Genomic DNA, 72,089 nt, shown 5'->3' on the forward strand with positions numbered 1-72,089 from the left:
CTCTTCAACAGCACATGGAACTTTCTCCAGGACAGACCATATGATAGGCCACAAAACAAGCCTCAATAAATTTAAGAAAATTGAAATTATACCAAGCACTCTCTCAGACCACAGTGGAATAAAACTGGAAATCAACTCCAAAAGGAACCTTCAAAATCAAGCAAATACATGGAAATTAAATAATCTGTTTCTGAATGATCATTAAGTCAAAAATGAAATCAAAATGAAAATTAAAAAATTCTTTGATATGAATGACAATAGTGACACAACTTATTGAAACCTCTGGGACACAGCAAAGGCAGTGCTAAGAGGATTTCTTCATAGCCCTATATGCCTACATCAAAAAGGCTGAAAAAGCACAAACAAATAATTTAAGGTCATACCTCAAGGAACTAGAAAAACAAGAACAAACCAAACCCAAACCCAGCAGAAGAAAGGAATTAACCAAAAGGAGAACAGAATTAAATGAAATTGAAACAAACAAACAAACAGAAATACAAAGATAAATCAGCTTCTCCAAGATAACACCAAATGGTAGATTATGCTGGTGCAGCACGGAGGGAGGTGGGGGAAGAGGTCCCACGGGGCCCTGAGATGGGGAACAGTGGTGGCTTTCAGGGAGGCTCTGGCAGTAGCATCCAGGGCCAGGGTTGCAGACATGCAAGGCAAAGTGAGGACAAGGAGTGGATGCCCTTCACCAAGCTAGGCCGCCTGGTCAAGGACATGAAGATGAAGTCCCTGGAAGAGATCTATCTCTTCTCCCTGCCCATCAAGGAGTCTGAGATCATTGGCTTTTTCCTGGGGACCTCTCTTAAGGATGAAGTTTTGAATACTATGCCGGTGCAGAAGCAGACCCATGCAGGCCAGCACACCAGGTTCAAGGCATTTGTTGCCATTGGGTACTACAATGGCCACATTGGTCTGGGTGTTAAGTGTTCCAAGGTAGTGGTCACTGCTATCTGCAGAGCCATGATCCTGGCCAAGCTCTCCATTGTTCCCATGAGCAGAGGCTACTGGAGGAACAAGATTGGAAAGCCCCATACCATCCCTTGCAAGATGACAGGCCACTGCAGCTCTGTGCTGGTGACCTCATCCCTGTGCCCTGGGGCACTGGCATTGTCTCAGCCCCTGTACTCATGAAACTGACGATGATGGCTGGTATCAATGACTGCCACAGCTCAGCCAAGGGCTACACTGCCACCCTGGGCAACTTCAGCCAGGTCATCCTTGATGCCATCTCTAAGACCTACAGCTACTTGACTCCCAGTCTCTGGAAGGAGACTGTATTCACCAAGTCTCCCTAAAAATAATTCGCTGACCACCTCGTCAAGACCCACACCAGAGTCTCTGTGCAGAGGACCCAAGCTTCAGCTGTGGCTATAACATAGGGTTTTTATACAAGAAAAATAAAGTGAATAAAGCCTGAAAAAAAAAGATAAATCAAACAAAATGCTGGTTCTTTGAAAAGATAAATAAAACTGATAGACCATTAGCAAGATTAACCAAGAAAAGGAGAGAAAATCCAAATAAGCTCAGTAAGACATGAAATGGGAGATATTACAACTGACACCACAGGGAAAAAAAAGATCATTCAAGGTTAGTATGAACATCTTTACACACATAAAATAGAAAACCTAGAAGAGATGGATAAATTCTTGGAAAGATACAACCCTCTAGCTTAAATCAGAACGAATTAGATACCCTGAACAGACCAATAACAAGCAGATTGAAATGGTAATTTAAAAATTACCAACAGCAACAAAAAAAGTCCAGGACCAGACAGATTCACAGCAGATTTCTACCAGACATTCAAAGAAGAATTGGTACCAATTCTATTGACACTATTCTATAAGATAGAGAAAGAGGGATCCTTCCCTAAATAATTCTATGAAACCACTATCACCCTAATACCAAAAACAGGCTTCATAGGATTATTTAGTGAGGGACACCTCCTTCTGTATCTTGTAGAATAGTGTCAATAGGATTGGTACCAATTCTTCTTTGAATGTCTGCCAAAAGCAATCTACAAATTCAGTGCAATTCCCATCAAAATACCACCATAATTCCTCACAGAATTAGAAAAAACAATTCTAAAATCCATATGGAACCAAAACAGAGTCCTCATAGCCAAAGCAAGGCTATGCAAAAAGAACTAATCTGGAGGCATCATATTACCTGATTTCAAACTATACTATAAGGCCATAGTCACCAAAATAGCATGGTACTGGTATAAAAATAGGCACATAGACCAATGGAACAGAATAGAGAACCCAGAAATAAACCCAAATACTTACAGGCAACTGATCTTCAAAGCAAACAAAAACATAAAGTGGGGAAAGGATGCCCGTTTCAACAAATGGTGCTGGGACAACTGGCAAGCCACATGTAGGAGAAAGAAACTGGATCCTCCTCTCTCACTTTATACAAAAATCAATTCAAGATGGATTAAGAACTTAAATCTAAAACCTGAAACTATAAAAATTCTAAAAGATAACATTGGAAAAATTCTTCTAGACATTGGCTTAGGCAAAGATTTCATTACGAAAAACCCAAAAGCAAATGCAATAAAAACAAAGATAAATAGCTGAGACTTAAAAGGAACAGACAGTAGAGTAAACAGACAACCCACAGAATGGAAATAAATCTTCACCATTTATACATCTGACAAAGGACTAATATCCAGAATCTACAATGAATTTAAACAAATCAACAAGAAAAAACCAATCTCATCAAAAAGTGAGCTAAGGACATGAATAGACAATTCTCAAAAGAAGATATAGAAGTGGCCAGCAAACATGAAAAAATGCTCAACATCACTACTGATCAGGGACTTGCAAATCAAAACCACAATGCAATTTGTCATCTTACTCATGCTAAAATGGCTATAATCAAAAAATAGTAGATGTTGGCATGGATATGGTGAACGGCAGTGGGAATGTAAACTAGTACAACCACTATGGAAAACAGTGTGGAGATTTCTTAAAGAACTAAAATTAGAACTACCATTTGATCCAGTAATCCCACTACTGGGTATCTACCCAGAGGAAAAGAAGTCATTATATGAAAAAGATGCTTGCATATGCATGTTTATAGCAGCATAATTCACAATTGCAAAAACATGGAACCAACCCAAATGCCCATCAATCAATGACTGGATAAAGAAACTGTGATGTATAGATACAATGGAATACTGCCCAGCCATAAAAAGGAATTAATTAATGGCATTCATAGTGACCTGGGTGAGATTAGAGACTATTATTCTAAGTGAAGTAACTCAAGAGTGGAAAACCAAATATCATATGTTCTCACTCGTAAGTGGGAGTTAAGCTATGAGGAAGCAAAGGCATAAGAATGACACAATAAACTTTGGGGACTCAAAGGGAAAGGGTGGAAAGGGGGTGAGTGATAAAAGACTACAAATAGGGTGCAGTGTATACTGCTCAGGTGATGGGTGCACTAAAATCTCACAGATCACCACTAAAGAACTTACTCATGTAACAAACATTACCTGTTCCCCAATAACCTAGGGAAATTTTAAAAAGTAAAGTAAAAAAGTCAAATTATCTTTCTTCACTGATGATATGATTATATAGCTAGAAAACTCTAAAGACTTTACCAAAAGGTTCCTAAAACTGATAAATGACCTCTGTAAAGTTTCAGGATACAAAATTAATTTACAAAAATCAGTAGCATTTCTATACAACAATAACCAACACACACACAATACACAATACACACACACAACACAAACTTTGTATTTCTATAAAACAATATCCAGAATTATAAGTAACTTAAACAAATTCAATAGACACTTTCCAAAAGAAGACATAAAAGTGGCCAACAACATTCTTCTCAGCACCACATCGCACTTTACTCTAAAAGTGGCCACATAATTGGAAGTAAATCACTCTCAGCAAATGCAAAAGAACGGAAATCATAACAGTCTCTCAGACCACAGTGCAATCAAATTAGAACTCAGGATTAAGAAACTCACTCAAAACCACACAACTACATGGAAACCGAACAACTTGCACCTGAAAAGGAATAAACAATGAAATGAAGGCAGAAATAAAAATGTTCTTCGAAACCAATGAGAACAAAGACACAACATACCACAATCTCTGGGACACATTTAAAGGAGAGCCTAGAGGGAAATTTATAGCAATAAATGCCCACATGAGAAGCAAGGAAAGATCTAAAATCAATACCTTATCATCAAAATTGAAAGAGCTAGAGGAGTAAGATCAAAAAAACTCAAAAGCAAGCAGAAGACAAGAAATAACTAAGATCAGAGCAGAACTGAAGGAGATAGAGACACAAAAAACCCTTCAAAATATCAATAAATCCAGGAGCTGGTTTTTTGAAAAGATCAACAAAATAGACCACTAGCCAGACTAATAAAAAAGAAGAGATAATTGAATAGATGCAATAAAAAATGATAAAGGGGAGATCATCACCAATTCCACAGAAATACAAACTACCTTTAGAGAATACTACAAACAGCTCTATGCACATAAACCAGTAAATCTGGAAGAAATGGATACATTCCTGCACACTTGCACCCTCCCAAGACTAAACCATGAAGAAGTTGAAACCCTGAATAGACCAATAACAAGGTTTGAAGTTGAGGCAGCAATTAATAGCCTACCAACCAAAAAATGTCCAGGTCCAGATGGGTTCATAGCTGAATTCTACCAGACATACAAAGAGGAGCTGGTACCACTCCTTCTGAAACTATTCCAAACAATCCAAAAAGAGGGAATCCTTCCCAAATCATTTTATGAAACCAACATCATCCTGATACCAAAACCCAGCAGGGACTCAACAAAAAAGAAAACCTCAGGCCAATATCCATGATGAACATAGACGCAAAAATCTTCAATAAAATACTCACAAACCGAATGCAACAGCACATCAAAAAGCTTATCCACCATGATCAAGTAGGCTTCATCCCGGGGATGCAAGTCTGGTTTGACATATACAAATCTATAAACGTAATCCATCACATAAGCAGAACCAAAGACAAAAACCACATGATTATCTTAATAGATACAGAGAAGGCCTTCAACAAAATTCAGCAGCCTTTATGCTAAAAAACCCTCAATAAACTAGGTACTGATGGAACATATCTCAAAATAATAAAAGTTATTTATGAAAAACCCACAGCCAATATCATATTGAATGGGAAAAAACTGGAAACAATCCCTTTGAAATCTAGCACTAGACAAAGATGCCCTCTCTCACAACTCCTATTCAGTATAGTATTGGAAGTTCTAGCCAGAGCAATGAGGCAAGAAAAAGAAATAAAGAGTATTCAATTAGGAAGAGAGGAAGTCAAATTATCTCTATTTGCAGACGACATGATCGTATATTTAGAATGATCTCAACCCAAAACCTTCTTAAGCTGATAAGTAACTTTAGCTACCATCGACCTTCTTCACAGAACTGGAAAAAACACTTTAAACTTCATATAGAACCAAAAGAGAGCCCACATATCCAAGACAATACTAAACAAAAAGAACAAAGCTGGAGGCATCATGCTACCTGACTTCAAATTATTCTACAAGGCTACAGTAATCAAAACAGCATGGTACTGGTATCAAAACAGCATTGTACTGGTACCAAAACAGAGATATAGACCAACGGAACAGAACAGAGGTTCTGGGAGCAACGCCACACATCTACAACCATCTGATCTTTGACAAAACTGACAAAAACAGGCAATGGGGAAAGGATTCCCTGTTCAATAAATGGTGTTGGGAAACCAGTTAGCCATGTACAGATAGCTTAACTGGACCCCTTCCTTACACCTTACACTAAAATTAACTCCAAATGGATTAAAGATTTAAACATAAAACCTAACACCATAAAAACCCTAGAAGAAAACCTAGGCAATACCATTCAGGACATAGGCCATAGGCAAGGACTTCATGACTAAAACACCAAAAGCACTGGCAACAAAAGCCAAAATAGACAAATGAGATCTAATTACACTTAAGAATTTCTGCACAGCAAAAGAAACAATCATTAGAGTGAACCAACAACCAACAGAATGGGGAAAAAATTTTGCAATCTACCCATCTGACAAAGCGCTACTATCCAGAGTCTATAAAGAACTAAAGCAGATCTACAAGAAAAAAACACACAACCCCATCAAAAAGTGGGCAAAGGATATGAAGACATTTTTCAATAAAAGACATTTACATGGCCAACAAACATATGAAAAAATGCTCATCATCACTGGTCATTAGAGAAATGCAAATCAAAACCACATTGAGATACCATCTCATGCCAGTTAGAATGGCAATCATTAAAAAATCTGGAGACAACAGATGCTGGAGAGGATGTGAAGAAATAGGAACAATTTTACACTGTTGGTGGGAGTGTAAATTAGTTCAACCATTGTGGAAGACAGTGGCAATTCCTCAAGGACCTAGAAATAGAAATTCCATTTGACCCAGCAATCCCATTACTGGGTATATACCCAAAGGATTATAAACCATTCTGTTATAAAGACACATGCACACGTATGTTCATTGCAGCACTGTTTATAATAGCAAAGAGCTGGAACCAACCCAAATGCCCATCGATGATAGACTGGACAAGGAAAATGTGGCACATATATACCATGGAATACTATGCAGCCATAAAAAAAGATGAGTTCATGTCCTTTGTAGGGACATGGATGAATCTGGAAGCCATAATTCTCAGCAAACTGACACAAGAACCGAAAACCAAACACCGCATGTTCTCACTCATAGGTGGGTGTTGAACAATGAGAACACATGGGCATAGGGAGGGGAACATCACACATTGGGGTAGGTTGGGAGGTTGTAGACTAGGGGAGGGACAGCGGGGGAGGCTGGGGAGGGAAAACACTGGGAAAAATGCCTGATGTAGGTGATGGGGGCAACGGAGACTGCAAACCACCATGACATGTTTGTACCCATGCAACAACCCTGCAGGATGGGCACACGTACCCCAGAGCTTAAAGAACAATAAAAAAAAATCTGAAAAATAAAAATGGCCAATAAACATATGGACAAATGCTCAACATCCCTAATCATCAGAGAAATGCAAATCAAAACCATGATGAGATACCATCCGACACTAGTTGAAATGGTTATTATTAAAGAGTCAAAAAATACAGATGTTTGCAAGGCTGTGGAGAAAAGAGAATGCTTACATACTGTTGGTGGAATGTAAATTGGTTTAGTCACTGTGGAAAGCAGTTTGGAGATTTCACATAAAACTGAGAGCTACCATTTTACCCAACAATCCCATTACTGGGTTATAACCAAAGACAAATAAATTATTCTACCAAAAAGAAACATGTATTCATATGTTCATCACAGCACTATTCACAATAGCAAAGATATGGAATCAACCTAGGTGCCCATCAATGTTGGATTGAAAAAATAAAATGTACATGTATACTGTGGAATACTATGCAGCCATAAAAAAAAAGAATAAAGACATGTCCTTTGCAGCAACATGGATGTAGCTGAAGGCCATTATTCTAAGCAAATTAATGTAGTAACAGAAAACTAAATACCACATGTTCTCACTTACAAGTGGAAGCTAAGCATTGGATACACATGACATAAAAACGGAAACAATAGACACTGGGGCCTCCTAGAGGAAGGAGAGAGAGAAGGGAGCAAGGGACGAAAAGCTGCCTATTGGGTCCAGGGGCAGTGGCTTATGCCTGTAATCCCAGCACTTTGGGAGGCCAAGGTGAGTGGATCATCTAAGGTCAGGAGTTCAAGACCAACCTGACCAATATGGTGAAATCCTGTCTCTACTAAAAATAGGAAAACCAGGTGGTCATGGTGGCAGGTGCCTGCAATCCCAGCTACTCAGGAGGCTGAGACAGGAGAGTCGCTTGAACCCAGGAGGCGGAGATTGTAGTGAGCCAAGAGCACACCATTGCACTCCAGCCTAGGCAACAAGAGTGAAACTCTGTCTCTAAAAAACAACAAAAAAGTTACCTATTAGGTACTTTGCTCACCACCTGGGTGTCAGGACATCTGTACCCCAGACTTCGGCATCATAACATGTACTCACATAACAATTCTGCACAGTACCCTGTGAATTGAAAATAAAATTTGAAATTATAAAATAAAATTTCAAAAAGAAAGAATAAAAAATGTTTAAGAAGAGGGGGCATAAAAAATAAAATAAAAAATATAAAAAAAGAAAGAATAAAAAATAAATTTTTAAGAAGGGGGCAAAGATATTAATTAATGTTAGATTTTAGTAAATGATATTCAAAAGTTAATTTTAGAATGATTAACAAAGTAAAAATTAGCATAAAATTTCCTAACTAGCCAGGTGCAGTGGCTCATGCCTGTAATCCTAGCACTTTGGGAGGCTGAGGTGGGAGGATCACCTGATGTCAGGAGTTTGAGGCCAGCCTGGCCAACATGGCAAAACCCCATCGCTACTGAAAACACAAGAATTAGCTTGGAGTGGTGGTGCCCGCCTGTAATCCCAGCTACTTGGGAGGTTGAGGCATGAGAATCACTTGAATCCCGGAGGCAGAGTCTAAAGTGAGCAGAGATTGCACCACTACACTCCAGCCTGGGTAACAGAATGAGACTCTGCCTTTAAAAGTAAATACACATATAAACAAACAAATAAATAAAGGCAGGGTTTAGTGGCTCACACCTGTAGTCCCAGCACTGTGAGAGGCCAAGGCAGGTGGATCACCTGAGGTCAGGAGTTTGAGACCAGCCTAGCCAACATGGTGAAACCCCTTCTTTACTAAAAAAATTCAAAAATTAGCTGGACACAGTAGCACATGCCTACAATCCCAGCTACTCTAGGGAGGATAAGCCATGAGAATCGCTTGAACCCAGGAGGCAGAAGTTGCAGTGAGCCAAGATCATGCCACTGCACTCCAGCCTGGGCAACAGAGCAAGACTCTGTCTCAAAAAACAAACAAACAAATTAATTAATTAATTAAATTAAGTTAAATTAAATCTCTTAACCAGTAGGGGAAAAATTGAATGAGAAAAAAAAAAAAAGCAATTGATGGGGGGAGGACAAGAAAGACCATAGAAAAGGTAGCGCAAATACAAACCACTAAATAAAATTGTCAAAATAAATCCAAATGTATTAGTAATTTAAATAAACATAAAGACACATAAAAATCAATTATAGTAACGGTGAACATGCAGAAGCAGACATTAAAAACACAGGGCAATTTACAGTCACTCCAAGGAAAATGAAATACTTATGTATTTATTTAACATGCACAAGATCTATATGCTACAAATTAGAAAATGCTGATTTTGTGAAAGTCAAAGAACACTTAAATAAATGAAACGATATATTATGTTTATGGACTGGAAGACTCAGTTTAGTAAAGCTGTCAATTCTTCCCAATTGGTCTATACTTTAATTCCTATCAAAATCCTAGTAATATTTTTTTCATAGAGTTAGGCAAGCTTATGCTAAAATGTATATGAAATGGCACAGGCCCTGAATAGCTAAAACAATCTTGACAGAGAAGAAAGATGAAGAAATGGGAGAAACTAGCCTACCCATATTAAGCCTGGCTATATAATTACTGTAACCAAGAGAGTGTAGTGTGGGCAGAGGGGTAGACGCATGAGTCAACAGAGCAGAACAGAAGACCAGAAATAGACTCCCACAGTCTGCTAACACTGACTTTTGACGAAGATGCAAAACCAATTTCAAGGAGGGGGTATAATCTTTTAAACAAATGATGCTGGAATAACTGCATATCCATACGGGGAAAAAAAAACTCTTGGCCTAAATGTTATGCTTTATATTTAAAAATGAACTCAAATTGGATCATAGGCTTAAATGTAAAATATAAACCTATAAGACTTTTAGCAAAATACGCAGAAGAAAGTTGTCAGGATATGGGACTAAGTCAGTAGTTGTCAGACTTCACACCAACGGCGTGATCCATAAAAAGAAAAACTGATGAATTGAACCTCATTGAAATTAGAATGTTTATTCTATAAAAGCCATATAAAGAGGATGAAAAGGAAAACTACACAGCAGGGTAAAATATTTGCAAGTCATATGCCTTAGTCCTTTTGTGCTGCTATAATAAAATACCTCAAACTGGGTAACTTATAAAGAACAGACATTTATTTTTCACACTTCTGGAGGACGGGAGGTTCAAGACTTAATCACCAGCATTTGGTATCTGGCGAGGCCCCCATCTCCACTTTCAACCAACATGGAGCCCTGTTGCTGTCCTCAAATAACTGAAGGGATGTAAAGGGCAAAAAGGGCCTAAGCTAGTTCCCTCCAGCTAGGCACTAATTCATTCATGAAAGCGGAGTCCTCCTGACTTAATCACTTCCCAAAATGACTCCACCTCTTAATATCATCATAATGGGGTTTAAGTTTCAACACATGAATTTTGGAAGGAATGTCATCTTTCAAACCATAGCATCAAATATCTAGCAAAGAACTTACATATTCTAAATTCTAGAATATGTAAAGAACTCTCAAAACTCAACAGTAAAAAATAATCTATTAAATGAACAAAAGACATAAACATTTACCAAAGAGGATAAAAATAAGCACATGAAAAGATATTCAATATCATAAGCCATTAGGAAAATTTAAATTAAAACTGCAATGAGATACCACTACACACATATCAACATGACTAAGATTTTTAAAAATTACACCACCAAATACTGGCAAGGATGCGTAGAAACTGTCTCACTCATACATTACTGGTGGGAATGTAAAATGGAATAGCCACTCTGGAAAACAGTTCAACAGTTGTTTAAAATGTTAAACTTGCAACTGTGATACAACCCAGTAATTGCACTCCTGGACATTATGTCAAAGAAATAAAAGTTATTTTAACATAAAAACCCAAATATGAATGTTTATAGCAGCTTTCTTTGTAATTGCTAAAAATTCAAAGTCAACAGATGAATGGTTAAAGAAATTGGGGTATATGCACAGCATGGAATTCTACTAAGCAATAAAAATAAATATTCTGTTGATACCTATGACTTGGATGAGTCTCTAGGGAATTATGCTGAATAAAATAATATAGCATGTAACTTTATAATTCCAAAAAGTTACACACTATATTATTCCATGCATATAAAATTTTGGGAGTGTCAGAGTTTGTAAATGGAGGACAGATTAGTGGTTGCCAGGTGGCAGAGAGTGGTGAGGGGAGGTAGGGAAGTAGTTGCTCTGGTCTGAATGTTTCTGTCCCCCTGAAATTCATGTTGAAATCTAATCACCAATGAGATGGTATTAGAAAGTGGGACCTTTGGGAGGTAAGTAGGTCATAAGGGAGCGCCCTTGTGAATAGGATTAGTGCTCTTATAGAAGAGATCCCAGACAGCTAGCTTACCCCTTCCACCATGTGAGGACATAACTAGAAAGTAGACAGGCCCTCACCAGACACTGAATCTGCTGATGTATTGATCTTGGTCTTCCCAGCCTCCAGAACTATCAGAAATAAATTTCTGTTATTAGTATATAGTATAAATTTTTTATAATTTATAATATAGAGTGTAATTTATAACATATAGTATAATTTCTACTGTTTATAAGTTTATAGTATTTTGTTATAGCAACCCAAATGGACTAAGACAGTGGTATAATTATAAAGAGTAACAGGAAGGATCCTTACAGTGCTGGAACTGTTTAGTATCTTGAACAGTGGTAGTGGATACAAGAATCTACGTAGCTGGTAAAAGTGCCTAGAGGCTGGATGAGGTGGCTCATATCTGCAGTCCCAGCATTTTGGCAGGCTGAGGAAGTTGAATTGCTTGAGCCCAGGAATTCAACACCAATCTACAAAGTATAAAAAAATTAACTGGGCACAGTGGCACACACTTGTAGTCCCAGCTACTCAAGAAGCTGAGGTGGGAGGATTTATTGAGCCCAGGAGGTTGAGGCTGCAGTGAGCCATGATTGCACCACTGCATTCCAGCTTGGGTGACAGAACAAGACCCTGTTTCAAAAAAAAGAAAAAGTGTATAGAACTGAATGCATGCGCTCGTACAATTCAAATTGGAAAAAATCTAAATAAAATCAGTGAATTGTATTAATTTTCTGGTTGTACTATTATACTACTATTTTGAAAAATGTTACTATTGGAGGAAACTGGGCAAAATGTACAAGGGATTTTTCTGTGTTGTATCTTAAACTGCATATTAATCTACAATTATATTTTATTTAATAAATTAATTAATTTATTTATGAAGACAGGATCTCACTTTGCTACACAGGCTGAAGGGCAGTGACACAGTCATGGCTCACTGCAGCCTCAGCTTCCTTGGCTCAACTGAGCCTCCCAGCTCAGCCTCCCAAGTAACTGGGACTACAGGCGCACACTACCACATCCAGCTAATTGTTTTGGTTTTCAGTAGAGGCGAGGTCTCGCTATGTTGTCCAGGCTGGTCCTGAAATCCTGAGCTCAAGAGATCCTCTCGCCTCAGCCTCCCAAAGTGCTAGGATTACAGGTTTGAGCCACCCTGCCTGGCCTGTAATTATCTTTAAAAAAGACATTGATTACAACAGTATCCAAAAATATAAACTGCCTTGAAATGAATCCGACAAACAATGGGTATGATCCTTACAAAGAAATTATAAAATTTTATTAAAAAAGAAAAACATAGTATAAATCTTATACTCATTGATTGGAAGACAAATTCATGAAGATTTAAAGAGTCAATGCTATTTCAATTAAAATCCTAACAAGGTTTCTTTGTAGAAACAAGCTGATTCTAAAATTCATATGAAAAGAAAAGAGCCAAGAATTAAACACTACTAAAGAGAAAAACAGAAGGAAGAGACTTGCCTTTCCAGGTATCAGATGTATTATAAAGCTAGAGCAATTAAGAGAGTGGCATTGGCATAGAAATTGCAAAAATAACCAACAGGAGAAAATAGAGAACCCAGAAACAGATTTGATTTTTGACAAAGGTAGCCAGGACTATAGGCGTGCTGCACCACCATACCTGGCAAATTTTTGCATTTTTAGTAGAAACAGAGTTTCACCATGTTGGCCAGGCTGGTCTCGAACTTCTGACCTCAAGCAGTCCATCCACCTTGGCCTCCCAAAGTGCTGGGACTACATATTACATGTGTGAGCCACTGCACCTGGCCTCCTTTTTTTTTTTTTTTTTTTTTTTTTTTTTTTTTTTTTTTTTTTTTTTTTTTTTTTTTTTTTTTTTTTGAGGTGGAGTCTCACTCTGTTGCCCAGACTGGAGTGCAGGGTGTGACCTCGGCTCACTGCAACCTCCACCTCCTGGGTTCAAGCAATTCTCTTACCTTAGCCTCTTGGTAGCTGGGATTCAGTCCCATGCCACTGCACCCAGCTAATTTTTGCATTTTTAGTGGAGTTTTGAATTTAATTAATCACTGACACAGCTGGTTATCCATATGGGGGAAAAAAGTGGAACTGGGTCTTATTTTTGTGGTTGCCCCATAAAAGGTGAGCTCAATGCCCCCATCCAAAATTGGTTCTGATAACAAGATTGGTGATACCACATATGCACCAAGAAGGTATTTTAAAAGTTTATTACACACAATGGGGCTTTCTGGCCAGAACAGGACAGATACCCAAGCTAGTTCTAAATGGCTTGAGGGAAGGAGGGGCAAGGGTCTTTGATTTTTAATGTTGTCAGTGATGGCATTGGCATGAGAGATGATTTGAACTTCTCCTTGGCACCAAGGGAGGGGGCACCTGGGCTTTCTTATCAGCTTTGCCAGATGCTGGGCAAGAGGGAAAGGAGGAGGGTTGGAGTCTGAAAGCTGTTGGTAGTCAAATATCAAAAATGGAATTTGATTCTTTATTATAGATCCCTTTTACACACATAAACAAAAAATTCCTAGTGGATTAGAGAGTTATATTAAAAGCAAAAGTATGAAACTTTTAAAAGACAAAATGGAAGAATATCTTTATGATCTCAAGATAGTGAAAGATTTACTAAACATAGCACAGAAAGTACTAACCATAAAGAAGAAGTGATAAATTTAACTTCAGTGTATTAAAGTTAAAAACTTCTGCTTACCAAAAAAAAAAAAAAAAAAAAAAAAAAAAAAAAAAAAAAAAAAAAAAAAAAAAAAAAAAAAATTAAAAAAAAAAAAAAAAAAAAAAAAAGAGAGAGGGAGAGAGAGAATAAATAAGTAAACCACATAATGGGAGAAGTCATTCATAACACCCTAAAAGTGACCACCCCAAAGAAAAATTTTACCCAGAATATACAAAGACCTACTATAAATGAATAGAGAAACATACACAGTCAAATAGAAAATGGACAAAAGTCTTGAGCAAGCATTTCACAAAGAGGAGGGAGAATTAGCCAAAAGTATAAAAAGATAAAAGATGCTCACAGTAAGATGATATTTCAGTAAGATGCTCACAGTAAGATATTTGCAAAGCTTGGAAAAATTAAAAATTCTGACAATATTAAATGTTAGTGTGAACCACTAGAACACTTGTACACTGCTAGTGGAAGTAGAATTACTACAGTCGCTTTGAAAAAGCACTTTGTCATTACTTAGTAGGTTTCAAGGCATGCAACTCCACTCTTAGGCACCACCTGAAAAAACTCTTGCACATGTATGCCAAAATGCATATGCAGTAATATTTATAGTATACTGACAATATTCATAATAGAAAAATATTGAAAATAGCCCAAATGTTCACCAACAGTGAATAACTAAATTGTGGCATATTCATACAATGGACTATATTAAGTGAGAGTTAAAAGTAATGACTTATAGTAGACGCAATGAAGTTACAAAAGAATTTATACAGTATGATCCTCTTCATATAAAGGCCAAAAACATGCAAAATTAAACAACATATTATTTAAAAGAAAAAATATGGCAAAACAGTGAGTAAGAATAAGCAAATAAAATCCCCACATCAGTACAATGATTACCTCTAAGTAGGGAGGAAAGAGATGGCCACATAGGGGACTTCAAATATCTTTAAAAAAAAAATGTAGGAGTAGGTATGTAGGTAGTCATTAAAATGCTATTCTTCAAATGTTAATATATTTTAAATTAGTATTTAACTTAAAGAAACAATTTGTATAAAGAAAAAGCATTGCTCTTGAATTCTCTTTCTGCTTAAGAAAGGAAAATTGACATAACAGATCCAAGATGGCCAAATAGGAAGAGCTCTGGAGTGCAGTTCCCAGCGAGAACAACGCAGAGGGTGAGTGAACACCACATTTCTGAATGAGTTATTATTGCCCACAGACCAGGAGATTCCCAGCTGGAAAACACCACAGGTTTCCAGCATGGCTGTTTCAGCTGGCACAGCGGGTCTCCACACAAAAACACATAAATCTGGGCAGCTGTCTCAACTGGCACCTGGAACGCCTGGGAGACAGAGCCACTCATTCAACTGAAAAAAAAGGGTTGAAACAGGGAGCCAGGTGATCTGGCTCAGTGGGTTCCACCCCACAAAGACCAGCAATCTGAAAAACCCTGGATTGAGAGTTTCGCAGCAAGCACAGCTGGACCAGGGATGGTCCAGCTCTGTTGTGGGAAGGGCAACCATCATTACTGAGGCAGTCCACCATTAAAGAGGCAGTCTGCCCTTATGGAGGCAGACCATCATTACCAAGGCAGTTCTAACTATACCTCTATAAACAAAACTGCAAGGAAGTTCACACAGCAGGTAGGCAGAGCCCATGACAGCTCAGCAATGCCTCTGCTGGCAGACTGTGACTAGGCTACCTCCTTGTTGGGCAGCAAAGCTCTGAAAAAAGGCAGCAGCACATAAGAAACTTATAAATAAAGCCCCAACTTCCCAGGACAGAGCACCTGGGAAAAAAAGGAGGTTATGAGTTCCACTGCAGCAGACTTAAATGTACCTGCCTAGCAGTTCTGAACAGAACAACGGAGCTCACAGCTCAGCACTTGAGCTCCTATAAGGGACAGACTGTCTCCTCAAGCAGCTCCCTGACCCCTATAGATCCAAAGAGTTACCTCATAAAAGAGAGCTCAGGTTAACATCTGGCAGGAATCCTTCTGGGGCGAAGATAACAAAAGAAACTGGCAGCAACCCTTACTGTTCTGCAGTCACCACAGGTGACCCTCAGACTAGCAGGGTCTGGAGTGGACCTCCAGCAGTCCTACAGCAGAGGGGCCTGACTGTTAAAAAGAAAACTAAAAAACAGAAAGAAATAGCTTCATCAACAAAAAGGACATCCACTCAGAGACCCCAACTGAAAGTCACCAAATACAAAGACTACAGGTAGATAAATCCACAAAGATGGGAAGAAACCAGCACAAAAGTGATGAAAATGCCAAAAACCAGAATGCCTCTCCTCCTCCAAGGGCTCACAACTCATCACCAGCAAAGGAACAAAGCTGAAAGGAGAATGAGTCTGATGAATTAACAGAAAAAAGGCTTCAGAAGGTGGGTAATACCAAAAATTTCTCTGAGCTGAACGAACATTTTCTAACCCAATGCAAAGAAACTAAGAACCTTGAAAAAAGGTTTGACAAAATGCTAATGAGAATAAACAGCTTAGAGAATATAAATGACTTAATGCAACTGAAAAACACAACACAAGAACTTCACAAAGCATACAAAATTTTCAATAGCAAAATTGACCAAGCAGAATAAAGGATATCAGAGACTGAAGATGAACTCAATAAAATAAAATGAAAGGTAAGATTAAAGAAAAAAGAGTGAAAAGATATGAACAAAGCCTCCAAGAAATATGGGATTATGTGAAAATACCTAATCTACATTTGATAGGTGTACCTGAATGTGAAGGAGAGAATGAATCCAAGCTGGAAAACACTCTTCAGGATATTATCCAGGAGAACTTCCCAACTTAGCAAGGCAGGCCAATATTCAAGTCCAGGAAATACAGAGAATGCTGCAAAGATATTCCTCAAGAAGAGCAACCCCAAGGCACATAATCATCAGATTGACCAGGGTTGAAATAAAGGAAAAAATGCTAAGGGCAGCCAGAGAGAAAGGTCAGCCCATCAGACTCACAGTGGATCTCTCAGCAGAAACCCTACAAGCCAGAAGAGAGTGGGGGTCAATATTCAACATCCTTAAAGAAAAGAACTTTCAACTCAGAATTTCATAACCAGCCAAACTAAGCTTCATAAGTAAAGAAGAAATAAAACCGTTTACAGACAAGCAATTGCTGAGAGATTTCATCACTACCAGGCCTGCCTTACAAGAGCTCCTGAAAGAAGCACTAAACATGGAAAGAAACAACCAGTACCAGCCATTCCAAAAACATACCATCAACATTGTGGTAAAAACCATCAACACAATGGAGAAACTATGTCAACTAAATGGCAAACAACCAGCTAGCATCAAAATGGCAGGATCAAATTCACACATAACAATATTAACCTTAAATATAAATAGGCTAAATGCCCCAATCAGAAGACACAGACTGGCAAATTGGACACAAAGTCAAAAACCATCAGTGTGCTGTATCCAGGAAACCCATCTCACTGGCAAGGACACACATAGGCTCAAAATAAAGGGATGGAGGAAGATTTACCAAGCAAATAGAGAGCAAAAAAAAAGCAGGAGTTGCAATCCTAGTCTCTGATAAAATAGACTTTAAACCAACAAAGATCAGAAGAGACAAAGAAGGACATTACATAATGGTAAAAGGATCAATGCAACAAGAAGAGCTAACGATCCTAAATATATACGCACCCAATACAGGAGCATCCAGATACATAAGGCAAGTTCTTAATGACTTACAAAGAAACTTAGACTCCCACACAATAACAGTGGGAGACTTTAACACTCCACTGTCAATACTAGACAGATGAAGGAGACAGAAAATTAACAAGGATATCCAGGACTTGAACTCAGATCTGGACCAAGCAAACCTAATAGACATATACAGAACACTCCACCCCAAATCCACAGAGTATACATTCTTCTCAGCACCACATCACACCTACTCTAAAATTGGCCACATAATTGGAAGTAAATCACTCCTTAGCAAATGCAAAAGAACAGAAATCATAACAAACAGTCTCCCAGACCACAGTGCAATCAAATTAGAACTCAGGATTAAGAAACTCACTCAGAACCACACAACTCCATGGAAACTGAACAACTGGCTCTTAAATGTTGACTGCGTAAACAATGAAGGCAGAAATAAAGATGTTCTTCGAAACCAACAAGAATGAAGACACAACATACCAGAACCTATGGGACACATTTAAAGCAGTGTCTAGAGGAAAGCAATAAATGCCCACATGAGTAGCAAAGGAAAGATCTAAAATTGACACCCTATCAACAAAATTGAAAGAGTTAGAGGAGCAAGATAAAAAAAAACTCAAAACCTAGCAGAAGACAAGAAATAACTAAGATCAGAGCAGAACTGAAGGAGATAGAGACACAAAAAAAAAACCTTCAAAAAATCAAAAAATCCAGGAGCAGGTTTTTTGAAAAGATCAACAAAATGGACAGACCGCTAGCCAGATTAATAAAAATGAAAAGAGAGAAGAATCAAATAGAAGCAATAAAAAAGATAAAAGGGATATCTCCTCCGATTCCACAGAAATACAAACCACCATCAGAGATTACCACAGACAACTCTATGCACACAAACCAGTAAATCTGGAAGAAATGGATAAATTCCTGGACACTTGCACCCTCCCAAGCCTAAACCAGAAAGGAGTCAAAACCCTGAATAGATGAATAACAAGGGCTGAAGTTGAGGCAGCAATTAATAACCTACCAACCCAAAAAAGTCCAGGTCCAGATGGGTTCACAGCGAAATTCTATCAGACATACAAAGAGGAGTTGGTAGCACTCCTTCTGAAATTATTCCAAACAATACAAAAAGAGGAATCCTTTCCAAATCATTTTATGAGAGCAACATCATACTGATAACAAAACCCGGCAGAGATGTAATAAAAAAAGAAAACTTCAGACCAATATCCATAATGAACATAGATGCAAAAATCTTCAATAAAATACTGGCAAACCAATTGCAACAGCACATCAAAAAGCTTATCCATCACGATCAAGTAGGCTTCATCCCAGGGATGCAAGGCTCGTTCAACATATGCAAGTCTATAAATGTAATTCACCACATAAACAGAACCAAAGACAAAAACCACATGATCCTCTCAATAGATGCAGAGAAGGCCTTCAACAAAATTCAACACCCTTTATGCTAAAAACTCTCAATAAACTAGGTATTGGTGGAATGTATCTCAAAATAATAAAACCTATTTATAACAAACCTACAGCCAATATCATACTGAATGGGCAAAATCTGGAAGCATTCCCTTTGAAATCTGGCACCAGACAAGGATGCCCTTTCTCCCCACTCCTATTTAATATAGTATTGGAAGTTCTAGCCAGAGCAATCAGGCAAGAAAAAAAAAAATAAAGGGCATTCAATTAGGAAAGGAGGAAGTCAAATGGTCTCTATTTGCTGACGACATGATTGTATATTTAGAAAGCTCCATCATCTCAGCCCAAAAGCTCCTGAAACTGATAAGCAATTTCAGCAAAGTCTCAGGATACAAAATCAATGTGCAGAAATCACAAGCATTCCTATACACCAATAACAGACAGAGAGCCAATTCAAGAATGAACTGCCATTCACAATTGCTACAAAGAGAATAAAATACCTAGAAATACAACTAAAGAAGGAATGAAAGGACCTCTTCAAGGTGAACTACAAACCACTGCTCAAGGAAATAAGAGAGGACACAAACAGATGGAAAAACATTCCATGCTCATGGTTAGGAAGAATCAATATTGTGAAAATGGCCATAGTGCCCAAAGTAATTTATAGATTCAGTGCTATCCCCTTCAATCTACCTATAGATTCAATGCTATCCCCATCAAGCTACTTATTTTCCCTCTTCACAGAACTGGAAAAAACACCTTAAACTTCATATGGAACCAAAAGAGAGCCCACATAGCCAAGACAATTCTAAGCAAAAAGAACAAAGCTGGAGGCATCATGCTACCAGACTTCAAACTATACTACAAGGCTACAGTAATCAAAACAGCATGGTACTGGTACCAAAACAGAGATATAGACCAATGGAACAGAACAGAGGCCTCAAGAGTAATCCCACACATCTACAACTATCTGATCTTTGACAAACCTGACAAAAACAAGCAATGGGGAAAGGATTCCCTGTTTAATAAATGATGTTGGGAACTGGCTAGCCAAGTACAGATAGCTGAAACTGGACCCCTTCCTTACACCTTACACTAAAATTAACTCCAAATGGATTAAAGATTTAAACATAAAACCTAACACCATAAAAACCCTAGAAGAAAACCTAGGCAATACCATTCAGGACATAGGCATAGGCAAGGACTTCATGACTAAAACACCAAAAGCATTGGCAACAAAAGCCAAAATAGATGAATGGGGTCTAATTAAACTCCATAGCTTCTGTACAGCAAAAGAAACAATCAGAGTGAACCAGCAACCAACAGAATGGGGAAAAATTTTTGCAATCTACTCATCTGACAAAGGGCTAACATCCAGAATCTACAAAGAACTAAAACAGATTTACAAGAAAACAAATGAACGAACCCATTCAAAAGTGGGTGAAGGACATGAACAGACACTTTTCAAAAGAAGACATTTACATGGCCAACAAACATATGAAAAAATGCTCATAATCACTGGTCATTAGAGAAATGCAAATCAAAACCATATGGAGACACCATCTCATGCCAGTTAGAATGGCAATCATTAAAGAAATCAGGAGACAACAGATGCTGGAGAGGATGTGGAGAAATAGGAACACTTTTACACTGTTGGTGGGAGTGTAAATTAGTTCAACCATTGTGGAAGACAGTGTGGCAATTCCTCAAGGACCTAGAAATAGAAATTCCATTTGACCCAGCAATCTCATTACTGGATATATACCCAAAGGAGTATAAATCATTCTATTATAAAGACACATGCACACGTATGTTCATTGCAGCACTGTTTACAATAGCAAAGAGCTGGAACCAACCCAAATGCCCATCAACAATAGACTGGATAAAGAAAATGTGGCACATATACACCATGGAATACTATGCAGCCATAAAAAACAATGAGTTCGTGTCCTTTGTAGGGACATGGATGAATCTGGAAGCCATAATTCTCAGCAAACTGACACAAGAACAGAAAAACAAACACCGCATGTTCTCACTCATAGGTGGGTGTTGAACAATGAGAACACATGGACACAGGGAGAGGAGCATCACACACTGGGGTCTGTTGTGGGGGAATAGGGGCAGGACAGCAGGGGGGGGGCAGGCAGGGGGCTGGGGAGAGATAACAGGGGGAGAAATGTCAGATATACATGTCGAGGGGATGGAGGCAGCAAACCACATTGCCATGTACGTACCTATGCAACAATCCTGTATGTTTTGCATATGTACCCTAGAACCTAAAGTACAATAAAATATATATTTTAAAAAAGGAGAAGAAAGGTAAATTTACCATTGTGACATTTTTAGTGTCTTATGAGCTTTTTCTTGTCCATAAGTATAGATCTAAAAAAAATAGGAAAGGAAATTGAAAAGAAAATTCTTACATAAGTGCCAGGCAACAGCTGAGGGTCCATTTTTCCCAGGGAGTCTGGGCACACAAATGCCTGTGGAAGCAGAGCAGATTGGTGCATTCACCAAAAGAGCTTCGCTCACCTGCACTGAGTTCCCCAGAGAACTGCGCCCTACTTATTTTTATATCATTAGACCTCTTCAGGCAGTCCAAGGCCATTTCCAATTTGAAAATGACCTTGGATCACAAGCTGAGGTTTTTAATTTGTTTATACTATTAAACATCCTGAGATATGATTAATAATTCTTCTGCATAGGGAAATAAGTTTATTTCTAATAAAGATGGTTCTAGGCACGTTTCTACTATTTATATTATTGCAGTAAGTTCATTGCACAAACTAATTTTCTAGCACATTCTAATCTTAGCATTGTTTGGTAGTCCCTTAAAACTCAGCTATAAGTTGTCTGATAAACCTCGATAAAGGTATGCAAGGCACAAGTTGTCTAGAAAATTATAAATATGTGATTACTTTCATCCTTTCAAAATAATAAAGTCATGGAAAAAATATTTTTTTCTGTATCTTCCAAATTATCAATTACACTAAGGGAAAAGAAACCTTAATTTTTAAAGCTTAACAAGAAATTGTGGGCTAAGATTCCTTAAGGAATCAAATATACAATTCACTTATTGTAAAAGGGTCTATGAAAGCTGTTGTTACTCTTTTAGGAGAGCTCAAGAATAAATAACAGACACGTATTGAGTTGCTCTGTGTGTATTACAGTTAAAGACAGTGGTGTGCTGGTAAACAGTTAACAACCAGCTATATAGAGAGGGAAATAGCCTTGATTTGTATGTAGCATTTGCCAATTTCCATCATGTAAATACTCCCACTGCGGCCAATTTCAAGCTACCAATTTGACATCACTAAATGTGGAGTTGGGGAGAAATGTACCACACAGATACAGAAGATAGATGTAAATAATCTTAAGAGCATTGATGTTAAAAGGTAGCACTATAATTAGAAAGTGATGTTTTTCAGAAGTTATTTCATTAATATAAATTTTAAATTATAAGTTTATATAATTTGTTAATAATCACTTCATTTAACAACAGGCTGGCAAAATTCCTGAAGCTGCTTTAGCAAAGTAGTAATTAGACTGCGTTTGCGGTAATGTGCTACCCAATCCAGTACAACAATTAGGAGATGACAGAATTCAATATATGGACGTGATTTTTATATAATGTTGCTATATACATAATGTTGATGTATACATAACATTATACATATATAATTTGTTATGTTTCAACATTATCATTATATATATTTCATTACATATAATGTTATATATAAAACTTTATATATAATTTGTTGTGTGTGTGTGTGTGTGTGTGTGTGTGTGGTGTGTATTTTTACATACTCATGACCTTTATATAGGAAAGAGTTCTAAAATCCTTTAAGGAGATTGGTAAACTGCATACACAATTCAATGACAGCCATGCTACTTAATTGTTTTGCAGATAACAGACCTAATTTTCAGAATTTCCTCTTGGTCCAGCCAGATCAGAGAGAACAAAGCAACACATAATTTCTGGATTCCTAACAAAGTCATGTAGCAGGCCTGAAAGAACTCCAATATCATTCCCAATCTGTCTACTCCGTGTATGAGACACAAGGTAGGAAAGGAAAAAGGGGAAAAAGGGAGACTCCCAAAGGATTCCTTCCACAATTAATTATGCAAATCACAAGTAAATTAGACACTAAAATTTTAAGATTGATTGAAAGGCTTGCTCAAATTGCTTTAACTGTGATTCATAAACCAATCACGCAAATTCATATGTTAGGTTGTATAAAAAAATTAGAAAGATGTAGAATGGAATAAGATTATCTTAATTTAAATGTAAAAGACATGGTTGCTGAAGTATGAGTCTCTTACACTGTAAGCACTAGCCCATCAGATGTTAACAAAATCTGATATGCAACAGTTTTACATATCCCCTTGTGGGAGAAAGATCAACTTGTGATCTGCTTTATAAATCAGCTACAGTGTAAGAGTTAGGCTACTGTAGCTAAATGGCTTTTAGATATGCTTCCTGTTTTAAGCTACCATATTTACAAATGAAAGCTTTTTCAAACCATGGCTTTTAATATAATTTGCATATTTAGTAATACATTGATTAAAATTAAACACGGATTATTGCAATTTATTTCAGAAACAGATGGGATGCATTAAGTGAAAAGCCAGAGCTTTTAAATAGAACAGACTCACTGGCTGACTACTGATGAATGATGAATATAAAAACTTTGTAAATTGGCAAAAAGAAAAAAAAAAAAGTCCTTTGCGCCGATTTCTTTTCAAGGTTTTCCTGACTAGTGATTCCAGGAAATTATTAATCAAGTTAATTTAAAATGAATAATGTATATCAAAGGTATGCATCAGCTTAATGAAAGCAGATTTCTCAGAATTCAAAATGCTTCCACAAATTTTGAATCTTCCTTGTCTACAGAGTATGTGTTCTCAGGTTTTCCTAATTATGGATTTGATAGGGTTCACCAGCAGATGGCATTCTTCCATTACATACACTCCTGCTGGACTGCTTTGCTTTTACAGTTTCATGAAACTTCTTCACCAGCTAGTGTAAATTAACCATGAATTCACTCAATGGTACAGATAGCTGGGTTGAAGCATTTGTTTCTGAAATGGCATACTCTTAAAATAGTCTTGGTTGCTCCAAACCTGATTAGATGGTAACAAATATTTCATTTTTACTCTGTTCTCTGTATCCATTGTTTTGTTGAATATCACTCACAAAAGCCAATTTTAATAGGAATAATGTATAAGTGTCTTGTGTTAGCCTCTTGCCAGTTACTTCATTAAAAGCAGAACTAAGATTTTGCCTCATCCCCTCCTCCCATAGCAGTGTGATATAATTCCATCAGATCACATTACTATGCTAGTTCAATTATGAAAATAATTTTTGCATATAAGTTTTTCATTGTGTGAAGCACAGGCATTTTCCAAGTTAATTTAGCAAAATCCGGTTTACTTTGCTGGCTCTCCAACACTTCTTATTAACCTAGGTAATTAATTCTCAGAATGCCATAAAAGAGAATCCATGAAGTAGAGATCATTATTTAGTTTTGATACATTTTTCTTCCTTGACTTTTTTTAAGTGGGAAGTAAAAAGGGAATTGCATCTACAACATTTAAATAATGTTTCTATTTAAAAATCTTCATTGGACAATGCAGAAATCTTATTAATATATAGGTTCAAATTCAGCAACTTCAACTTGAACTGGATTGCTGAAGGTGAACTTGAAATAAAGTCAGACTAACACCAAATATTTCCAATTTGATATAGATGCTCATTATAAACTCTCAGAAAAAGCTAAACTGGGCAGTTTATAGCACAAATTGTTCACTTCATAGTGATCCAATGACACAATTTTCAAAGCAAGAAATGAAATAAAAACTATTTTTACATAAAGTTTCTGATGATTTTATACCTTAAAAACACGTTTTCTTTTGAAACAAAAAAATAATAATTTTTTTAAATCAAAATCCTGATGGCAGTAACAATATGCTATAGAGGTTTCATTTTGTTATATTTTGTTTTTAAACGTAAAATATTACCCAAAATACCTCCAGCTTTTGAAAGTTTGATTAAATACTCAAAATTACTTAAAAGGTCAGTTCCCAGTTTCACTGCTATGGATTACTCTAACATGAAATATTTGTCACCTATTGTGAGTTGTGAAAATCCCCCTGTATCCAATGTGTTTTGTTTGGATTGAGATGGCATGCAGTTGATGGCTGTGACCTTCATGGTGGCTTAGATCCCTGGCTGGCACTGATTTTTGATTTAGTGCCGATCTGCTGCGCTTGTCACAGGCTGCAAGGTGCTTTCCATGCACTAATGGAACAGCTCAAGGGCAGAGGGCCCTGTAAATGTCTATCTCTCACCAACCACGGGCTAAATAGAGAGGTGAGTTTTCTACGTGTGAATGACAGACTCTGAGATTACATGCAGAAGGTAATACAAAGTTTTAAAACCTGCACAGACTTGGTGAAAATAATAATCGTTTGCAAAGCGCCAACTGTAAGGTTATTCTGCCTGCTAATGAATATGTATCTATACTGTTAAAATGGAATATTTAACACAAATACTGATAATATATCTTCATTTGGTGGCCGGGAGCTAACAATCAGTTGATGTGTCCTTTGTTTCAACTGTAGTTGTTAATAAATTCTGTTATTTAATGATGCCTTCAACAGAAAATTGCATATGTCCAAACTTTTTCCTTCTAACACAAAATGACATGATAATTGTTATAGAAAGAGAGGAATTTAAAGATGAAAATATAACATCTTGGCCTGTGCATCACAATGGCTCGGCATCTTGACTACTAAAGGGTATTCCATACATGCAGCAAAACAAAAACAAATACAGGAAAATTTTGCCTTCTAAAATTACTTGGGCCTAGGTGAGAGTAACTCATGCCAAGAGGCTAGTAAACATATTAGTACATCTGTAAAGTAACCAAATCCTATTTATCCTTTAAGACTCAGCTCAAATGCTGTCCCCTCCAGATGCAATTCCTGATTCTCCCAAGAAGTAAGCTCTTCCATTGAATTCTACAATATTTGATTTGTGCATGTTAGTTATTGCCGTTTTTCTTGTATGAGGGACACGCTTTATCTCATTTCCTGTGATAGGCTGTAAGCTCTTTAAGAGCAAGTACCATATCTATTTTATCTTTATAAACAACTCCTTCTCTGGCCCTATGCCTGATACATTATACATGCTCAACACGTTTGTTGAATGAATGAATGAGTGATAAATGCTATCTACAACATGGTAGCAGTCTCCAGTTTGATGAAATTTTAAGGTTATGAGTATTTGTGATGATTTTATCATTAACATCAATATCTGGCTGACTTCCTGAATCTCCATTTCAATCACCACATACAGGCGATGATGGCCCCTCTCACATTCAGAAGTCTCACTATAAAGTGAGAATCAGGAATTGGATCTGGAGGGGACAGCATTTGAGCTGAGTCTTAAAGGATAAATAGGATTTGGTCACTTTACAGATGTACTAATAATATGTTTACTAGCCTTTTGGCATGAATTACCCTCACCTAGGCCTGAGTAATTTTAGAAGGCAAAATTTACCTGTGTTTGTTTTTGTTTTGCTGTATGTATGGAATACGCTTTAGTAGTCAAGATACCGAGCCAATATGATGCATAGGCCAAGATGTTGCTGATTTCTTTCTGAATCTGCCTCCCACCAGCAAGACTACATGCTATAACTTATTCTTATCGAAGATGCCTCTACAGCCAACCTCACCAAAACAGAACTCCCCTACACATACTACTCAGATCTCTCAGTATAGAATAACTTTAGTGTGCCTCATCTAACCATGGTATAAGTCACAGGATATAAACTTCATCCATGTGTTGAAGTATTTGAAGTCATCCCATGGGAAGTTGCCTTTGCAGCAGAAGGTACATGCAGCTCGCTTTTATGGCCCTTTGATTCATACATTAATTCACCAACTCTTTACTCAGTGCCTACTATGTACCAGGCACTAGACAGTAATCACCACAGAGTGCTGGGTAGTCTCAAGAGGAACCAGGCAGTGTGTCAGGACATACTGCAGACACTGGAGAAACATGGTACCTCTTGGATGAGGAATTTCAGTGACTTAAAACATTATTTTTTATATTAAAATAACGTGAGAAATAGAATGAAAAATTTGCATGCATTTTTAAAACATAGAATTCAAAAAATTCCGACTCTGTTGACTGCTTTTGATTCCCCCGGAGTCTGAATGCATTTTCTTCTGCCATTCTAGGTAGGTCAGTTGAAATATTTTGATAAGTTGTCTGAAAGAGCACATGCTTTGGAATAAGGAAGTCTTGATTAGAACCTCAGCTATTCTTCATACTCATATCTTTGGATGAGTTATTTAATCACTATGAGTGTGAATGTTCTCATTTATAAAGTATTCGTAATACCTACATTTTCAGACAATTGTAAAGATTAAGTTAATACATGTAAAGTATAAAGACAGAACCAAACATAGTAGGTGGTTCTGTAGGAACTCCATCCATCCATCAGATCCTAATGTTGTTATTTCACATCTCTGCCATTTCAACTCATTGCAATGGAATCATTGAACAACTCATAGAATAGGTTAACCATCAAATTGCATTCTCAGCCAACACAGTGACTCATTCCTGTAATCTCAACGCTTTGAGCAGTGGAGGCAAGAGGGTTGCTTGAGGCCAGGAGTTTGAGATCAGCCTAGGCAACATAGTGAGACTCTGTCTATATTTTAAAAATTAAAAATTTTAAACAAATTGCATTCTTTCACAATAAATTCATATTTTCCATGTAGAACATTCCATTAAGAATTCATGGACATCGTTCAGATGAGCTACAGGGTTTCGTCACCACTTGTAAAACTTTCAAAAGCCTCTGCTTCAAATATCTCACATTCTAAATGGCCTAACTTCTCTGTCTACTTTCCTGGCTGAAATCCTTTTACTGCCCAGTAGTAGATAGGTATAATATGAGGTTCTACTCTTAGCACTCATTTTTATCTCTCTATACATATTCCTCTTGGTAAGCATAGCCACTCTAATGGCTTCAAGCACCAACTCTATGCCAGTAACCCTAAAACCTTTATCTCCAGTCCTGACCTCTGATTTGTGCTGCAGTCTTCAGGTTCTACCCGCCTACAGAATATGCACTGTTAAGTGAACTACCATATACTCAAACTCAACAATCCCATAATATGTTTCAAACTACCTTTTCTTCTATCAGAGTAGAAGCTTAGAAGAAATCTTTGAGTCCTTTTTCCCTTTTAAATCTTATATAGTCAATCTATCACCAATTTCTTTTCTCTCTTGAATATGTCATTGAAACCTAAATAGTCTTTTCTACTCCCATTGCAAAACTACAGATCCTTGGGCAGCCTCAGGGTCACTGAATCAGAAGGCTTGGGGGCTAAAGCTCTCCAGGTGATTCTCATGCACAACTAGACCTTGGAACCATGATTTCAATTGATTTCATGTCTAGTCTTTCCGATTTCAACACATACAGTTCATTTAAATAAAAATTATATCATGGTGCATTTTTTTTTTTTTTGAGTCTCACTCTACTGCCCAGGCTGGAGTGCAGTGGCACGGTGTCAGTTCACTGCAACCTCTGCCTCCTGGGTTCAAGTGATTCTCTTGTCTCAGCCACCCAAGTAGGTGGGATTACAGGCATGCATCACCACACCTGACTAATTTTTGTATTTTTAGTAGAGACGGGATTTTGTCATGTTGGCCAGGCCAATGGTGTCCTATTGCCAGGCACATTAAGCTGAATGTCCTTTGCCAATTCCTAAAAGTCTCCATAACCCAGCTCCACCTTACTTTTTCAGACTTAATTTTTAATCTGACAAGTACAGTCTTTTCAATCTTATTCCCATGTCAATTCCTCTGTTCATTTTCACTGAGCTGGTCACCCACTGTGTGATTCCAGCTTGAGGTTATGAGGCCCTGGACTACAGTCATGGCAATGAGAGTAGAATGGACTATTTAGATTTGAAAAACATATTTAAGGGAAAGAAATTGGTGATAGATTCACTATAGAGGATTTAAAAGGAAAAAGAGTTCAAATATTCCTTCTCCATCTACCCACCAATATAAACATCCTCCATCCTTCAAAGATGAGCCCCATCTGACCTTCTTACCTAGTGTCCTCTGGCCATACCCTTCCCTCTATATATTTTTCCTTCTCTGCCTACTACTGTGATTTAAATCAGTACCACGCTGTTTTATACTTCTTCTCCTGTTACAGTTTTATAAATCTTCTCTCCATAGATAACATGTAAATGTCATAAAAAAAGAACTACACCAAAAATTTGTTTTCATGTCTCTGCTTTTGCAACATCTGAAGGCATGTTATAGGTATTCAATACATTGTTGTAATTAATTAAAACCCATTGAACTATTACTGCATAGCAGATACATGTATTGACTCATTTCTCACAATCCTATGAGGATTTTAACATAAAGCTCCTTGTTTAGACAAGGAAATAAACATAGAGAGGTGAAATCATTTACCTCTCTATGTTCAAGACTGCCCCAGTTTGAATTTCAGTTCTTCCTCTTGTGAGCTTAACACTGTTTGCAAGAGGAAGCATTGACATTTAGACCTGGGCAGTCTTTACAAAGCTTATTGTCTTAGCCAACACACCATGGAATCATAGAACATGAACAGCAGAAAGGGCTTTAGAGGACATCTAGCTCGTCTGCCTAGAGCTAAGATACTTCTCTATTTACTAATCGTGATGCGTTTGTTTAGTTAAAGGCAACTGTTTTCTACTCACTGTCCCGTATGTCCTTTAGGTCTCTCTGGTTCTCCATTTGTATCAATACTACATAACTTTTTAGATAAGTCTTAATTTATGCATATTAGTTGCAGTGTTGAGTACCTAAATGATTCTACAACAAAATAGATGCAAAGAAAAACTCTCCCTTAAACAAACTGTCCATTCTGAAGGCTACTAAAGCAAGCCAAGACACATGTTTCATTAGAGAGTTTCCTTTTCAGTATTTCTAGGTCTTTGCTGCCATTTTTTAAAGAAAGGGATTTATTAATTCAACGAGTTTGGGGGATGGTGCATGTATGCACATGCTTGTGTGGTGGGGGACAGAGGGATTAAAAGAATACGCTTTTGAAAGTAGAGTGGACATCAAAATTTGTTGATGTCAGGGTAATAAGTGACTTGCTTTTTATGTTGCCCACTTGTTCTGACACACAGACCTGCTATGCCTCAGGGTGTGTGAACTGACTGCAATCAAAGTCTGTGCACATGTCTGGGCTGGGGGTCTGGCTTTCCTGACAGTCAGCATGATCTGAGGGGCACCAGAAGTCACTAGAGTTAAATGGCACTCCATGTGATGGAATGAGACACTTCTATCAGCTCATGTCAATGGGAAAAAATATGTTCTAACATTCATAGGGGAGTCCAATATGGTAGTACAAGAACCAAGTTTCTTTTCTTGGGCTACACACTGAAAATTTGAGCCCTATTAAAATGCTAAAAACAAATGAGGTAGAGCGACAGAGTCCATTGCTCTATTTACACTGATACTGGCTTCCACATACTTATTGGAGGTTCTACTAAAACAAGTAATAAGTAGCTCTAGATTTTTCATGCTTTGGAGTTTTGGAATAGGATACATAATTGAAATCCACAGATAATACAAAAATTTAATTTTAGTCAAGGTATCAAGCCATCTCCTCCTCAGTGGAGCTTTTATTATATTAGCTAACAAACAGAATAAGTGACTGGCTTGAATTTCAGCTTTTAGTTTTTTCTATCCACCTCCTAGCATTTTCAGGTAGATGTCATTAAACCACCAGAAAAAAAGTGATCTGCACTCTTGGCTTGTTCACTGTGATCAACTACTGCCTGTATATTTGCAAGAAGGCTGGCTGACACTGAGGCTGAAACAAGAGCACCACTTCCATCCTCACAGAGTTACCTGACCCATGTACATAGTGACTTACAGGATAGTACAAACCCCTCATTCCCAAGCAGTATTACAATGCTGCATGAACAAAACTATTTTTCATCAGTAATAACTGTTATCTTTACAAACTAAGTACTGAAGTAAATACAATACAATTGCCCTAAACCAACTAGCCAAAAAAAAATAAATAAATAAGACAAAGAACCAGTGCTATTCTGAATCACCTAAGAGCCCTGTTTAAAATGAAGAGTCCACCAATCTTTCTCTAGAGAGTCTGACTCAATAGGTCTGGGTCCAAATAGATGCATTTTTAATAAGTACCCCTTCTTCTCCCTTTATTCGTCCTCCTACTCCTCCCCTCTCTCTCATCCTGACCCAAACTCATAACCTCATCCCACCCAGTTATTCAAATATGGAGGGTCCATGAACGACATGTTGAAAATCAGTGCCGAAGTAATAAAAAAAAGTGTTGGATATCCCTGCAGTTGGTTTCATAGCAAGATATCTTTTTTTTTTTTCTGGTTCCACAACCTCCAGATGAGTTGAGTCTAAATCAGCCATACTGACTTAAAGACCATGTTAAAGATCCAATACACACTTGCTCTAAAGCAAGAATTGATCAAAGTGTTGGCTTACAGGGTATATAGAGCTTTAAGGTGTAGCCTTGAGGGCTGCTTAAGGGCAGTATCAGGCTTATGGATAATGAAATATGCAAGACAGTGATACTGTCCAGCCAGAATACTACTCTGCCATGCTCTGATCCAGGCAGAACAAACAGCTGCTGAGGCCAAACCATGACAAGGGCTATTTTTGCCTGTGACATTGGAGAATTTATTCAAGAACAGTTCCCCTTTGTGCCAGGATTTCCACTGTGCAGCTACAAAGGTTGCTTAGTCCTTGAATCATCTGTTGTTTAAACTTTCCCAAATGTCTAAAATAAAGCAACCCATTCTTCCTGGGATTATGGACCCATATGAGAGTTCTGCTAGCTGGGAATGAAATTGCTTATCCCTATTTCTTCTGGTCTATATACTTTGAAGAGCAGTCACTTAGCAGTAACTGTAAGTTATCTAAATAGCAACTCCTTGCACAGGTACTATGATTTGGGGGAGAAAATAATTTCCCCTAAAGGCTACATAGTTCATAAGGGTCTTTGTGAGGACTACACAGTATAAGACCCATGAAAGCATTCTGCATACTGTAAGATGCCATGGAAACACAGGACTTATTAAATAGCATATAGTAGACAGGAGTCAAATGATAAATATCCAACCAGGAAGGTTACTGTAACACAGAGGTGAATCAACAGATTATCCTCTCCTAGAAATGCTCTGTGTGTCTGGCTTCCCACCCCTAATCTGGAAGTACAAACAGTCTGTGCTTTATGTGCCAGATTTCTGTGAACTGAGGCAGAAAAACCCTGAGCAAAAAGAGAAAATTGTTTTGTATTCATTTCAGCAATAAGAAACTGCAATGTCAGAGTGGTCTCAGTGCAGGGACATCTCATCAGACCTCCACCCATCACTGTGCCCTGCCTTTCTCTGGTTCTTTCCCACTGTTCAAGCACTTTGACACTTTGTGGATTATGCTTTCAGGTTCTTTCATCAATTTAACATTAAAAATCCTGTGAAATATTAATGAAATAATGTTTTTAAAAAAGAAAAATGTTCCTACAATACTGCAACATTTTAATGCCTCATTAAAATCATTAGCAATGCTAATACTAAGGAACTTACTTCATCTTTCAAGGAGCCAAAAAATAAATCATAATAAAATGTTTGTTAATGTTACATCTGGAGAAATAAATTATACAATGCCTTTCTATATGGGCTTTACATAATTTAAAAATGACACACCAAGGTCATATTATTAAGTACATGCAACTAATTTTTTCCCAAGAAAACTCATATTGTATGTTTTATAATATTCATTAAATGCTGTGAATATTGTTTGTATTTTTCATTTATGAGAAAATATACAGTATGCCTATCAACCATCCAGAGCTCTCGTGGAACTCAGGTTGCAAACAATGACATGCTTCACTGACCTGGATGACTTACAAAAGCCATTTATATTCAGTACTCTCATTTATGCTATCTTTAAAAATGAGTAAGAGACATATATTAATAGCAAGAAACTGGTAGAATGATTGCATCACTACCCATCTCCAGACTTATTGCAACACTTCATTTTCCATCAGTTGAACTGACATGGGAATGTAAATGTCATATATAATAGTCATATAAAATTTTACTACAGAAGTTACTAAGGCAAGTGTGACAGTTTTCTTCTCTTTGTTGACCAACTTTCCATTGGAAAGCAAAGGGGTTTAATGCATGGGAAAGTTGTAGCTAGTATGTTATCAAAGAAAACCTCTCACCATTGACTGGTGTGAATGGCACAGTATGCTCTTAAATACATTCACATCTCCTGTGGTGATGGCACAGTACAGGCATAACCTCAGCATATGTTCATATCCAGAAGATCTTGGCAACTTCTTTTCTCTCTAAGAATAATCTGGTATTTAGCCATGTACATTGAGACCATTTTTTTTAGAAACAAATAAAACAAAAACTTTATGCCTAAAAGTGTCCCCATACCTCCCTAGATAAAAATAAGTATCAGGAACCAAGCCAAATCCAATCTCTCCACCACAGCTATTTGATACTTTATTCTGTTGAAAACTAATTCTTGCTAACAGTGTGACTTTCACCTGGACATGATTTCTCTCAGGTTCTCCATTATAGACTATACTATTTGAATTTTTCTTCAGGGGTGACTACTAACCATAGTTTAATATTCTCATTAAAATATTCCATACAATGTATATTTATTATTTACTATTAATAATCATTATCATTCTAATAATTACATGACCAAAACATGACTCAGTGGGAAGAATTGCAAGAGTTAGGAACAATTGTTTACAAATGAAACTAGAGTACATTATTTGGAAAATGCAACATTTATCAAGAAGGGAAGTGGGGAAGATTATGCTTTACTGTATATATTAGGTCATCTAGTATGTCCTATAACACAGATGTTGCTAATTTTTACATTAATATTCTAAGATACAGTGTTGAGAGTTTATATTAGCATAGCTAAGCCATTTTTAAAAAATATATAATCCTAAATTCTTAAAATCCAAGGATTTAAAGGTGTAAGTTCCAAATCAGAGGACTTAGTGTAGCACTTTCAATTCAAATTATCGTTAGGTTTAGATAGATAGTTAATTAAGGGTTTTTAAATCATATATTTCTAACATAGGCAAGCTCTAAAAATGATAAAATCATTTGTTAAAAACTTCAGTTACGTCTTCCTTAGCCATCCGTCTCTTCAGAGAACAAATTAATTGTTCCAATCTAGTAAGCAATGAAAGAAATCGTCGACAAAGGGTGAAATATGAACACAAATGGTAAGTTTTGAATTTACCCTATTTATCTTGAATGTAAGATCTCTTGACCCACTAAAACTCAGTTCACAGTGTTTTATGAAAAATAATGGCTGAAATTGAATGTCTTAATTTACATTTAATGCAATTAAGAATGGTTTAAATTATGACTGATGAACAGCACACACAGATGTCAGTCAGCTTCATCAGAATAAATTGAAGTCAGTGTCAATGAATGCTCCACTGATAAATCCCACTTTACATAAAATTAATAAAAATAAGGAAATATAATCCTTAACTAATTACAAAATGGTCTGGAATTCCCCTAAATTTTGGGGGGAAAATTTATGTAACTGAGAAAACTACAGTATTGTCTGGAAAATGTTGGGTCTTTTTTTAATAGTCAGATAATACCCAAATATTCCATTGCAAACAGCCCTAAAGAGGTAGAGGATACAAACTTCTACACTGAGTTATGCAAATATTCATGGTGGGAGGAAAAAAATCCACCAAGAAAAAGAAGAGGAGGAACATGAGGAGGAAGCAGATGAAAATGAGGATGAGGAAGAGGAAGAGAAAGAGGGGAAGACATTGGAACAAGCTTTTTGAAAAAAAATGCGTTGGGCGGAACTTTTTTCAGGTTGCTGCACTCCCAAGTTTCATCAGCTAGTCTCAAGCACTGCATTCACATCTTGCTTCATAAAACTGCTCCAAGTTTTTGCTAGAAATGATACCCTCCTTCAGTGTTTTAATGCCAAACTGGAAAGACTGTGGTCTTGGCTGCTGACTGTATTCTTAGCTTATAGAGAGTACTCTCTTCCTCTATGGTAGACTCTGAAGCTTTGTGGATTGGAGCAGATGTTGCTGCTTTTGAAGTTAATAGAAACTTTATGGACCATTTTTCACTCTCTCGTCCAGGAGCAAATGTCAACTGTAGTTTTATTCAAAATCTAAATTCTTGGCTCAGGTGCTAATTGCTGTTAATGTGTTTAAATCCCAATTCTCAAGGAAAGGGGGAAAGTGTTTTTCCAATGGAAGAAACTGGGTTAATATTTGCATTCTTAGTGCCTGGATAAGCAAGAAAAATGCTAGGCTTCTGAGCTATACAATTCTGCAAGCAATCATCAAAGGCCTAAAAACCAAGTTTCTCTAGGCTTAGCGTATTAGTGTGTTCCGGATGAAATCAATCTTGAAAAACCAAAGAATATGCAAAAGAGTTAGGAACATAGGCTTAAAAAGGGAGAAGAAGGTTCACTGTATAAAAGTTATCTTAATAACAACCACTCTTTGTATTGCTGCTTGTACAGCACTTTAGAACTGACAGTGCACATCCATTGTACGATACACTACTTTTTCATGTCATTCTACCCACTTCACAAGTGAGTACAGTACTCAGAAATTTAAAAGACATGGCAGGAAGTGGCAATGCTGACACTTGAATCAAGCTCTTTTGGCTCCCAAGTCTGTGTTCAAATTACGTGTATCTGTTCTAGCTATGTGAATTAGCAGCAATTTTAAAAGCTCTCAAGAGTATTGAGTAATTGTTGTTGTCTTACAAGAGCTATAAATCTAAAAAATGTTTCTTCAAGGGCCTTTTATTTTGTTTTGTCTTGTGGACTTTTAATCTAATTTGGAACTCCTACTATCTAATAAACAGTGTGGAGTCATTATAGACATTTCCCAATGACAATTTTTTACCTAACAATTTCCTGACATTGTTCAAGAATAAATGAAGCCAAGATCAATCTTGAGGAGAGTGGACGAATAGGTAGCCAATCATCCAACGTACTGAAAAGTTTGCTTATCAAGACCATCTTCCCCACTATAGTGAAATTTCACCATTTCAGAAACAATGATTTGAATCAAGGCAAAGTGTCTCAAAGTAGTCAATTTCATTAAACAATCCCTCAAGCTAGTTGTTTGGCATTTATTTCTCAAAATACCTGTTAGGAATTGAGTTTTTCAGGAATCCAAAGTATTTTGGTTTCATTATGTATCTTTCATTAGATCAGTCTATCTTTCATTAGATAAAACCCAACAGTGATGTATAAAACAGGGTGTCTGCAGTATGCACAAAGGAGTGAGCAGTTCCTATGTAGTTACTACGCTTTATCTTCCCCTTTTCAAATCTCCCTCTCCCAGCACACCAATCAAAGTAAAAGAGTGTGTACCCATTCACTTACAATTGTACATGATGCCACAGAGCCACTATTCAGACATGTCACTACCCTCAAAGAACTTACAAGGTTCCTTCCTCTCCAGGACAGAGCTGTTTTCACTACTTTTACCCAGCCACCTGCAAGGCTTAGGGGATCCAGAAACGAATGGGCTATTAAAAGACCAAGCCAGGCACAAGTCAAATACTAGGCCTGACCTCATTTACTACCAGATTCTCTCTCTCTCTCTCTTTTTTTTTTTTAAATTTTACTTTAAGTTCTGGGATTTATGTGCTGAACATGCAGGTTTGTTACATAGGTATACGTGTGCCATGGTGGTTTGCTGCACCTATCAGATTCTCTTAATATAATTTGTTTCTCAAACAATTACCAGAACATTTATAGACCCCACTCATACAGGAATTACAGGTTATTCAAATTTATTCTCCAAATATGCAGAAGGGACCACAGAAGAATCAAATATGCAGCTTATCCCAAATTGCAAACTCTGCGAGCTCTTCCCCTACTAACTCCTCATGGTACCTCCTTTTTCTTTCCATAGGCTGAGGAGCTGTTCTGCTTGCAGCCACAGAATTTCCAATTATAGCCACTAAAGTATGTACAGCATCGACTTCAAAGCTCAGAAGTGCATCCCAGATTTATAGAAAACGGGGGAGATGAAGAGGGGGAAGATTAAGAGACTACTTCAGAAATGTTCACCAGAACTAGATGTGGTCTAGACAGCATCAAACATACTACTCCACCCCTTTCCAATACCTCTGCCTCAACACCTCTCTGAGCAGTATTTGAATAAGTTCAAGAGAGACACTATAACCTCTGTTAACTGACAAGACACTATAACCTTTGTTAACTAACCTGATTTTCTTTTATTTATTTATTTATTTATTTAACCTGATTTTCATATCCACCATCACAGGCAACTTTTCTAAAAGAGAGAACACTGGTCTCATTATTGCTTGCTTGCTCCCCACTTCTCCCAACAGGCCCCAGGTAAGAGACTTTTCGCAACAAGTTCTTTCAATTAAAATTCCTGGTTGGGCACGATGGCTCAGTCCTGTAATCCCAGCACTTTGGGAGGCTGAGTCAGGTGGATCACCTGAGGTCAGGACTTCCAGACCAGACTGGCCAACATGGTGAAACCCCGTCTCTACTAAAAACACAAAAATTAGCCAGTCACGATGGCACGTACCTATAGTCCGAGCTACTCAGGAGGCTGAGGCAGGATAATCGCTTGAATTCAGGAGGAGGAGGTTGCAGTGAGCCAAGATCGCACTACTGCACTCTAGCCTGGGCAACATAGCGAGATTCCATCTCAAAAAAAAATAAAAAATCAACAAAATTCCTATGTGGGCAGTGATTGTATTTAGCAAACTGGGTTTCTGACCTCACCTCTCATTCCACACCAAGCTCCTGGAGACATATCAGCTGGGCAGCCAGCAGTCAAGAGGGAGGTTAGACATTGTAAGTATTCTGTGTGGGTGACATATAAGCCAATAAACACTATGAAGATTTTTTATGTACATTTTTTTCATTTGACTTCAAAGGATCATTACTCAATGTTATTTCTCATATTGAAGAATCTAAGGCTAATGCTTTGACTTGATTTTAAAGACTGAATTTTTTTCTGCTGGTATAAATAGTATGGACACAGTAAAAGAACTTGAGAGAGCCTAATGAACCATTTCTTACACCCCATTACCTTTAGTCTGATATGACTGAGAGTGCAGGCACTAATTATCCTCTCTTTCACAGACACCGACATAGATCTACAGTAGATCTTAAAACACAATTTCCCATACAACTCAACATTTCCAGGCATAATACATTCCTGTATTTTTCTCCTTGTCATAGTTTAAACAAGAAAGTCCAGGTTCTTGTCTTCCTACAACTTTGTCTAAATACAAAGGACATAGAGTTAATAATACTACTTAATCTTCAAAGACCAAACATAAAATTATGCATGACTAGAAATGAGGCATTAAAAATAGATTATAAAAATCACATTTCATAAAAGCCTCCATCCACGGGAGAACAACCTAAAATGCATTTAGAAAATTTTAAAAAACAAACATATCTTATTTCCTACTGGGATATAGGAACGATTCTGTCACACTGAAACTTATCTGTAATGTATTAGATATATACTGCAGTATAGTATCTAGTGTAACCAACATGCTTTCTCCATCATTATACCTCTCTAACTTGTGAAAGAAATATCTTTGTAGTTTCTGAAAGAAAAACAGGAAAAGAATACGCTATGACACTAATACCAGAATTGATATAGTGGGAAATAGGAAAGAAATTCTCTATGAGATAATTTAGAAACCTATACAATAGATTTGAATGCAGATGGTTAAGATAATATAGACATTTATGAAGGAGGTGTAAGGGCACAGCAAGCCGTGTGCTTTCAGTATTTAAGCATCTCTTACATGACATGTTGAATAGTTCTGGTGAGGATTTTAGTGGTGAGAGAGAAGTCCTTTATCATATAGCAGAAACTGAAAAGAGATCAAAGTGTGAGGGAACATACCTTAGGGCAAGACATTCCAGTTGAAATAATGCTATAGGACACCAAATAAGCTGCAGGTGTGCTCAGGTGTGCCCAAGCTATTGAAGCCCTTAGGATACTCAGGGAGGAGTCCCTGAGACCAGTGATGCCACCTGTTCACCCCCAGTGTACAGGAAAAATACTATCCTTTTTTTTCTGTGTGTCACGATATAGAAAAATGTCAGGAAGTATTACAAGAGAAACTTTTCTGTTCATATGATAACCTTGATGAAGAACTGAGACTTTCCTCATGGAATTTGTGTATGGAGAAATAGAAAACACAAGATTTATTTTCTGTACTACCCATCATATTTTCCTACAGTTGAGCAAAAAGAGCCTAAAAAAAATGTATCGAGTCTACAAATTCTTTGATCCCAAGAATGATAAAGTGACAAAGCTAATGTGTGTAGTTCTCTGAGTATTCAGGCTACACTGACAGGCAGTCAGTTGGTTACAGGAGGATAAAATGAACCTTCTGGATGGAGTCTTTCTGACACAACAGATTTACTAGTTCTCTCCTGGATAACCTCTTAATATGTTGCAATACTTTGCAGAATTTCTTGCATAGTGAATAATTATTTGCAATGTGACAAAACACACCCTTACTCCCTTTCCCTCTTAGAAGAAACCCCTGATCTATGTTTGGCCCCACTCCTTCCTGTCTCTTGGAAATCATTGTCTCTTTTGCCTGTTTTTCTGCTTCTCCTTCTGGTCCTTTCCCTTACATATTAACATGCACAATTCTCCCACACCTTCAATCCCCCTCTCAACCTGACACCCCTTCTAACTATTATCTTATCTCTGCTTCCTTTCACATTAAGTTCCTCAAAATATGGCTCTACACACACTCTCCACTTCCCAATGTCCCATTGATTTCTTGACTTTCTGCAGTCAAGCCCCAAACACTGACCAGGACAATACCATTTATGACACTCACTGCCAAATATTGCTTGACCTGGTATAAGCCACTCTCTTCTTCAAACTCAGGTCTCTTACTCATTTATTCTGTTCTCTGTTCCCCTCTTCTTGAATCTCTTTCTCATGCCATCATGATCTCTGGCTACCTCATCTCAGATCTCTTTATGGGCTCCTTTTCCTTTTGAGGAGTTAGCATTAGCCAGGAGCAGTGGCTCATGCCTGTAGTCCCAGCACTTTGGGAGGCCAAGGTGGGCAGATCACCTAAGGTCAGGAGTTTGAGACCAGCCTGACCAACATGGAGAAACCCCGTCTCTACTAAAAATACAAAATTAGCGGGGCGTGGTGGCACATGCCTATAATCCCAACTGCTTGGGAGGCTGAGGGAGGAGAATAGCTTGAACCCAGGAGGCAGAGGCTGCGGTGAGCCAAGATCACACCATTGCACTCCAGCCTGGGCAACAAGAGCGAAACTTCATTTAAAAAAAAAAAAAAAGAGTTAGCATTAGCTAGTTCTTGGTCCTTTTTCTTTCTCACATTTCACACTCTTTCTGGGCCATTCCACTTGGATACTTCACAGGTGGCACAACTAAACATGGCAAACCCGCACCAACTATCTTTTCTCAAATGCTACTTTCTGCTCTCTCCTATCATCCCATTTTTGGTTAATGACATCATTCTCAGACCAATTACCTAAGCCAAAAATTTGAGAGTTATATTAAAATTATTTTAAATATTTGTTTTTGTGGTTAGACACAACAACAAATGAACTCCAGATAGCATAATAATAATTTCTAAGTAGGTGGGTATTGAAAGGATACTGGCATATTTCACAGAATCAAAGGAAGAGTTGACATTGGAAGTGAAGGAAACAGGACATCACTGGGGGCTTCACAAGAAGACCATGATTTTTCTCCTCAGCCTAACCACAAACATAACTCCCAGTCTCTGCCTTCCTGTGTTCTAAATTTCTTTCATATTCTCAGAGAAAAAATTGTGTTGGGCCAGCTGGGGTCATGTGTCACTTGTAGGTCAATCAGCTAAGCTCTAAAAACTGAAAGAATAAATTTGCAATCCATATACCAACAAGGAATTGGTACCACAATGTAAAAAAGATTTCCTACAAAACAATATCCCCACACTACCCCACTCCCCTGCTGCCTTCCCAAAACAACAAAAGAAAAATGGGCAAAGGAAATAAAGATAATTTTCACAATACGAACCACGTGTTATCAATAAAATATGAGAAATTGCTCAATCTCAGTAGTAATCAAGAGATGCAAATTAATAAAACAAAATCATTTCATACTAATCATAATTGCAAAATATTATTAGGTCTGATAACACAAACTATTGCTGAGGATGGAGGGAATGGAAATTTATCTAAATACTTCAAAGAGTACTCTGGCAATATTAAATAAAGTTGGCCATAATATTACACAAACTAGAAATTTTACTGCTAGATGTTTACCCTGGAGAAACTTTACACATGTGCACTAGGAGATATATACAAGAATATATATTGCAGCACTGTTCCTAATGAAAGAGTAAAAGCAAACTCAGTAGGGAAATAGCTAAATAAACTGTCCTCCATTCATAAAATAGAATAATACACAGTAGTGGTAGAATTGTATACAGTAGTGGTAGAATTGTATACAGTAGTGAAAATGAGTTAACTAGAACTATATACATCACAAGGATAAATACTTTTTTTAATGTCAAGAGATCAAAAGAGTACTGAGAAATCAGCTTCCAGCATGACAGTGTGACAGCATGAGGACTTCCACTGACCACCCCCAGTGACATTAAAACCATTTAAGGCCTCTGGAAATGCTTCTGGGTGAAAACAGCAAACGAAGAAACACCTGTTAGGGAAAATCTGTAAATTCAGTAAAAAAGCCAGAGCCTGTGATATCTGAACCAAGAGTGCTCTCTCCCTCCTGCTCCCAGCTCAGTAAGACAGATTCCACTCAACATTGCTGCCGCTAAGAACATAGGGTCTCTCTACCCTCAACTCCCAGCTGGAGGCCTTATTTCCCTACATGAGAAACCTAGCATTTCCATCCAGCCCAGCCCCTAGCAACCTGTTACTAAGTACTGGGATCTGTGGCGAAAAACTGAGGGCTCCCTTCTATCCAGCCCCAACTCCCGGAATACAGGGCCTATCTCAGCACATCTAAGATGGCCTTGCCCCAGCTCATGAGGCAGTGGTTCCATGCCAGGAAAGGCAAACCAAGAGGACCCCCAGCTGCTGGACCCCTTCCACTGAGTGTTCCGTTCCTAAAGGAGAGCTGTTACTCAGAGAGAAGCTTTTCATTGTCCCCAACCCCAGTTCCAGAGCACTGTTTTAGAGACTTCTCTTGTGGGGAGAAGCAGGCCTGATCTCTTCACAAGTGAACTGACTGCATTTGTAACAGAGCATAGGTACTCTCAAGAACAGTAGAAGTTGTGGTGAAATGCAACTGGAAGGAGATTCATGAATTTAATGAAGATACAGACTAGACTGTAAGTGGCTAGTTTGCAAGAAAGGAATGTGGAATAAGAAAGCTGGGAGAAGCTTTCCTGTGATCAGAACAAATATCAAACACTGACCTCAAAAACTACAGATGCTCCTCAACTTATGATGGAGTTATGTCCCAATAAACCCACTATAAGTTGAAAATACCATAAAGTCAAAAGTGTATTTAATGCACCTAACCTGCTGAACATAACAGCTTAGCCTAGCCTAACTTAAACATGCTCACTCGGAACGCTTAGGCTAGCCTACAGCTAGGCAAAATTATTTAACACAGAGCCTGTTTTTTAATAAAATGTTGAATATCTCATGTAATTTATTGAGTACTGTACTGAAAGCGAAAAACAGAATGGCCCATTGCCACTGCCCAGCATTGCAAGAATATCATATTGCAAACAACTGACCTGAGAAAAGATCAAAATTCAAAATGAAAAGTACAGTTTCTACTAAATGCATATCACTTTTGTACCATTGTAATGTCGAAAAAATCATAAGTCAAACCATCACAATTTGGATATGTTTGCAGCGCAATTTATACCCCCCAGGGAATTGTAGGAAACAATAGAGACATTAGCCAAAATTAGTAGAGTTTAATTGGCTTAACACTGCAGAGAGCTAGGTGGTAGAAGGCAGGATTCACTAAAATAGACCCATGAGCCAGAAAACAAACAAACAACCGCAAGACCTGGCAAAGGGGAGTTTAGTATCCAGAGTACTATATATATTATTTAAAATGTCCATTTTCCAAATAAAAAATACAAATCATACAAAGAAATAGGGAAATACGGCCCATACATCAGATAGCAGGCAATAGAAACTGCTGGTGAGAGCAATCAGATGTTGAATTTAATGGAAAAGACTTCAAAGTAGCCATTATAAATATGTTAACAGGACTAAAGGAAAGCATAATTAAAGAAGTACAGGGCCAGGCACAGTGGCTCATACCTGTAGTTCCAGCACTTTGGGAGGCTGAGGTGGGTGGATCACCTGAAGCCAGGAGTTCAAGACCAGCCAGGTCAACATGGCTCTACTAAAAATACAAAAATTAGCCAGGCCTGGTGTTGGGCACCTATAATCCCAGCTACTTGGGAGGGTGAGGCAGGAGAATTGCTTAAACCCAGGAGGTGGAGGTTGCAGTGAGCCAAGGTTGCACCACTGCACTCCAGCCTGGGCAACAGGAGCAAAAATCCATTTCAAAAATAAAAAAAAAAAGTAAAGAAAGATATGATCATAATGTCTCATCAAATAGATAGTATCAATAAAGAGATAGGAACTATAAAAAAGAGCCAAATGCTGATTCTGAAATTAAAAGGTATAATAAAACTTAAAATTTCACTACAGAGGCTTGATAGATTTGAACTGGCAGAAAAAAATAGTGAACTTGAAGATAAATCATTTGAGATTATGTAAGCCAAACAAAGATAGAAAAAGTAATGAAGAAACATGAGCAGAGCCTCAGAGAAATGTGGGGCAGGACTAAACTTGCCCAATGCATGTAATGGGAGTAGCCAAAGTAAAGAAAAAAGACAAAAAGAAAAAATATTGTAAGAAACAATGGCTGAAAACTTCCCAAATTTATTGAAAAACATTAACCTACATACCTAAGAAGTACAATGATTCCAACTAGGATAAATTCAAAGAGATCCGTAAATAGACACATCACACTAAATATGCCAAAAATCAAAGACAAGGAGAAAACTTTAAAAGTAGCAAGAGAAAAAAGGACTGATCATTTGCAAGTGAACCTCAATAAGATTAACAGCAAACCACACAACAAAAGCAACAGAATCCATAAGACAGTAGAATAACATGTTCAAAGTGCTCAAAAAAATCTCTGTCAAACAAGAACCCTATATACAGCAACACTATCTTTCAAAAAAGAGTTATAATAAAAACTTTTCCAGGCCAGCCGCAGTGACTCACACCTGTAATCCCAGCACTTTGGGAGGCCAAGGCAGACGAATCACCTGATTGGGAATTCAAGACCAGCCTGACCAACACAGAGAAATCCCAACTCTACTAAACACATGAAATTAGCCAGGTGTGGTGGTGCATACCTGTAATCCCAGCTACTTGGGAGGCTGAGGCAGGAGAATCACTTGAACCCAGGAGGTGGAGGTGGCAGTGAGCTGAGACTATGCCATTGCACTCCAGCCTGGGCAACAAGAGTGAAACTTTGTCTCAAAAAAAAATTGTTGCTAGTAGACCTTCCATACAAGAAATGCTAAAGTTCTACATGCTGAAAGCAAGTGACCCCAGATGGTAATTAAAACACATGCATTCACACATATTGTAAAGTTAATTATGTAATCAGAAAAGAAGTATAACTGCATATTTTTCTCCTTTCTCATCTTAACTGATTTAAAAATTAATTGTATAAAATAAGACGCATATAATGTATTGTGCCTATAACATAGTGAAATATAATATACATGTAATATATTTGCCAATGACAGCAAAAAAACGTAAGTGGAAGTTAGGCTATATTGAGCTAAGGAAATGACCACAAATAGTAAATTGATTATTATAACTATGTATTATTAGGTTTGTGACATCAATAGCTATAATATGTAAAACAGTAATGCTATAAAAATAGAAAAAAGGAATAGAGCTATTTAGGAGTAAGATAGATAAATAGATAGATAGATAGATAGATAGATAGATAGATAGATAGACATCGCTGAAATTAAACAAGTATAACTCTGATGTTGATTCCGATAAATAAATGTGAATGTGGTATATTAGTTCTTTCTTACACTGCTAATAAAGACATACGCAAGACTGGGTAATTTATTTTAAAAAGAGGTTTAATTGACTCACAGTTCAGCATGGCTGGGGAGGCCTCAGGAAATTTACAATCATGGCAGAAGGCAGCTTTTCACAGGATTGCAGGAGAAAGAATGAATGCCAAAAGAAGGGGAAAGCTCCTTATAAAACCATCAGATAGCATATGAACTCACTCACTATCATGAGAACAGCATGGGGGAAACTGCCCCCATGATTCAATTATCTCCACCTGGTCTTGCCTTTGACACATGGTAATTATTACAATTCAAGGTGAGATTTGGATGGGGACACAGAGACAAACCATGTCGTATGGTAAATCCTACAGCAACCACAAAAAATTACAAAAAAAAACATGAAAAAATGCAAATACTACCTTAGAAAATATACACTTAATGAAAAAGAAAGGCAATACAAAAGAAACAACAAAAAAATGTAAAAAATAAACAGTAAAATGGCAGATGAAAACTCAACTATAACAATAATAATACTAAATATAAATGGATTAAACATTAAAAGGGTTGTCAGACTGGATTAAAAAATATTATCTACAGGAGACACACTTTAGATTCAAATATACAGATTGACTGAAAGTAAAAAGGTAAAAATTATATATTATGCAAACAGCAATCACTTGAAAACTGAACATGGATACTACTAATAACAGACAAAAGAGACCTTAATACAAAAAATATCAGAAATAATGAGGGACATTTTATAATAATAAAATGTCAATCTACCATGAAGATATAATAATTATAAATATATATGCTTCTGAAATGGAACACCAAAATACATAAAGCAAAAACTGACAGAAATGAAGAGAGAAATATATAATTCAACAATTATAACTGGAGGCTTCAACATCCCACTTTTAATAACAGATAGAACAACTAGACAGAAAATCAACAAGAAAACAGAATACTTGAGAAGCTCTATAAACCAACAACTCTATAAATCAACTACACGTAACAGACTTCTAGAGAACACTTCACCGAACAGTAACAGTACACATTCTTCTCAAGTAGATGCGGAGAATTCTTCGTAGACGATATGCTAGCCCACAAAATGAAACTCAGGAAACTTAAAAAGATAGAAATAATACGATGTATGTTCTCCAACCATAATGGGATGAAATTAGAAACCAATAGTGGGGAAAATGGGAAAACTCACAAATACATGAAAGTTAAACATACTCCTAAATAACACAAGGTTCAAAGAAGAAATCAAAAGAAAAATTTTGAAATACTTTCAGATGAATGAAAAGAAAGACTTCATACCAAAATTCATGGGCTGCAGCTAAAGCAGTGCTTAGAGAAAAATACATAGCTGCAAAAGCCCATATTAAAGAAGAAAGATCTCAAATCAATAACCTAACCTAACACCTTAAAACACTGGAAAAAGAAAACCAAACTAAGCCTAAATCAAAAGAAGAAAATAAGTAATAAAATTAGAGGAAAGATAAATTAAACCCATTTTTAGTTAGAGAAAATCAATGAAACCAAAATCCAGTTGTTTGATAAGACCAAGAAAAATCACAAACCTTTAGCTAGAATAATGGGGAGTGAAGGAAGGACTCAGCTTACTAGAATCTGACAAGAAAGAGGGAACATTACTACCAAACTTACAGAAGTCAAAAGAATTATCAAAGAATATCATGAACAATTGTATGCCAATAGATTAGATAACTTAAATGAAATGGACAAAATTCCTAAAAGACACAAATTACCAACTCTGGCTCAACAAGAAAATAGACAGTCTGCATAGACATATAACAAGTGCAGAGGCTGAATTAGTAATTTAAAAAAAAACTACCCATGGGCCAGGGACTCTGTCTGTAATCTCAGCACTTTGGAAGGCCAAGGCAGGTGGAAAACTTGAGTTCAGGAGTTCAAGACCAGCCTAAGCAACATGGTGAAACTCCATCTCTACAAAAAAATAATAATAATACAAAAATTAGCGAAGTATGGTGGCCCATGTCTGTAGTCTCAGCTACTCAGGAGGCTGAGGTGGGAGGCTCACTTGAGCCAGGGAGGCAGAGGTTGCAGTGAGCTGAGATGGTACCATCACACTCCAGCCTGGGTGACAGAATGAAACCCTATCTCAGAAGAAAGGAAAAAAAAAAAAGCTACCTACATACACATTGCATGTCTGTATCAAAATACTATATATGTGCCTCATAAATATATACTATTATGTACCTATAATAATTAAAAATTAAAAAAAAAAAAACTACGAACAGTGAAAATCCCAGGCCCAGATGACTTCACCACTGAACACCTCATGTCATTAGAATAAAAAAGTGCACAATCATCTCAATAGATGCAGGACAATCATTTGACAAAATCCAACACTCTTATGATAAAGACACTCAACAGACTAGGAATTTCTTCAACTTAATAAAAGATATTTGTGAAAAAACCATAGCCAACATCAACCTCACTGGTGAAAGACTGGATGCTTTCTTCCTAAGATCAGGAACAAAATGAAGAGGTCCACTCTGATCATTTCTACTCAACACTGTACTGGAGGTTTCAGGCAGGGCAATTAAGGAAGAAAAATAAATAAAAGTCATATAAACTGGAAAGGAAAAGTAAAATTATCTTTATTTGCAGATGATATACCCTTCTATGTAGGAAATCCTAAGGAATACACTAAAAAACTATTAAAACTCATAAATGAGTTGAGCAAGGTTGCAATAAACCCAAGTCAGTTGTATTTTTATACCCTTGCAATGAAAGATTCAAAAATGAAGTTAAGAAAGCAGTTTAATTTGTAATAGCATCTTAAAGAACAAAGCACTTAGAAATAAATTTAAGAAGCCAAAGAGTTGGAACTGAAAAATACAAATACTTAGAGCCAACTGATCTTCAACAAAGCAAACAAAAACATAAAGTAGGGGAAAAGACATCCTATTTACCAGTGGTGCTGGGATAATTGGCTAGCCACATGTAAGAGAATGAAACTGAATCCTCATCTCTCACCTTATACAAAATTCAACTCAAGATGGATCAAGGACTTAAACTTAAGACCTGAAACTATAAAAATTCTAGAAGATAACATTGGAAAATCCCTTCTAGACATTGGCTTAAGCAAGGATTTCATGACCAAGAATTCAAAGCAAATACAATAAAACAAAGATAAATAGGTGGAACCTAATTAAACTAAAGAGCCTTTGCATGGCAAAAGGAACAGTCAGCAGAGTAAACAGACAAACCACAGAGTGGGAGAAAATCTTCACAATCTATACATCTGACAAAGGACTGATATCCAGAATCTACAACAAACTTAAACAAATCAGTAAGAAAACAAACAAATGATCCCATCAAGAAGTGGGCTAAGGATGTGAATAGACAATTCTCAAAAGAAGATAATACAAGCAGCCAACAAATATGAAAACATGGTATACATCACTAATGACCAGGGAAATGCAAATCAAAACCACAATGCAATACTACCTCACTCCTGCAAGACTAGCCATAATCAAAAAAATTAAAAAACAGTGTATGTTGATGTGGATGTAGTGAACAGGGAACACTTCTACACTGGTGGTGGGAATGTAAACTATACTGCAGCTATGGAAAACTGTGGAGATATCTTAAAGAACAAGAAGTAGAATTACCATTTGATCCAGCAATCCCACTACTGAGTATCTACCCAGAGGAAAAGAAGTCATTATTCGAAAAAGATACTTGCACCCTCATGTTTATAGCAGCATAATTCACAACTGCAAAATCATAGAACTAACCCAAATGCCCATCAATCAATGAATGGGTAAAGAAACTGTGGTTTACATATACACAATGGAATACCACACAGCCATAAAAAGGAATGAATTAACAGTATGCACAGTGACCTGGATGAGACTGGAGACTATAATTCTAAGTGAAGTAACTCAGGAATGGAAAACCAAACATCATATGTTCCCACTGATATGTGAGAGCTAAGCTATGAGGATACAACGGCATGAGAATGATACAATGGACTTTGTGGATTTGGGGGGAAGGAGGAGAGGAGGGTGAGGGATAAAATACCGCAAGTATGGTTCAATATACACTGCTTGGGTGATGGGTGCACCAAAATCTCACAAATCACCACTAAAGAACTTACGTATTCAAATACCACCTGTACCCCAATAACTTATGGGAAAAAATGCATATAGTTTGCTCTTCTTAATTTAAAATATATTAAACTTTGAACAATTCAAGTAACGTAAGCTATCTAAAGCTTCATAAGCCATGCAAGTGTACACTGCATTTTCAACATTTTAAGAACTTTTTAAAAAATTGTAAACTAAACCATGACAGTTTAGTTAAACAAATAATAAATAACTTTTTAGTTGCAAAAAAAAGTTACTGAAATTGATTGTGGTGATGGTTGATATCTGTGAATGTACTAAAAACAAATTTTATACTTTATATGGGTGAATTGTATGGTTTATGAATTATATCTCCATAAAGCCCTTTTATTTCTTTACTTGGTTTTTTTTTTTTTTTTTTTTTTTTTTTTTTTTTTTTTTTTTTTTTTTTTTTTTTTTTTTTTTTTTTTTTTTTTTTTTGAGACAAGTTCTCTCTGTCACCTAGGCTGGAGCGTAGTGGTACAATCACAGCTCCCTACAGCCTCTACCTTCTGGAGTCAGGTGAACCTCCCACTTCACCCTGTCCAGTAATTGAGACTACAGGTGTGTGCCATCATGCCCAGCTAAGTTTTGTGTTATTTTTAGGGACAGTGTTTCACTATGTTGCCAGGCTGGTCTTGAACTCCCGGACCCAAGCAATCTGCCCACCTCAGCCTCCCAAAGTGCTGGGATTTACAAGCGTGAGCCACTACACCTGGCCTCAATAAAGCTAAAAACGAGCAAGTTGGAAAATAGCTTATGTGATATTTTGAAACATGCATGAGAGCAAATATTTTATATATTTTTACAATTATCTAAACTTTTTAAAGCAAATGTTTTGGTTGAAGTATTGCTTACATACAGAAAAACCACAAATCCTGAATTTTTTATAAGGTTAACCTACTCATGAAAACACCACCCAGATCAAGTATTGAACATTTCCAGTACCCTCAAACCTTCTCTCTTGCCCTTTCTCAGTAATTGTACACTTCCATGGCTTAAGGTGATAACCAGTTTTTGGCCACTGCAAATAATACTTCCATAATCCAGTTCAGTGTATGTATTGTTGGTGCATATATATAACCACACATTTCTGCTGGACTTATATCTAGGAGTCAAATTGCTGGGTCTTAAGATATGCACACATTCAGCTTTAGTAAACACTTCCAAATAATTTTAAAAAGTTTTGTACCAACTTATGCTCTCACCAGCAGTATGAAAGTTCCCATCTTCACTTACTCATCAATACTTGATATGGTCTATTTTGTTTCATTTTATAATTTTAGCAATTCTTGTGTATATAAAGTGTTATCTTTTGTTTTAATGTGCCTTTCCCCAGTAAGTAATGATGTTGAGCACTGTTATGAACTGAATTGTGTCCTCTCAAAATTCATTTGTTGAAGCACTAATCTCGAGTACCTCAGAATGTGATTGTATTTGCAGATAGGGCCTTGGAAGAGGTAAGTAATTAAAATGAAGCTGTTAAACTTTGTCCTAATATATTACTAACATGATTGGTGTCCTTATAAAAGGAGGAGATTAGGTCACATGGAGAAACCAGAGACGTGTGCTCAGGGGGATGATTATGTGAAGAGGCAGCTAGAGGGTCACCTGCAAGTCAAGGAGAAAGGCTTCAGAGGAAACCAGTTCTACTAATAGGATCTTGGACTTTCAGCCTCCAGAACATAAATTTCTATTGTTTAAGCCACCCATTATGTGGTACTTGATTACAGAAGCCCTAATAAACTAATACAGTCATCTTATCACCTGCTTATTGGCCATTTTAAAATCCCCTTTTATAAACACCTGTTCAAACAATCCATTTAAAACTGGATTATTTGCCTTTCCTTATTGATGGTTAGTAGTTGCTTATATATTCTGGATATGAATTCTTTGTCATATATATGCATTGCAAAAATCTTCCACTCAGTGTTTTGCCTTTTTACTCTTTTAATGGCATCTTTTAATTAATAGATATTCTTGGTTTCCACAAAGCCCAATACCTCGATCTTCTCTTTTATAGTTAGCATTTTGAATTCTGTTTAGAAAAATCTTTGCCAAAAAAAAAGAATGGTGATAAGGATGTTCTCCTGTGTGATCTTTTACAAACTGTATTTCTTCACTTTCTACATTTAGATCTGAAGTCCACATGCAAGTGATTTTTTTGTGTGTGTAACATAAGATAAAGATGAAGATTCCTTTTTACTTCAATTTGGATATTTCCTTTTTTGGAAAAAAGACCCCTTTCCCAGCACTTCCAAGGCAACTTTGAATTTAATCAATTATCAATCTGTTTCTGTGTTTTCTAATTTATCTCACTGATCTACATGGTCAATTCTCATTATTTGCAATAGCTAATAACAAAGTTTCTGCAAAGACTGAATTAGTAAATACCAAATGATTGTTCCTATGGGAAATAAATGATTAGGTTCCTGAAAGCCTGCAGTCACAACATTTGTGTCAACCAGTCAATACATAACCTTGTTTTATGTGTGTTTTTGTTTTTGAAAACCATCTTTAATATGTATTGTTGATTCATTAACACTAAGCTTATGGCTAACAACACTATAACTATGCCTGAAAGAAGCTTATATAATACATATATTTTCTTAGTAGTGCACATCACAGGCTTCTTGCACTTAGGAACACCAGCAAGCACTTCAGCACTACTCTTGGGGGCCATTTAAACAGCAAAATCATCAACAAGAAACACAAAAATGTGAAAAATGTGGCACCTGATTACAAAAAGGACACTTATTTAGATGTGAGAGAAACCCACACCTCATTCAACCTCAGCAGATATTGTGCATGTCAGGAAATTCAAATTTTTAAATACTCTGCAAATGTCCTCTAATGACTGTGAAGCAGCAAATATTGATTTGGGGTTACAAGTAAATTTTAGCAGGCACGTGAATTTACATACCTAAATCCATGAATAATGACAATGAATTGTATATCTGTATTATGTCAGTTTTAGTCAATCATATCTACTGTAGTTTTTTAACTTAATATTCAGTAGTATAAATCCTTTAGCTTTGTTCTTTTTTAAGACTGTCAGAGTTATTCATTTTAGAATCAGTTTATCATGTTTTTTTAAAAAGTTGCCAGGGGCTTGAGATTGCATTATATTAAAAAAACAAAAAACTGGCTGGGATTCTGATTGGGATTGCAATGGATCTATAGATCAATTTGGAGGAAACTATGTTGTCTTCCAACTCTACATGTGGTATATCTTCCCATTTATTTATGTCTTTCTCTCAGAAATATTTGGGAGTTTTCTCTGTAGAGATCTCTTATATTATTTCTTAGGATTTATTTCTAAGTGTTTTCCATGGTATTGCAAAAACTATCATTTTAAAATTTCATTTTACAATTCTTCACTATATATAAATATGATTTTTATATTTTGATCTTTCTAAATTCACTTACTAATTTTAACAGTTTATACTTCTAAAATTTTATACATACATAATCATGTCATTCATGAACAATGACACTTTTATTTATTCCTTTCCAATCCTTATAACATCTACTTTTCTTGCCATATAGCACTAGCTAAGACTTCAGTATAATTCTGAATAGAAATGGTGAGAGCTGGCATCCTTTTGTCCCTATCTCAGGAAGGAAAACTTTCAATATTTCAATATTATGTTTGATCTTTACATAATATTTTTGTAGATATTCTATATGAGTTTTGGGTTATAGCCTTTTACTCCTAGTTTTCTAAGAGCTTTTATAAACATATTTTTTCAATGCTTTTTTTCTTTATTTATTGAGATAATCATGTGGAGGAGATTTTTTTTGTCTTCTATGAATTTTATTAATGCGAATTTTATTGACTTTTTAAATGTTAAACTAACCTTGCATTCCTGGAATAAATACAACTTGGTTGTGATATGTTATCAGTTTTATAAATAGCTGGATTAGATTTGCTAATATTTTAATTTTGGATTTTTGCAACTATGTGTCTCTGTTTTGATTGCCTTACCAATATCTGCAGTGTGTTAGCAGGCATCTCCTTTCATGATAGTTTCACATGACTGAGCATGTAACACCCAACAGGATGTAGAGGAAATACGTCAGAGTTATTAAGACATCAACTCCCAGAAGGAGGGATACAGCTTATCCAAAGGGACCACACAGATGGCACATGGGATGAGAGAAAGAAGACAAAACAAAGCGTCTTACAAGCCTTGAAGGATAGGGCTTCCCACAGACACCTTTAACTGAGTACTTTGAGTAAAAGGTAATGGGAAACTAGGTCAGAGCTGAGAAAGAGGAAGAGCGGAGGGGATCTGAGAGTGAGCTGTGTTAGATAAAATAGCTGACAACAAAGGAGTCTTGCTCAGGATAGCAAAGGGAAGAACAGCTAGTAGGGACAAGTGGTCTGTGTGATAAGGGAAGAGTCCTCCCTTGGAACAGGTCTATATTTCTCCCTTTCCCCTTGACAGATGTTGTGGCAGCAACTTGTGCTAAGTAAAATATTTTCTCACTACAATGTTAATGAGAGAGATTGACCTGTATTTTTCCTTTCTTGTATTGTCCTTTCCTGTATTCCTTGTATTTCCTTTCCTGTATTATTCCTTTCTTGTTTTGTTAGAAAGGTTATGCTGGTCTTATAGAATGAGTTGGAAAGTGCTCCATCTTTTTTTTTGTTTTGTTTTCTGGAAAAGTTTATGTAAGACTGGGATTACCTAATGTTTGAAAATATTACTTTCAATATTAATGGAGATAAATGTTTGGAAGAATTCACCAACGACGTCATCTGAAACTTTAGTTTTCTTTCTGAGTAGTTCTTCCAATTATTCTCAATTTCTTTAATAGAAAATAAAATTGAATTTTTTATTCTTCCTTGATTCCATTTTCTTAAGTTTTATTCAAGCAATTTCCCTTTTGTTGAAATTTTCAAATGTTTATGTATAAATTCGTATTTAAGGTATAAATATATACCTTATGTAACATCCTCCTTATTGCCTTTTTAATAATTAGGGTCTATAGCAATCTCTCATTTTGTTACTGAGATTGGTCATTTGTGCCTTCTCTGTTTTTTTCCTCATCAGTATTAGCAGGAGTTAATCAAACTTATTAGCCTTTCCAAAGAAAAACTTTTGGCTGTATTCATTTTCTCTATTATACCTGTTTTCTGTTCTTACTTTTATTACTTTTCTTATTCCATTTTGGGATTGATTCACAGATCCCTTACTAATTTCAAGAGATAGATTCTTAATTTGCTGACAGCCAGCCTTTCTTTTTTCCAATATATGCATTTAGAGCTGTAAGCATCCCACTAAGCATGGCTTTCACTGTATCTCATAAGTTTTGATCTGTTGCTTTTTTATTATTGTGTAGCTCTATGTTTTCTAATTTCCAATTTGATTTCTTCCCTTACCCTTAAGTTATACAGAAAATGTTGTCTAATTTCCAAATATTTCGGGGATTTACTAGTTTTCTGTTATTGAGTTCTACTTTAATTCTGCAATGGTCAGAAAACAGCCTCTGTCTGATTTCAGCCATTTGATATTTGCTGAAACTTGCTTTATGTTCCATCATATGATCAATTTTAGTAAATGTTCCATGTGCACTTAAAAGAATGTACATTCTAGGTTGTTAAATACTGGTTGTAATTATAGCCATTGAATTAAGATTGTTCAAATCTTTTATATTTCTACTTATTTTCCCTGCCTCCTCTATTGATGACCATGAAGTATGCTAATCTCCAATTAAGATTGTGAAATTCTTCATATTTTTATGTTTTATTTGATATGTATTGAGGCCATATTAAGAATATGCAAATTTAGAACTATGTGGGATTGACCTATCATTATGAAATGTACTTCTTTGTCTTAGTAAAATCTACTTTATCTGATATTACTGTCACCAAGTTTTTGTGGATTACATTTACTTGAAATATATTTTCTTATTATTTTATTTTCAGTCTTTCACATCCTGTATTTAAGGTGTGTCACTATAAGCAGCATATAGTTAGATTTTTTCAGCTGAATCTGATAGTTTATCTTTTAATTATTTATTCAACTTACACTTAGTATAACTATGATAATATCTGGGTCTAAATCTCCCATATTAATTTATATATTCTATTTGTCTTATTTGTTCTTTGTTCCTTATTTTTCTTTCTTGCCTTGTTTTAGGTAGTCAAGAATTTATTATTATTCCAATTTCTCTATGGACTTATTATTTGTGTCAGCAGATCTCCATTACCCTCAGGTTTGATGATTCCTTAGAAGAACTCAGAACTTGGAAAAGCTGTTACACTCACCATTACAGTTTATCACTGCAAAAGTATACACATTAAAATCAACAAAAGAAAAGGGCAACAGAGGTGTCCAGGAGAAAACAGGATCAATCTTTCAGTTTGGAAAAGAGGAAACCAGGATTCTCTTACAGTGTAGTTGGAATAACACTACTTAATTCTCCCAGCAATGATGCTATCAATGCATGCGAAGTACTGCTAACATAAGAAAAACCAGAGAAGCTCACCTGAGCCTTGGTATCCAGGATTTTTATTGGAGAGTCAGTCATGTAGGCATGGAGCACCCTTGCGACTGACCTTAGTTAATCAGTCTCCAACCCCTCCACCTCAAAGTTCAAACTAATGTGGTATGGCCAGGGCCACAGGTGAACAAAAACAGGTGTTCGCCATAAATCACATTGTTAGCAATAAACTAACTGTCATGACCCACATTCTCAGGTAAGAGACCTAAAGGAAGCGAAAGAACAAATCACGTGAATATCAGAAAGAAGAGGGTTCCAGGCAGAGAAAACATCAGGAGAAAAAGCCCTGAGGAGAGGACGTGGTCAGAAAATTGAAAAACAGCCAGGAGAACAGTGGATAGAGTGCAGTGAGACAAAGAGCATTAGAAATAAGGTTCCAGAGGTAGGCAGGAGCCAGATTACACAGTGCTCTGTAGGCCACATAATGACTGTGTTTTACTCTAAGGATGAAGGAGCCTTTGGAGAGTTTTCAGCAGAGGAATGTTGTATCTGAATTGCCATGAGTGACAGAGACAGAGACAGAGAGAGAGGGGGAAAGAGAGAGAGAGTTATTTGGTTACAGAAATTACAGACTGTAAGTGGCAAGAGTGGAAAAGGGAGACCAAGTAATAAGCAATGGCAGCATTACAAAAGAGAGATAATGATAGCTTTGATTGTGTCCAGCAACAGCAGAATGATTAAATGAATTATAGTAAATCCATATAATGGAATATGATACAGTCATTATAAATAATATAAAATAATACATAAGAACTAGGAAATGTTTATAATATAGTAAATATAAACAAAGCAGTTATAAAAAGAGACTATTATCTGAGTCACAAAGTTCATTCATCCATGTATGGTGGTATTTTATAAAAATATTATATGCATAGAATATTAAAGCTGGAAAAGACTTATAACTCACCTAATCCACCAAGAACAGAAGGAGTATGTGACTTAAGTGATGGAGCAAGGCCTAAAATACAGATCTGATTTTCAGTCTAATGCTCATTCTGTTTCACCCATGGTCTCTCTCTTATGTTAGATTTCATAAGTACTTCTACTTCTGCTAACTGGCATTCAAACAGACAATTAGAGCTAACAAAATTTTTATTTTATTCATAAGTTATATTAAATCTGCTTAAATCTAGATTTTAAAAATTAATCTAGAGTAGACTGAAGCCCTGTCCAAATAAAAAAGGGAGGAGGATTATCTCAAAATAAGAGATAGATAGATATATAGATAGATAGGTGATAGAAACATAGATATAATTTTCAGGGCTCTACACATAAATCAAGTCATTGAAAATAAATAAATACATGTCACCATACATTATAAAAATGTCTGTGATCCATGATTTCTTAAATTTCTAACAATGGTACACAGACTTTATCAAGGAAATAACAGGCTTGGGCAGTAAAACACTGTTTCTGTGACACCAGTAACCATTTCTTCTTTGAATCTGCAGGTTTCCCTGGCTATGATTTTAGACCAACAGGGCTAGAAGCCTCCTTTTAGAAATCAAACAGCCCAACCTTCTCCTTTCTGTGGTAACATAACAGAGCCCTTCACTGTCTGAGCAACAAGAAAAAAAAAAAAGCTGTTTTTAATTAACCATTAATTATTTGAATACAGCCTGCATTATGTGGGAAAATGTGTTACTTTCATCTTAATTTAAAAGACAACATCTGAGGTTACAACTGACAAGAAGATACACTTTATAAATGTATTTATGTCATTATTCTCCTTCAGAGATTTAGAAAACAGATTCATGGGCTTGGATAAAGAAGACTTCTATGGTTCTGCAGGGTATGGAATAGTAAGAGAGATGAAAATGAGGAGATAGTGGTTTATCCCCAAAGCTTTTCACAGAGGAGAAAAAACATTTTTTAATTTTAGAGGTTTTTGATTAGTGTAAGTAGCTATATGAATATTGAAAAGTAAAATTCAGATGAGACCTTACTGAATGCTGACAAAATCTATTTGAAATTTAAGGTCTTTGTGCTTCATTTGCTATAAACACTTTAAAGATATTTGAATTTGTGTACTAAATTAGATCAAATAGAAAATAGAAAAGATTTGTCACAGGTATAGAGTGCATGACCAATAAAATCAAGTTTGAGTATAAGAAAGAATGTTTATAAATATGGGGGAGAGTTGCCTCAATATTTTTATAATTTTATGTGCATTATTTTTCACATCTTAAAGCTGCCCAAGTATAGAAAAATACAGGACTTCAATAACAGTTACCAGCATGATTTGCTTTTATTACCTTTCTGTTCAAGACCCTTGTTTCCCCTTGTAGCATGTCAAATTGCCCCCAAAACCATATTATACAGCAGAGAAATGTTGTTCACACTTCACTGGCTATTGATTTACTTTATTTATTGGCACAAAATCAGCTTGAGATAAACATTTTGTCCCCCATTTCCACTATTGTAAGTGGTATACTTCATTGCAAGATAGGTAAGCCCAAATGTGCAGGGTCACAATTCGACATGGCTTTCTAATCAATGTGTGAAAAATTATCTAATGAATAATGGGTTGCACATTTCCACAAACAAATTAACCAGGGTGAGACTGAAACTAATGATTATATTTATCTAATGTAATTTCACATCTGTTACTAGTGGTAGTAATTTTTTTCTCTTTCATCCATGGTGTCCTCAAAATTACAACTTAGCTTTTCAGACACAGTTATGGGACATCAGTTTAACTAGAAAATAGACAATTTTGTGGAATGTTTATTTTTTCTTTGAATGCCAGTGGTTGTGAGCAATATGATGCTATTTTATAAAATTTGGGAATCCAGACATTTCTTAATTATTACCTCTGTTGTTTTTCTAAGTACCAGCTGTGGGCTTAATGCCATAACCTATTGGTCAAATTCCATCATTCAGTCTCATAAAAAACAAAATGACTGCACTTTACCACTGTAAGACCATTTTGCCTGCCTTTACAATAATATAGCATTTCATTCTGATCTAAAATGTAGACTTTTTTTTTTTTTAAGACGGAGTCTTACTCTGTCACCAGGCTGGAGTGAAGTGGCGAGATCTCAGCTGACTGCAATCTCCACCTCCTGGGTTCCAGCAATTCTCCTGCCTCAGCCTCCTGAGTAGCTGGGACTGTTACAGGTGTGTGTCACCACACCCAGCTAATTTTTTTTTTTATTTTTAGTAGAGAGAGGATTTCACCATGTTGGCCAGGACGGTCTCAATCTCTTGACATCGTGATCCGCCCACCTCAGCTCCCAAAGTGCTGGGTTTACAGGCATGAGCCACCACACCTAGCTGAATTTTTTTTTTTTTAAGTAGAAGCAGTTTCCAACTTGGGAAAAAAATTATTATTATTTTGAGACTTTTTTTTTCATTGCTTCCTCAAAAATGTTCTTAAATTTAAACTTTTTCTAAATTGAAATGGAGTCTTGCTATGCTGCCCAGGCTGGTCTTAAACTCTTGGCTCAAGCTGTCCTTCTTCCTCAGCCTCCCAAGTAGCTGGGATTACAGGCACCACCACATCTGGCTTCTTTTTCTACTGTTAGCAGAAATACAACAACTAGCACAGTTTTGTGCCATCCGTATTGATTCACTCTGAAACATGAGCAGTTTCATCTACCATCGCTTTTGCACCATCACAGCAAATGTCAACACAGTGAAAAAGGTAGATAACATCTTGTCTTCTTATGAAAGTGGTTTTGGCCAGGCATAGTGGCTCATGTCTATAATCCTAGCACTTTGGGAGGCTAAAGGGCTGGATTGCTTGAGCTCAGGATTTCGAGACCAGCCTGGGCAACATGGCAAAACCCCATTTCTACAGGAAATTTAGCCAGGCATAGTAGTGCACACCTGTAGTCCCAGACACTTGGGAGGCTGAGGATGGGAAGATGGCTTGAGACTAGGAGGTTGAGGCTGCAGTGAGCCATGGTCATACCACTGTATTCCAGCCTACGTGAGAGAGTAAGATCCTGTCTCAAAGAAAAAGAAAATAAAAAGAAAAAAAACAGCAAGAAAATGATTTTAACTTCCTGGACCTCCCGAAAGGGGACCCACAGATGTCTGCAGACCACTTTTTGAGAAACACTGCTCCAATGAGCCTGTAATTCTTTGTATGTGGAGGGAAGGTAATGGCTGGGGGGATTATGGAGAAAACCTCTGTAAAAACAATCCAGAAAATTGAGGAAAAGGTACTTTAAATATTAATGAGTGTTTAATTCATTTAGCTTTCCTTACAGCTTGACTGATTTTAGATAGTTTCTTTCTTTAGTTCTCTGCCTTGCTTCTGGCCTTGATCTGAGTTTGGCCCTTAATAAGTAGTTTCATCAGAGTCATGATTAGGCAAACCATAGACGAAATTTCACAGTTCTGCCTACAGCAGCAAATACCTATGAGGGCTTGAGCCCCTTCAGTAATCTAAAGTAAAGGGAAATCTCATGATCATCTGATATTGTATACCTCTTTATGTATTTTGTCTATACTTGAAATAGATTTGTTTTGTTCCCTGCTTTATCCTCAGTTCCAAGGGTGGTACCTAACTCATGTATAGGCACTCAACAAATATTTACTGAATGAATGAATGTACGCCATATAAGCCTACACAAGGAATAAGCTTAAAATAAAGTAACATTATTTTTCAAACACATCCAGATGAGTGTTTCAAAATAATTTAACTTAGAGAGATTACAACCTTTTCTAGTGATTCTGCAACTATCATTCAGAGTGTTTTTTTTGAACACCAGAGAGAAGGTAATGGGAAATACTGTGCACCACATTTGGATTCAGAATTAGTTAGAATCCTGGTCCCAGCAATTACCACTGAAATGGCACTGGGCAACGACTTAACCTCTCAGATAATCTCCTTAATTGTAAAACAGAGAGAGAAGAAACTATCTCATAGAGACATCGTGAGGATAAATTAAAGGAAACTACATTTGTGATTGTATCTAGCCCATTGCCTAGCAAATAGAAAATAACAAGCACAGGTTAAATGCTAGTGTCTAGACAGTTGATATCAGACTATCATACTTCTATTCCTTCTTTCTTTTATAACAATATCCCAAGTTGTCCCTCCCCAGTTATCAGTCCATATGCTTTGGATAGAGCTTCAGACCTAGGTTTATTGGCCTGAGCCTATACAATCAGTGTTTCATTTCCCTGGGCATAGTCCCTTGTACAAAATGATCACATATCTCAGTCAGAGCCAATGAGAGTCAATGAAATTCTTGTTGGGAATCTTGGGAAGGAGCCTCTCTCTTTCCACTAGACTTAAACCCGAAAAGATGCAGACAGCAGCTGCTTCAGCCATACTAGAATCACAGAATGATTCTGTTCTCAGACCAGAACACAAACAGCCTAAGACCAGAACTCAAACAGTAGAAGTCAGAGGTGAGAGATAAAGTAGGAAGAACTAGGCTCAGTGAACAACACTTGAGCTCCAATCAAGTAATGCCTGAAGCCAAGCTGGCCTTTGAAGTTATGCAAATCAATAATTTTCCTTTTTTTTTGTAACTTAGCTTGAGTTGAGGTGTCTGACGTCAACAATAAAAAAGTACATCTTTTTTAAAATATAATAAATAAATAAATATAATAAATAAAATATATCTGATGCAGTATATTTTCTTGTCCATAGGCTCAACCTAGATTTGCACAGACAATTATGGTTCAATGTTAATGCTGCTGCTGAGAGCTGAAACATAAAGCCAAAGTCTGTCCTGAAGTCTTTTAAATTCCTATGGCCTTAAGGAAGCCACAAGTCAAGGAAGCCACAAGTCAAGGAAGCCAAAGTCAAGGAAGCCACAAGTCAAGACTCTCAAAGCATTTGGTTAATGTTTAGATCAGGCATCCCTGACAAAAGAAAATACAGTAATTTCAAACTTGGAGTCTTTAGACCTTTAGGAATGTGCAATTACTAATATTTCTAATATTAGTGCCTCAAGCTATTACTAATATTTCTAAAAAGCCTAAAACCAGTTGCATATGTTCTCTTAATGAGGTTAACTAAAACATAAGTTTTTTTTCTTCTTGAGAGAATTACGTCTACTATAGCTAGGCGTGGTAGCCCACACCTGTAATCCCAATACTTTGGGAGGCTGAGGCGGGCGGATCACCTAAGGTTGGTAGTTCGAGACCAGCCTGACCAAAATGGAGAAACCCCGTCTCCACTAAAAATACAAACATTAGCTGGATGTGGTGGCACATGCCTGTAATCCCAGCTACTCAGGAGGCTGAGGCACGAGAATCACTTGAACCTGGGAAGTGGAATTTGCAGTGAGCCGAGATTGTGCCACTGCACTCCAGCCCAAGCAACAAGAGCAAAACTCTATCTCAAAATAATAATAATTATTATTATTATTATGTCTACTCCACGCATTTACAATGGTTATCTCTTGCTGATCAGAAGTACTTAATATCCGATACATAGATAGCTACCCAGACAGCTAGCTAGCTAGATATACTTGATTGGTTTTCCAAATGAGAAGATCATTTAGTTAATAAATGCTATATGATAGGTAAAATATTCTAACACATTAGGTCCCATGGTGAGAAGAGGGGTGAAGAATAAAAATGGTCTTTAGCATTTGGTGATGAAATAAGAAAATGCTAATGTAAAGGCCAGCCCTCTTTCTTTACAGCTATTTGTCGTGGAAAATGGCATGGAGAACACACAATCCAATAAAGTACACAGAGGTTTTAAAAGCACTATGCTTTAGGGGAAAGATATATTAAAGCCACAATCTGACAGAATTTGGGGATGATTCTACTTACTCAACAAGTAATGTCAAGGGCCCACATGGCACTGGAGACAAAAGATAATATAGACAAGAGCAAGACAAGTTCATCGAGAAACTCTGAGTTTAGTGGTTATGCTCACTTATTGCTCTGGAACATTCTTTTGTGACTCATGGCATTCTCCTTCCTCATGCTTCCAGATGTAACTGAACTGATGTCTTCTACATGGTCTATTCCTAAAGAAAATTTAAAATTCCTGTGCCAGAATGTACTACTAAACTTTCATAGGGTAACATGGGTTTGACTATGGATTAATTGAAATTACTGATCTATGTACTCAAGCCTTACCAATATTCTCACTCTTCAGAATCACACACTAAAAATAACAGCCTTGGTACATTCATACAACAGAATACCACTAAGCTAGAAAAAACAACACATGCCATAATGTGGATGAATCTTAAACCTTCATGCTAAGTGAAAGAAGCTAAACTCAAAGACTGCATACTGAATGATCTCACTTATTAGTTATTCTGGAAACAACAAAACATTTAGAAACAATAAACAGATCAGGGGTTGAAAGCAGGGAGAAGGGATTGACTGCAAAATCGCATAAGGGGATTTTTGGAAATGATGAAAATACCTTATATTTTGATTGTGGTGGTAGTTACATGGCTAAATACATTTGTGAAAATTCAGAGCTGTATATCTAAAAAGGGTGAATTTTACTATGTAAAATTTTCTCTGTCGATATATTATCTAACTTTATGTGTGTGTGTGTAAGGCCATAAACAGTGTGTATCTAGTTATCACCTAAGTCAAAGTAAATTCAAGAAGATTACAGTAAGGAAAGGTGTTCAAGAAAAATTCAAACACTAGAATTCTGAAAGTTCATAAAGACGGCCACAGGAAATGCTTCTCTTGAAACCAAAGGAATTATAACTAAAGGCTGAAATTGAAGCATGAAACTAGTAACAGGCTGAGAATAGTACTACTGCCTAAAATAGCTTTTTAAATTATCAGAAGAAAAATTTTAGAGTAAAAACTTGACCCTGTATTAAATTTTTATTTTGGCAAGATACACCTACCTGAGATGAACCCGAAACTAAAGTGGAGCTGAAAGATGAAAATCATTTTATTTCGGCTACTGGAAATCAGTCCATTGCTTTTGACTTTCTAGAGGGATAATGGCATAGTATTTTCTCAAAATCTTCATTAGAAAGAGTTGCAAGGATGTCAGTAAAGCAGAGAAACTATAAGTAACATTAATTTTAAATGCATTGTTTATAAATGAAGTACTTAGACTGCAAGAAGGTTAAAGAGTGAGAAAAGTAGACTGAAGATGCATTGTATAAAACCTTCACTACAACTTGACTAAGGGTTTGGCACTTAAGGATGCGGGAGGGAAAGTCTCTCCTGCTTCAATATGAAGCTACTTTTCTAAATGTAGCTACACCCTCATTTCAAGTTTATCACTCGGTGGCTCATCTCTCCTTACCTGATGCCTCCCTCAGAGACACAGAATGGAAATAAAGTGAAAAGTAATTCTTCCCCATCTTTTTCTATTCCTAAACCTCAAGGCTGAATCTTTTAAACAAAACCTTTTAATTTTTTTATTGATAAATAATATTTTTACACATTTATGGGGCATATGTGATATTTTGTTACATGCATAGAATGTGTAATGATCAAGTCAGGGTATTTGAATCTATCACCTCAAGTATTTATCATTTCTATACTTTGGGAACATTTCAAGTCCTCTTTATAGCTATTTTGAAATATACACATTGTTGTTAACTACAGTCACCCTACTCTCACATTACAACTTATTCTTTCTATCTAACTGTATATTTGTACTCATTAACCAGCCTCTCTTCATCCCCACCCTTTTCCCATCCTCTGGTATCTATCATTCTACTCTTTATGTCCATGAGATCAGTTTTCTTAGCTCCCACCTATGAGTGAGAATGTATGATACTTGTCTTCCAGTACCTGGCTTATTTTACTTAACATCATGACCTCTGGATCCATCCATGTTACTGCAAATGACATAATTTTATTTTTTTCTATGATCAAATAGTATTCCCTTGTGTACATATAACACCTTTTCTTTATTCATCCCTTGATGGACATTTAGGTTGATTCCATATCTTTGCTATTATAAACAGTGAAGCAATAAACATACAAGTGCAGGTATCCCTTTGATAAACTGATTTCATTTCCTTTGGATAAATGCCCAGTAGTAGTATTTCTGGATTGTATGGTAATTCTATTTTTAGTTTTTTGAGAAATCTCCATACTGTTTCCCATAGTGGTTGTACTAACTTATATTTCCACCAACAATGTATAAGAGTTCCCTTTTCTTTGCATCCTTACCTGCATCAGTTACTTTTGTCTTTTTAATAGTAGCCATTCTAACTGGGGTAAGATGATATCTCATTGTGGTTTTGATTTGCATTTCCCTGATGATTAATGATGTTGAGCATTTTTTCATGTACCTGTTGGACATTTGTATGACTTCTTTTGAGAAATATCTATTAATGTCCTTTGCACACTTTTCAATGGGGATGATATGGTTTTTGGTTTTTACTGTTGAATTGTTTGAGTTCCTTGTATGTTCTGGACATTAGTCTATTCTCAGATGCATAGTTTGCAACTATTTTAACTCATTCAGCAGGTTGTCTCTTCACTCTGTTGACTGTTTCTGTTGCTGTGCAGAAGCATTTTATAACAGTTTAATATAGTTCTATTTGTCTGTTTATTTTAGTTGTTTGTGCTTTTGAAGTCTTAGATATAAAATCGTTACCTAGACCAATGTTTAAGTGTTTGCTCAATGTTTTATTCCAGTAGTTTATAGTTTTAGGCCTTATGTTTAAGTCTTTAATCCATCTTGAGTTGAATTTTGTATATGATAAGAAACAGGGGTCCAGTTTCATTTCTCTGCATGTGGATATCCAATTTTCCCAGTACCATTTATTGAAGAGGGTATCCTTTCCCAATGTATGTTCCTGGCACCTTTGTCAAAAATTAGTTGGTTATAAATATGTGGATTTATTTCTGGATTCTCTATTCTGTTACATTGGTGTATATGTCTGTTTTTATACCAATATCATGCTGTTTTGGTTAACAGAGCTTTGCAATATATTTTTTAGTCAGGTAGTGTGATGGCTCCAGCTTTGTTCTTCTTTTTCCTCAGGATTTCTTTGGCTATTCAAGCTCCTTTTTGGTTCCATATGGATTTTAGGATTTTTTATTTTCTATTTCTGTGAAAAATGACATTGCTGTTTACATAGGGATTGCATTGAATCTGAAGATTTCTTTAGGCAGTATGGTCATTTTAATGATTTTTTTGAGACAGAGTCTTGCTCTGTTGCCAGGCTATGTCACAGTGGTGCTATCTTGGCTCACTGCAACCTCCACCTCCTGGGTTCAAGCCTTCTGTCTCAGGCTCCCCTATAGCTGAGACTACAGGTGTGCACCACCATGCCCACCTAATTTTTGTATTCTTTTAGTAGAGGTGGGGTTTCACCTTGTTGGCCAGGCTGGTCTCAAACTCCTGACCTCATAATCTGCCCACCTCAGCCTCCCAAAGTGCTGGGATTATAGGGGTGAGCCACTGCGCCCAGTCTATTTTAATTATATTAATTCTTCCAATCTATAACTGTGGGATATCTTTCCATTTGTTTGTATCCTCATCCATTTCTTTCATCAGGATTTTGTAGTTTTCCCTGTAGAGGTCTTTCACCTCCTTGGTTAAACTTATTTCTGCTTTTGTTTTGTTTTAGCTATTGTAAATGGAATTTCCTTCTTGATTTCTTTCTTAGTTAGTTCTGGTGCTTTAGACGTTCAGAGAAACTTCTCCAGTAATGAACTAAGAAATGACCTCTGAAAATATAGTCTTTCAATGCTGAATCTTTAAAAGTCATCCTCATTCTTAGGCAAACTGGCATTCTCATAAATTGCTACTGGGACTTATTAAGCCCTTGTGCAGGACATTTTGTCCCTAAGTTGTTAAGCCCTTGTGGAGGATGTTTTGACATTATCTATAAAATTAAAAATGAAAGATTCTTTGATCTAGCAACTCTACTTCTAGAAATTATCAGGCACACGATACGATAAATGCTCATTATTCACAACAGCATAATTGTAATAGGAAAAGACCAAAACCAACCTAAATGATCACCAATGGGGGACTCAGGTAATTATAATACATCCATAGAATGAAATGCCACACAACTGTAAAAAAAAATGAGAAAGTGAGTTAGAAATCTGTCCAATGTACATTATATGAAAAAAGTAATGTACAGAAGAGGGAAACAGAATGTTACCATTTGTGCACAAAAAGGGGAAAGAACATATAATCAAATTGGTTCCTCATGCATTTTTTAAAAAATCTCTAGGATACACAGGAAACATAATAATAACTACCTGTTAAGAAGCAGAATTTTGGTATGAGGACAGAGGTAGGAGGAAGGCTTTTTACTATCAATTCTTTTATCTTTTAATTCTTAATCATTCTAGCCTCTTCAACTTGATGAGTCAACTTTTACCTCTTAATGAGCTACCAAAAATGCTACTGATTGAACCAGCCCTAAATAAAATAATGAAGATTGTCCTTGGGATCCTTATCTGACCTAGACAATTTTCTGTTTCTGCTGTGTTAGCAAACATTCTGTCTGCTCCTTCCTATTGTCTGCCCTGAATTCTCAAAGCCTTCACCACTGATCTTCTTCCTACCACTCCACACGCCCAAGGATCCTCACCATAAATCATTTCTCTGCCAGATTTTCCAAAGCAGGGGTTACATACACTCCTTTAGTTGTGGGTATTTGCGTTGTTGTTTCCCTCTGCGGGTGGCATGTGGTGGAAGTTGCCCAATATCAAATCCTCTTCCTATTTAAAGGAATCTATTTTGTGTATAGTCTTGTGAGAGGCTTTGCTCTACGGGACCAAAAGGGACAGATTCTTTTTTTCTGAACTCCCTGAAGGGCAGAGCTGCTTAGAACTCTGGAGTTTGGGAGAATGACCCAAAGACAAAGGCTCAGATAGGACTGGTTGATGGAGGAAGGCACCGAGGATGGCAGTATCCACAGACATAGCAGCTGGCTGGCCAGATTGTTAAGGCTGCCTAGCCCCTGGAGCCCTTGTGGTTCCTGCCCATTTTCTAAGCCTGTTCCTCGGGCCTCCTGTCACTTTCATGAGTCTTAATTATCTGTCCAATAAACCTTTGTGCTTAAAACAACATGATAGTTCAAAAAACTTTGACTGATAGACTTGAAAGAAAAATTTGAGAACCTATTACAAGCAGGGAAGGATAAAGATAAATAAAAGACAAATATGATTACTGTTCTCAAGGAGACTGTCATCTAATTTTGGAAATATAAAGAACTAAAAAAAATTGTGTGTGTTAAGGAATGGTATGGTTAAAGGGCAAAGAAAGAATTCAATGATTTGGAGCAGTTAGGGAAAGCTAGAAGATGCAGCCCTCCCAAGCAGAATCTGCCCTTCATACCTCCCAAGCAGAATTCATCCCTCTTTACAACTACCCTTTTTTAAATCTGCTATCAAAATTAACTGTTTACACACCAATCTTTTGCATCATCTATGAGTTCCTCAAAGACAGAGATTATACAAGCCTAACTAGTGTCAGAAAAACTCATCCATCCATTAATTTCACACATGGAGCCAGAACCTGGTCATAAGGTGTGTGATAAGCTGATTTGCAAGGTATTGGGATAAGGGGAAGAGGTGAGAAAAGGAGAGGCAGGGTAAGAAAAGAATAAAAGTTTCCTACAGGGGAAGAAACAAAGTTGGAGAAATAGAGTGCAGACATTATTTAGTGCATTGAACACCATACTAAATATCAGGAAAGATGGCAAACTCGAATGGATACAGGAACAAACAGGAAGTGTAAAAGACTAGAGTGACTGAGGTTGATAAATGTAATAGAGGCTGGGTGTAGTGGCTGTAATCCCAGAACTTTGGGAGGCCAAGGAGGGGGCATCACTTGAGGCCAGGAGTTCAAGACCAGCCTGAGCAACGTAGAGAAACTCTGTCTCTACAAACAATGAAAAAATTAGCCAGGTGTGGTTGCAGACACCAGTAGTCCCAGTTACTCAGGAAGCTGAGAAGGGAAGATCACTTGAGGCCAAAAGTTTGAGGTGCCGACCCATGATTGTGCCGCGTTCCAGCCTACATGGCAGAATGAGACCTTGTCTGGAACGAAGGAATGAAGGAATGAAGGAAGGAAGGAAGGGAGGGAGGGAGGGAGGGAGGGAGGAAGAAAAAAAAAGAAAAGAATGTTTTTAAAAGCAATAGGAAGTCATGCAGTCTGGTGTGAGGTTATGTCTTGCCCCAAGGCATTCAATTAAAAAAAAAAAAAAGAAGCACTTTGCTAGTAACTCAAAAAATAAGTTTGTAGGCCACATACTACCAAACTGTGACTTCTGTGGGAAGGCCATAGAGTTTTTGAGCAAGACAGAAACAGGATTAGAAGGATAGATTTAGAAGACAAACCAAGCAGTAGTACACATGAAGAGAAAAGCAAAAAGCTCAGAAGGATGAGCAAGAAAGAATAAGGCTCTGAATTAGGATAAGAGTAATACTGTATTATGAATGGATGAAACCATTTTTAGATAAAATGTTGATATAGAACTGAACAATGAAGGTAAGACTATCAACACTTGAACTCACTGATCAATTGTGGCATCACTAAAATGAGGACATACAGGAAGGTGTGATAGATAACACAAAGAGAAATTCCACAGGATTTAAGTTATTAGATGTGAGACAGAAGAAGAGGGGAGAATAGAAATTAATGACTATTTCCACATTTTAATCCTGGTAGCTACATGAATAATGAGGACACTGAAAGATACAGGGATAGCAAGAAGTAGAACCAGTTTTCAAGAGAGATACTAGAAGCAGCTGGGTACAGTGATAAGAACATCAAATTGGATAGGTATTCTTCCAGGTCTACCACTGCTTACCTTGAGTAAACACAACCTCTAAAGAAAATTAAACTGGTTGCTCTGTATGATTCTTCCAGTTACGGCATTCCAAGACAAGAGTGGCTTAAACACCTTTAAGGTGCCTCAGGATGATGAAAAGCGGGGGAGGGGTATGTTCCTTGTGGACTTTTTTTAATGATGTAAACTTCTTTAATAATATACACATACACGTAGAAAACATATAAAATAACTTTAAAATATATGCTGATCTTTAAGTAGCATATAAGTGGATTTCAAAATACTTTTTGCTACTTTGTATATATTTAAATTTTCAAATAATTGCCTATATTTAGATTCTCCAGTTCTACTCCTTCCATTCTCACTTACATGTACTCCAGTCAGGCTTTTGCCCACATGAAACTTTACAGAACTACTTTTTTTAATGTGGTTAAAAAAATGCATAAAATAAAACTTACCACCTGATCTATTTTTAAGCATACAGTTCAATGGCAGCCATCCCCAGAACTCTTTTCTCTTGCAAAATTGAAACTAATCTATTAAACAATAACTCCCTATTCTCCTCCCACCAATTCTACTTTCTGTCTCTATAAATTAACTGCTCTAGGTACTTCATGTAAGTGGAATCATACAGTATTTATCCTTTTGAGATGACCTATTTCACATAGCAAAATGTCCTCAAGATTCATCTATGTTGTAGCATGTGTCAGAATTTCTTTCTTTTTAAGATCAAATAATATTCCATTGTAAAATGTTGATAGGGAATTGCTACAACAGAGATCAAGCTGTTACCATTTCAACCCAGTGGTCAATCACTGGATCCCTGGAAAGTAGGAAAAGCAAACATTACATACCTCCTGATATGAATCTATGAGGTATTCATACCCAAAAACATTGGGCCTAATTCTGATTAAGCCTTAGAGGCTTCAGTATCTAACACAGTTACTATGGCCCATGTAGATATTTAAATTTAAAACGTAAAATTAAAAATTCAGCTTCTTCATCCCAATAGCCACATTTCAAGTACCCAAAAGCCACATGTAGTCATTAGATAGTGCATATGCAGAACGTTTCCATCATTGCAAAAGTTTTATTGGATGGTGCTCTTCTGTACCTAATTCCGTTTAAAAGAGACGTGAAGGAGAAGGGGATAAAGGAACAAGTTAAATGACACCAGGAAGAAGTGAACAGACAAGTTCAGAAAATAGGGCATTTTACAGAACAATAAGTACATGGCAGGAGGCAAAGGGGAGAGAGGAGGAAACTATGCTAGATTTTAAAAGACTTAATATATGAAATATCCAAAAAGTAAAATTTATACAAATAGAAAGCAGATCAGTGGCTGCCTGAGGCTGAAAGTGGGAGCAGGGATTGACTGCAAATGGGCTGGAAGAAATTTTGAAGGGTAATGGTAATGTTCTAGAACTGGATTATGATGATAGTTGCCCAACTCTACAAATTTACTAATGTTATTGAATTGTCTAAAAAAGAAAAAAGTCCTAAGACAACTCTGCTCTATGGATCTTCTTTGGACCTGACTCAAACTAACTCTAAAGACATTTTTGAGATAGTCAAATAAATTTGATTATGGACTAGATAATACTAAAAATATATCATTTATTTCTTTGGGTACAAATAATAACATAATAAATTTGTCCATATTTTTATAGATGTTTATTAAAATACTTGTAATGTCTGAGATATGCTTTAATATACTAGGACATATTTTTTTAATGGGAAAAAGAATGAAGCAAATAGGATAAAATCTTGATACGTATTGAATCTAGGTGATGGATATATGGTAGTTCATTGTGCTTTTTTTCTATATTTGAATATTTTTAAAGTATTTTATAATTTAAAAAAATTAATGGTTACTATAATACCCTCTCATGGTCAATACCATAAACCAAGGCAATAATGAGTTTGTGTGATTTCCCAATGTTGCCAGCAACTAACACACCAGGTTATCATTCTAAGTTTCAGTTTTTTAAATTACTACAAGTCTCCAAAGTAAAATTTAATTGCTTACTTTTAAGTCACTATTTGAAACTTCAAAAACTTTATATAAACCCACTCTGTCTTTTTATTTACTTATTTATTTTTTTGTGGTGGGGGAAGCTGGGATGGGATAGGAGATATATGTATATATTTTTTTCCTACCAGTTCAATTTAGCCTCTGCTCATTGCATACTTTACACCACATAGGCCATGAAATAAATCCATCAGCATTCTCAGTAACTACAGTAACTAGCCTGTGATAAATATGCCTGGCACCAGTACAATGTATTTAAGCCCTTTCAACGGCTTTTTCTTTGTGCACATCTGCAGCATGTGCAGGCTTTCCATGCACATCTGCATGAAGAATCCACCACCATGATCTGCATTATAAGTAATG

At 36.6% G+C, this 72,089-nt stretch overlaps 1 pseudogene; it reads left to right on the top strand.

The window, feature by feature from the left end:
• The first annotated feature begins 531 nt into the window (after positions 1-531).
• LOC108303749 lies at positions 532-1,428 on the top strand (annotated as a pseudogene).
• The last annotated feature ends 70,661 nt before the right edge of the window (positions 1,429-72,089 follow it).

Source organism: Cebus imitator, unplaced genomic scaffold, assembly GCF_001604975.1.
Source record: "Cebus imitator isolate Cc_AM_T3 unplaced genomic scaffold, Cebus_imitator-1.0 Scaffold50, whole genome shotgun sequence".
NCBI lineage: Eukaryota > Metazoa > Chordata > Mammalia > Primates > Cebidae > Cebus > Cebus imitator.